General features: G+C 40.1%; 2 protein-coding genes across 2 annotated transcripts; both read right to left on the bottom strand.

Moving 5' to 3' along the window:
• Positions 1–27596: 27596 nt before the first annotated feature.
• On the bottom strand, positions 27597–40282 carry BLOC1S5 (biogenesis of lysosomal organelles complex 1 subunit 5). Its single transcript, XM_071552976.1, has 5 exons — positions 40056–40282; positions 38990–39072; positions 36780–36909; positions 33239–33297; positions 27597–29684 (listed from the first exon to the last, which is right to left on the bottom strand). The coding sequence occupies exons 1-5, from the start codon at positions 40138–40140 to the stop codon at positions 29505–29507; spliced, it is 537 nt and encodes a 178-aa protein (XP_071409077.1). The 5' UTR covers positions 40141–40282; the 3' UTR covers positions 27597–29504.
• Positions 40283–49447: 9165 nt separating this feature from the next.
• On the bottom strand, positions 49448–69395 carry EEF1E1 (eukaryotic translation elongation factor 1 epsilon 1). The gene is made up of 4 exons (XM_071553282.1): positions 69270–69395; positions 66593–66793; positions 58687–58782; positions 49448–50084 (listed from the first exon to the last, which is right to left on the bottom strand). The coding sequence occupies exons 1-4, from the start codon at positions 69360–69362 to the stop codon at positions 49944–49946; spliced, it is 531 nt and encodes a 176-aa protein (XP_071409383.1). The 5' UTR covers positions 69363–69395; the 3' UTR covers positions 49448–49943.
• Positions 69396–72089: the final 2694 nt, after the last annotated feature.

The following is a 72089-nucleotide window of genomic DNA, read 5'->3' as shown; positions in this document are numbered from 1 at the left end:
TTAAGCTCTCATCAATTAGCAAGAAGTACTGCTAGGTGAAAACTGCCAGTAAGAATAAATCTTTCACTGAGAATACCTCTTTCCTCTTCATAAAGTGCTAATAAGATTAATACTGCCTATGTACGTTAGTGTTTCTTGCTTGGTGAATTGAATCTTGATCAAAATTCAATTACTTTGTCCACCACTTCACTCCAGCTCCCTGCTCCCTCTGCATTTAGAGCTGATAATCTCTCTTTTCAGCTCTCATTCTCCTGTTTCTATCAACTGCATTGAGAACACAGTAAGAATGGGGACAAGAACAGCCAAAGAAGCTTTGCACTATGGAGCAGCTGAGAAGACAAGACCTGGGGCAAACAGTCCCAAAGACAGTCACCAACACAAACAACTTACACTTGCTGCAATTGCTCCTTACTGATCAAGAGTTCACAGTAGCTCATTCTGGGTGATAACAGAGATCTAGGGGGAAAAGAATAAAAAAAAAAAAGCTACAGGTGATAGCTGTTGTTTGCAGCAACTGATGAAAACTAACCTCCTAATTGAGAGAAAATTGCCAATACACAGCAAGTGGCCTGACTTGTTATCAGCAACAGGGTCTTACCCTTGGATGTCAACAGTCTCTGCTGATTATGATTCCCAGTGAATCCTACAGCCCCTGTGGATGCACACCACCTGCTAAGGTCCTCCATGCTCTCAACCTCAGTTCTGAAAGCACATTTTATCTCAAAATGTTTGCAGAGAAATAATCCAAATACCCCACACCTAGCCCTTAACTCCCCACACAACCAGCTCTCTCTGGCTAAAAGGCACCAGCTGATTCCTGGTGGATGCTTTGGCCAGGAGAGGTGAAAGAGGAAAAACAAGTTATTTATTCACATGTTCTGCCTGGCTAAAGAAAGTCCTTGGTGGGTAATATGTACTCAGGGAGGCTGTGCATTGCACAGGTCTGATGTAAATGTTTTGTAGGACCAAGGGTATCTAGGACTGGAAAAGACCTTAGAGTGGATGGGGTTTATTCCTCATTCTGTGAGATAATAGCATTGTACAATCCTATTTGTAAGGTGTCTTAGGTCTATTTTAAAACATGTGACAGTTTGGGTTTTTTTTACTTGCACCGTTCTGAAAGTTAGTTCCTCTCCTAGGGTCATGAACATATATAGTCAGCCTATATTCATTTATAGCTCATTCATACCATGGCATTCCTGTGCCAGCATTGTCCTTCAAATGAAATACTCTCTTCCTCTCTGACAGTATTTAGAGGTAGCAGTGGCATCCTTTCTCAGCTTTTGTTCTGCTAGACTAAACAAGCCAGCAGCTCCCATTCATGCCTGAGTGCCATCCCACAAATCTCCTGCACAAATCAGACTGGCAAATAGAAACAATCATTCATCTTCTCATCCATTCCCACACAGCCAAGCAGCAAATGTGTTCTCACACCTTTACATCTCAGTCGTCTTAACCCCCAACATTAAATGCGTCTCTAAACCAGGACTAACATCTAATCTAAGAGTTTGACTATTTTGCAGATGTTTCCTTTTCCATTCATGTCACAGACAACTACTTCCCTTCTGTGACTCTGATCTGAAAAGGTGATATTATGTATGCATTCAGTTTGTCTGGGGTTTTTCAAATGTGATTTTCTTGCTGGCAACCAAAACAATCTACAGCAAGAGACTGTCCTGCTTTACAGAGTTCAGAAACAGATGCATTGACCCACACAGACCTCTGTGCCACACTTTCTTCTCCTCTATACTACTCAAGTAATAAGAGGATTATTTGCAGGTGGGGAAAATGACCCCTCAGAAGCAGCTTTGTTGCTCTGTTTTCCTCGGCTTCCCATTTCTGACTTATATTTCCCCCTGTTTCAAGGACTTTGCTGGAGCCAGGCTCATTTTAAGAGCAAATTGTTTCTGACAAATTTTACAACAGCAACTGAAGTTGTGTCACCAGAGCATGACAATATCTGGGAGCAGCAAGGGAAAACAAGAAGCTGCCCAAGACCCTTGGGTAAGAAATACCAGAGGCATCATCCAGCCCAGCTAATAATCACTTGAGCAGAAAAAAACTGAGTCTCTACATTTAGTATTTTCAGACCTTCATTGTCCATGTTGAGCTTTGCTGCCTTCTGTAATTTAGAAACATTTCACCTAAATATTTTTCATCCTGTGATGACAGTGTGTACACACTTCTTTGCAATGCTCAGTTTTAGACAGAATATAAATAGCATTTCAGAAGTTGTTATGGCTCTCATAAAATTGCCCTGTTCTGTTCCATTCCTTCAAATAGGAACAAGGCTACATAATGGACTTATTGTACTGGTTTTGATGGAATTTTCTACATAGAGGCTCTTTAGAAAGAGCAGAGAGAGAAAACAAGGATTGGGTGTCTCTCTCTGTGTCAATGACCAGGTGTTGTACATGGAGCTCTGCCTGAGGATGGATGAAGTGCCAACAAGGAGCATCAGGATGAAAGGGAAGGCAGGGACCAGTGACATTATAGTGAGGGTCTGCTATAGGCCACCCAACCAGGAGAACAGAGTGAATGAAGCCCTCTATGGACACCTAGGAGCAGCTTCACATTCAGAAGTCCTGGTCCTCATGGGAACTTCAACAACCCCAGCACCTGTTGGAGTGACAACACAGGAGGGCACAGACAATCCAGGAGGTTCCTGGAATGTGCTGATAACAGAGGCACCAATGAGGAAAGGTGCTATTTCTGACCTTGTTCTCAGCAGCAAGGAGTGGTTGGTGTGGAATATGAAGTTCAAGGGCTACTTGGGTTGAACTGGTGGAGTTCCTTAGAGCAGCAAGGAGGGGGCACAGCAAGCTCACTACACTGACCTTCAGGAGAGCAGACTGGCCTCTTCAGGGATCTGCTTGGTGTTGTACCATGGGATAAAACCCTGTGAGGAAGAGGAGCCCAAGAAAGCTGGTTAACGTCCAAGGATCACCTCCTCCAAGCTCAGTGGTGATGCATCCCAACAAAGAAGTCAGGCAAAAACATCCAGCAGCCTGCACGGATGAACAAGGAACTCCTGGACAAACTAAAACACAAAAAGAGCCTACAGAGAGTGGAAGCAGGGACAGGTAGCCTGGGAGTACTATAGGAAATTTTCCAAGCTGCCAGGGATCAGGTTAGGAAAAGTAAATTCATAATAGAAATAAATTTCTCCAGGGACACCAAGGGCAAAAACAAAAAAAAGGAGGCTTCTATAGGTATGTTGGTGATAAAAGGAAGACTAGGGAAAATATGGGACTTTTTCAGAAGAAAACAGGAGGCAGAGCTTGTTACCTGAGATGTAGAGAAGGCTGAGTTAGTTGATGATATTTTTGCCCTGATCCTCACTTGCAAGTGGTCCAGTCACACTGCACAAGTCACAGAAGGCAAAGGCAGGGACTGGGACAATGTAGAACTGCCTGCTCAGGGAGGTCAGGTTCAGTCAGGTAGAACTGCCTGCTCAGGGAGGTCAGGTTCAGTCAGGTGACCCCAGCTGACCAGAGTGTTGTGACCCATCAGTGTTACCCATGAGTGTTGCACTCATCAGTAAAATCTGGGAGAAAGAACAAGAAGAGGGAAGTTAGGAGTTATGGCATTTGTTTTCCCAAGTCACCACTACACAGGATGGAGCACAACATTTTTAGAGATGGCTGAACATTTTTCTGCCAATTGTAAGTAGTGAATGAAATCCTTATTATGCTTTGCTTGTGCACACATATTTTGCTTTACATAGTAAACTCTCTTTATCTCAACTCAAGAGTTTTCTCACCTTGAGCCTTCTGATTTTCTCTTCCATCCCATTCAGGGAGGAGTGGGCAGGAAATTGTGTGGGGACAGCCACCCACTTGGGCTAAACCAGAACACTTACCCAAACCAAGTTACTTTTCCCAGTCTTTTTCCTCCTTTTTCTTTTTTTTTTTTGTTCTTGTTTGGGGAAATTTTGGAGAAATCTTCTAAAACTAACTGTGTTTTCCCTTCCAATCACATTCAAAGACTATACTGAGACTCTTTCATTTGATGTTGCTCATTGTAATTTGTAGACATTCAGTGCACAGCAGTGAATGCTATTAGAGCACAACTAATAGCAAGATATTCTCAAGATATGAGAAAAACCTGGAAAATCAGAGCAGATTTTACTACATATTGCATGAAATAATAGAATACAAAATAAAGGGAAAAGTCAGTTTTACTATGGGCTACCAAAATCCTCTAGGTTGCTATAGTGCTGCCATTTGCATAAGCCCTGACTTTGGTTTCCATGATTTACAGCAAACATCAGTTATTTTAGTGTGTCATTTGTATCTCGTGTGTATCATTTAACTTACCATGTAAACATAGTTTTCTCATTTACATTTCATTGTTAACTCTACCTATAATCCACACACAAAAAAAAGACAACCAAAAAACCCACAAGCACATATGTACAACCCCTTAAGAGACTTTAAAACCTCAGAACAGAGCATGTTGTATTTTGACAGCCTTCCTTTGAATCCCAAGCTATAACCCCTCAGGGGACATGACATTATGTAATTTTAGTGACAGCCCAATTGTCATTCAGCTAGAAAGAAGGATATTGTGATCTCAATGGAAAAGAAAAGCGATACTGCCATCTGTAAGCTTATAGCCCGTTTTCTTTGGTAATTTGTACCTCTCATGAAGGGTTAGGAGTGGAAATTACTACAAGCTGTTGAGTAAAATGACATCATTTTGCCACCCACAAAATGTTACGAGTTTGTCAGCCTAGCAAAGGGCACAGCAGTAAGGAAAGAGCAACCCCATGGCAAGTGAGTGCTCTTTTTTCTGGAGGAAATGTACGCTCATTGTGTTGGCCAACCACTATCTCTGTGGGGCTCTGACCACTGTGGCCACAATTCCCAGTTTCAATAGTTGCTCTCTCCACTGTCTGCAGGAAAGTGATGTTTAATTGCTGGGAATGCTACTCACTCCATGGTCCTCTGATTCTTATGGTTCAGTCAAATGAAACAGAATTTTGTTTTCAGGCAATTTACTCTGAATTGTAAGTCACTGTGTGGCAAAATTAATAAGCGGGCAAATTCACTTGTGCAATTAGATGTTGTTAGGAAGAATAGGATAATATAGATTGAAGACTTCATGGATCATAAAGAAAGAATTTCCTGCTGTTAATTCTGCAGCTGCTTTAATGTATTCCTCTTAATGATGAAATACTGGAGGCTATTTTTTTCCATGGTCAAATTCTCTTCCATTACACTGCACACACCCTGTTAAGTAACCTGCAGCTGCTTTTATCTGCCATAACGAATACAGGCCCATTGTGATATTTGACACATTACAGAGCCCCTGTGATTTCTCCACATACCCTAAATAAAACCAAGCTCAAGAAACAGAGGCTGCAGGCATGAAGAGAGTTTTAAAATATCCTGAGGTATCCAGAAGGTGAATGAAGATTAGGAAAAAAGAAACCAAAAAGCAGTTATGTAGATAGAGTTACTCATTCAGAGTTTTTTGGCCAACTCCACATGCTGTAAAGCAAGAAAACTGGTTTTAATTATTTTTTAATCAGCACTCTCCCTGATCTGCCCTGCACTCTCATGGTGGCTCATGACCAGCATACTCCAATATCCACCCAAAGAAACCTTGGACTCTGATGGTACACTCTCAAAGTCAGCTGCAATTGAGACAACCAAAAAGATCAATTTTTCCCCCCTTCATTTTTCTCTTCTGAACTGTAACACCACAACTATGAAGGACTGTAATTTTAACTGACAGGGTTGCCATTACTTAATGTTTTTTTATACTTCCAGTATGTCACATACTCTAATTTGGATGTTTTAGAGTCTTAATGAACTTCTTTTCCCTGTAAGAGCTGATGTCAAATGCAGTATTTATGGTTTCACAGAAGAAAAGAGGAATGTAGAGAGATTAAAAAATAAAAGAAATAGCCAACCTTTTAAATATGGACTAGCTGATTAAGATTTCAACACAAATGCATTCCTTATGTGTACTTCACTCCCTTCAAACTTACTCTTCTTAAGAGCATGGGAGCCGCTGAAAACTATTCTGGCTGGGAGATCCCACCTGAGTCTGCTGTGTGAAGGAGTGACCACAGAGCACAATGCACTGCAAAATATCACACCCCAGGGAGCGCTCAGTCTGCAGTGAGAGGAGCTCTCAGAAGGGGCTGTCAATACTTACACTTTTTTGTTGATAGTTTTATTCATGGCAAGTAAGGGAAAGGTCATCAAAGCAGCAAATATTTTAGAGCACGCTGATTTCTTGGTAAGATGGGCACTTCATCAAAGGAAAAGGCAAAGTTGTGTGCTTTAAAACAAGTGATCATGCCCTAAACCTAGAGAGTAAAGAATGGTGTTCAGGAGGCAAGAGCTTCCCAAAGTGCTCAGGAAGCCTTTGATGACACAGTGAGAAGGCCAAAGAGAAAGCATGGTGGGGCTTGTCCCTAGAAACCAAGGAAAGGGAAGGGAGAGCACCCATGGACAAAGCAGACAGGAAAAGAGAGTGGGAAAGGGAAACAATAAGTCACAAAGCTTAAGAAAACACAAATCTTCAAATGAGATGAAGTCATCAAGGAAGCCAGACATAGCAGAGAAATTGCCATCATTGCCCTGAACACAGAGAGATGCCTACAAATGGGTATAAGTGTATTTCAGAAGAAAGAGAAAACATGAGAGGACTATAAATAACAGTGATTAAATATAACTAATTTGGTTAGACAATGTTTTAGAAAATTAGGTCTTTCTAGCTCACCCTGAATGATCTGTTCTCCTGCTTGTTGGAAAAAACCATCAAGGCATGATGCATGTTAAGCACTGTCTTCAACAAATTTATTATTACTATCCCTTCATGAGATGTGAAGAGGGTCTGTGGTAGTATCTTTGGAGGTTTTTTTGGAGGCCTGTAACCAGTACAATTTCTTCAGCTTTTCTGTCATTCTCCTTATGTGTCCAAATTGTTCCCAACCAGCAACTTCAGGTTTGGGAATAGTAGCTGTGTCCTGCCTATTTCAGTTTGCTCTAAACTGCTTTAGCTATCAGAGATTTTGGAATCATCATTCTTAATGAGAAAAGTTGCTCTTTTGTGGGGAGAATTTAATCTCATCTCATCTCATGAAACATGATCATGTTTCTAGTGCATTCAAGTTTGCTAGAAATGTATTAGGTCCCCATATTTCTGATCTAATCCTTGGGTAAATACAACTAAATCAGTGACTGTAGCTTTAGGCATTCATCCAGGGAGAAATTAATTTTCTGTCCTGATATTCTCAATGAAAAGCTCAGGCACCTCAAGCAGTTTAACAAAACTAAACATGCTAGTTTTCTTGTGAAAGCTTGGTCTATGTGATAAAAACCAAACCCTTCCTTGACTGCCATCTTGCCAAGACACATAGGCTGTATGTGTGCCTACTACTAGAAAGAGTTAAATCAATGTTTTCCCTTGGTGTGAGCTTGAACACAATTAAAGCTCTGCATGTAGAAAAATTAAAATATTATAATTACACAGTTACAGTTCTATACATTTTGAACAACTTAGATTTTATAGAAACTCATGCAATCACACAAGGGCAGCTGCTCTAGAACTGCATAGATAACTTCTCCTTATCTTCCCACTTAGATCCATGTCAATGAATTCTTCCTCAGGAAAGATGAGAAATATTTTGAAAATGAAGGAAAGCCAATCTGTTATCCATGTAGTTGGATGTTGGCACTGAGGCACAGACTCCAGTCCAGCATCCTGCAGGAAAACAGCAGTAGCTTGCAAAGAGGCTGGAGCAACAGAAGTTACTGATGGCTCAAAATATCATGTCACCAACCTTTGAACAGTTTAATGTATTTTCTTCTTCCTTCTCATGCAGAACAACGTGCTATTTGATCATGAAACAAGGAGGTACAAAGGGTAGCTTGGGAACATTCAGCCAGTGGCATAACCCACCAAAACTCCTGTTTCCATGAAGCCCAATCTTAATAGAAAACCCTCCACCAGGGGCTACTGTCAGTTCCTCATGCTCTGCTGTGGGTCATAAGATCACTCTCAAAGGCAGGCAGTTATCAGCAAGAACCTCTCTGAAGCTTCATTCTCTACAAACCCTCCAGGTCAACAAAGTACCTTTTTTCCTCCTATTCTGCTACTCATCTTTCTGCTTGAAAAGGAGAAAGGTGAGAATTTTGCTCTTTTTTCAAAATCCAAAATTAATTTATCCTCACATACTGAACTTTCATTATTTACACTGATCAATGATTTCACGTACTCAAAACCAGCAATTGCCTCAGGGTCTGGCTTTCTTTTACACTACAGAACTCTCGACCTCTGCAAACAACAGAAACTGTGCCACAACTACTTGCTTTTCATGTGGAGTCCCTGATGGCAAACAGATCATATCACTAAACTAACATAACGTGGGCATTGAACAGCCATTCCTGCTGGCACTGGGCACATGAGGAAGCACAAACCAGGTGTGCCCTGTAGAAAAAATGGAAAGGCACCTTTGCTTTCACACAAACAAGATGCAAAGTGGGTATATTTTTTAATCCAAATTATAAAGTTATCTTTGGGAAATATTAAATTCTTTTGGAAAGACTGAGTTTGAGTCACTATCTCAGTTTTACACTGTGCTCTGCAAACATTAGGACAATAACAGGCAAGGGCTAAGCGTGTTTTGGATGATAGGGACAGGAGAGCAAACCCAGGGTTAAAATGTAGCACTTGTTCACTCCACATTTAGTCAGTGTGACACTGAGTTCAGATATAATGAATCCATTCTACATATGTTTTATATGAATTCTAATGTAAACTTAACTAACTCAAGCCAAGGACAGAACTGTGTCTCCTGCCTACAGAATACCCAACGTATTTCAATGTATTGCAGTGAAAAAGAAGTGATGAACATTTGCCATTAAGGCTTATGTACCAAGGAGCATTTCTACTTAAGAGATTCATGTGATACTTTCTTTTTTTGGAAGTATATAGCTGGTTCTAGAACCTGAAGAAGCTTTCAGCAAAAAATGAATCTCAGACTTTGAATTAGCCACATTAAAAATGACAGGGCATAAAAGAATCCATGAAACAACTTTTTTCCTCCATATGTGAATGAGATGGATCTGGATGAAGGCTGCCTGGAAAAACCATTTTGACCATAACGTCAGAAGAGACAGACATTTCAGCTGTACCTCAGACCATCCACCCCATGTGTTTACAGGCTCTGGATCCTGTTTGATGCAAAGCAGATCCTCCTGGAGGGGCAGCACCAATGACACAGGTGCTTGTTTCATTCACCAACATGTGTTCCTGCCTAAGGTTTCTTTGTTGTCTCAAAGTGAGGGCAATGTGGGGTTCTCTAGATAAGGCTGTGTACATAAAGCTTGTTTGGAAATGGAGGTTATTTTTTAATGGAAGATCCTGCTTTTAAAGGGGATCTTTTATTGGCAGCACATGACTGCCAGGTAGCTGGCTCAAGGCTCTGGTACTCTCAGAGGATAGGCACTGTCTGCACCTACCTCAGTCACCACCACCAAAGCATCCAAACCGCAGACTTCAGTGCTACCAGGTTTGGTGAGACACGATGAACTCACAACCTTTCTGATGAGCCGCTGTACAGTGACAAGTCTGTACTTTTGCTTCTCTGAAAAGAAATTTAGACACAATCCACATGAGTGATGTGAGGATTAGTTTTTGAATACTCACAAAGTATTTTGGAGTAAATATATAAATAACAAATATGTTTTATTGAGCACTCCATTATGATTATCTTTTTCTTTATTCTTCTTTTAAGTTTTTTGTTTCCTGTTCCTTATGTTCAGTCAAACTGCTGTGAGATTACAGCTGTTAAACAACTCAACTTGGACATATGTACTGTGTAAGGAAAAAACACGGATTTTTAAAAAGTAATTATGAGAAATCATGCTAAAAACAAGCTTTGTAATATCTGCTGTTACTGTTAACATCTCTTGTCACAAGACATCTGGCCTGGGACCTGTGTCTGTGGATAAAGTTCAAGCAGCAGGAGAAGGAAGCACAGTTCCTTGATAGAGCTCCGTAAGTCAACACACGTCATCGGCTTCATTGCAGTGAGTCACTCTACCAAGCCTTTGCATGCTCAACATCTGACAGTGAAAGGAGACTCTAACACAGCAACTACTACTCTGGGACTACAATTACAATAACTACTACTGATTGGAAACCGAATCATAAATTTGAGATGCATATTCAAACTTCTACCAGGTTGGAGGGCACACCAAGGTCTTTGTGTCACTCCCATCTTTAGAGGTACTGCACTGTCTCTAGCTGCTTACATCTTCAGCAGTTGTCCAAAATGAGACACTGTGAAGAAGGAAAGGAGGTGGGGATTTACAAGCCACATTACATGTCACATTTCTCATACTGCCATGCTTGGAGTCCCACTGAAGCAAATGGACCTGGGCTGTAAACTGTTCATTTTACATGGTAATATTGTGCAACATTGCATGTTTATCACCATTCTTACAAGGCACCTCTCTGATGTGCTTGGTACCTTAAGGCATTCAATTTCTTGACTTTGTCAAAGAAATACAGAGGAAAAAGAGAAAGAATCAGTTCATAAAATACACTAAAATTCTGAAAAAGACTTTGACAGAATGTGCTCTCAGTGGTGTATGGAAAGCACCAGCCACTGACAGAAGACTAAAAAATGTTGTCTTGAATCAGAAACCAAAAAAGAGCTGAGAAAAATCTCAAAGTCTGTAGAGAGGAATGGTGAACAGAAGAGGCATCCTCCTGCATTTCTGCATGTGTTCAGCATGTGTCACAGCCATGACAAAGCCCATGGCCAGAGCCATACACGCTGTTACAAACTGTAGTGCAAAGAAATAACACAAACCACTGGTAAGACATGGATAGCTGGGATGTGCTGAGATTGCAAAGCTTCCAGATGAGACTTTTAAATCAATGGCCTGGAAAAAAAGAATTCCAAGGTGGTAAAACTTGCAAATGGTAGAAAAGTTCTTAAAATAGTGTAGAGTAGAGAAGATCACAAGGAGCTTCAATCAGCTGGTTATAAGTTAATTAAAATTTTTCAGACAGGTGCATGTACTTAAATTAATTGAATAATTTTAATTACCAGGGACCTGAGGAATATCTCATTTAATGGTCTCCAGCAGAATACTTCTTTGGGTATTTTGATGTATATCCCAATAATTAACTAACTATAAAGATATATAAATATATAGAGATACACCACAATTCTCCATTAATATTCAAGAGCAAAAGCACTGGCTACAAAAGCTAATTTCCATAAAGGATAAAACTAAATATTAAATACAAGTCTTTCTTGCAATTATTTTTAAACTTTAACATGTTTTCAAATGCTAGTTAATGAAAGCAGCTTCAAGAAATGGAGAAATTATTCTGTCCCTTTATGCTCTGGGAAAGTGAGGTAAAGGATCACAGACACTGAACTCTGCAGCAGTCCCGGAAGAACACCTGCAGAAAAATCAAAGTAGAATTTTCTCCCCTACTCCTCAGGGAGCTCCTTCAAGGGAACAGACTTACTCCCTTCCACCCCTTCATGAGGCAGCCTGGGAGGAGCATGCAACCCTCACCTACCCACAATGGGCATTTTCAAGACAGCTCTCCAAACGCAGTCCTAATATAAGGAATCTCATCTCTTCAGAGGTGAGGAAGATGTTTGAATCTCTCCTCCTTGCATGCCCACGTACCACAGCAAGTGCTTACAGCCAGTATCAGAATTGCAACCATGACACACTGGCCTCCCATACCTTGTCAGGGCACAGGTTACACATTGCTCGGAACAATGTAGGTTATTCTTGTGCTGAGCCCTGCACAGTAAATGGCAGTAACTAAACACCTCTTAACTCTCTAAAACAGTATCCATCCTAATACTGGACCACTCATGGTTTCTGAATTGGAGTCTTCCCCAAACTAAAGGCAAAGATCTGTGAAATGAAGCCAAATTCAAGCTGATGTTCCAAAGCTTCCAGCCACCACCTTCTCAACCATCCCTCCTAATCAAACTGCCATCCCACATATGGCATTCTTTTGGTGGGGGCTGTCCTGGTGCTGTGCATGCACCCTGTCACAAATTCGGGGGAAGACTTCTGTGTCCTCTTAATCAAGAACAAAAATTGCTTCTTCATGAGTGTATTTAAGTATTAATAGGAGGGAATTGCCCACAGGCAGCTCAGAATATCAGTATTTCTTGAAAAGTTAAGTGATCTCCGAGATCTCTAGGTTTCCATTCTGTTTGGATCTTTTGGGGGACAGATTCTGCTAAAACCTACAGAGCTGGCTTAAATTAGAGGAGTCCTCAACTTGACCTGTAGCTGGAAAAGGGTTATTTGCCTTGCCACTTTCAAATGCTATTTTGAAGTAACATCAGGTGCTCTCTCTCAGCCAGTACAGTGAACCTGTTCAGTGCTGTTTGCTCCTTAGTCTCAGAAATGCCTACAGGTGCATATGGTGGGTGTCAGCAGATTATCACTCTGGGGAGGGGAGAAAAACCACAAACAGCTGTGTCTGCCCATATATAAAGGAAGTGATAGACAGGTGTGTTACCCAACTTCTAGAGTCCTTTACACTCAAAAAAAAAAAAAGGCTATTATCTGGTGTAGCTACCAGTTACACATTGTAGATACTGTCTTAACTTATTTGTGGTGAGAAATGGTGTGAAGAAAGATGAGCTGACTGCTTTGAGTCCTCTGAGCCATGCTTACATGTGGAAGAAATTCTCAGAGAAGAAGCTGAGGGTCCCAGTGGAGGAATCACTGATGGCATCCACCCAAAAGTGAAAGACTGGGATGCTGCCAGTGTTCGTAGTGGCAGGAAGAGTCCCTTGATCTTTTTGAGATAGCTCTAGTGTGAATATAGTATAGTCATCTGTGAGAAGATAAAAGGTGCTATCATCTTCCAAATGTATCCTGAGGGAGTAGATGGAAGTATTATAAACTACTGTCCAGTATGTCTGGTAATCACAACTGCAGTGGAAAACATGGGTAGTGTTGGCACCACAACACCAAACATCTTCCATTCTGAAACACAATTTCTCCTGTGGTCTCCTTCCTCCTGTCACTTGGGACTGATTAGTGGTTTGTGGCATTTCCAGGTCAGAAAGCTCACAAAAGCACTTTGGAGCTCCAAGCATGCTTCTACACAGTCAGAGTCCTGCTGCACTTAAGGTAGCCATACATTTTGAGGTCTTCCTAAAAGTGGTATTTATGGCAACGCTCCTTGTGGTCTCATGAGAAGGTGTTTAACTTCCTCACTTCCTTACATTTGCCTTGGGAATCCATGTTCTTTATCTATATTTTGCTACTGAAAAGACAAGAAAGCTACAATGCTTTAGCGAATTAGCTAAAATCCAGCTAAGATAGAGAACCATGTTCCAGCTTCCTCTAATCCTTGTGAAAAACCCTAGAATCCAAATGAAAAGCAGAATTGAGTCTTAGGCAAAGTTCATATGACACCACAAAAAAGAAGCTTAAGGAGATATTAATGGGAAGGAAAGTGGCACAATGAAAACTGGAAAGTTGAATCAAGAACCATCATTAAAATAAAAGTAGTTGGTTTACATGAAATGACAAACATGTTGCAGCCCTGCTAAGGCTCACATGACTGAGTTTAGAAACACAGAAGGTAAGATTAGGGTCTGAACACCCCAATATCTTAAGGGGAATGAATATCAATGGGTTTTAAAAGCCATTAATGTTGGTGACATGTTGACTTTGGGTTAACACTGGGAACAAAGAGACACTTACCTGGCTGATGAAAGTAGAGTCATGATGACCTAAGCAGCTCCTCGTCTCACCATTCCTCTCTGTGCCTCCCTTTCCTTTTGTACTGGCACAGCTGTGCATACCTTCATCTGACAGAGCCCACTGGGGCACTAATTCTGCTAGAAAACACCCAGCACAAGGGAAGGGCACCACAGCAACATGTAGTTGAAGGTGGGGGTCACTGCTGATCCCCACTGGGGGTTCTGGCAGCCCATGGAGCATCTCTAGCCTTGGCCCTGCAGGCAGAGCCTGCCAGCAACTTGCAAGGTTGCTCTGAGCCCACAGCACTGGGCTGTCTCGTCATTTAGATACCCCAAATGCCCTTGCATGACATGGCAGTCTCTTTAGTCAGGAACAGGGGTGGCACAGTGAGGAGGTGGATTTCATTCACACGACACTGGATGTGTTGATTTCTTCCAAGAGTGGTTATGTTTTGTTATAAAAATAATTATTTTCAAGTTCGTCCATTTCTTATTTTGCCTTGCGATCTAATGTAGCTTTTTTTCTTTCCTTTCCTGGCACCACACTAGCTATTAGTTATTTACAGAGCAAGTAAAAATGGGCTAAACTCTCAAAAAAAAGAGAAGATATGGGAAAGGTGTGGTCTCTTACTCTAGGGCTAACAGTCTAACTTTAGATGTGATAGGATAAAGTGGGAGTGAGAAGACAGGAGGCTGAGATGGGCTCATGGACAAAGATTACAGCAAAAGCACATTTTGGATGTTCACATTTTATAATAATATTGTTGATTCACAGGAAATCATTATTTTCCCACCCTGAACTCATACCTCAGAAATCAGTAACTTCCTCGTATCTTGGTCTAGCGGTTAGGAAAAAATTTTGTTGCAAGCCATCTTCATGTTGGTTTTTTTGCCATATCCTTTCTGTTATGAAACAAAAATAACATTAGTGGTTTGTAAAGACTAACTTTAGAATTCAAAACACCAGGAAATTCAAATTTTAAAAATCAGCAGTAATTTTGTGTCCTTGAGTTGAAGGAACTAGAGCCCTAAATTGGATGTGATGCTGCATGGAAGCCAGCTCTGAGATCTGAAGTGAGAAGTAGCATGAAATAAATAAAAGTGGAGTTTGAATTGAACACTTGTTTTAGGGGGAAACATGTGACACTCTGTGACACTTGCAAAAAGCATGTTGCAAGAGCCAAAGAGCAACACGTTAGAGCTCAAATGAGGGGTTTGGATGAAGTTGTGGAAGTTTCTCTGCAGAAAGTGGAAGGGTCTCAATACAATCTGGCTCTATAGACAGAGAAGAAGTAAGAATAATAAAAAATAATCTTTACCAAGCCAGACCTGGAAAGATGGTTTCTGACACTGAATCAGATCAAGAGGCAGATTTGACTTAAGACATATACAAGATGCAGAACAAAATAACAGGCTCCAATTTTTCCTTAGCCAGAAATGAGTTTAGCATTGTGAAGTCCAGCTTTAGTGGACAAACCATAACATACCATTTCCCACTGCTGCCCACTCTAAACCCCCAAACTTGATATATTCTTTTGTTAAAGTAAACATATTGAGTCATATTTCATTAGTCATTATGAGTTTTGTGTCACATAGAAGTTTATCCTCATGGGTGTTACAACTAGATTCAAAATGCTATTTAGTAAGAAGTCTGTTTTGTTCAAAGCCCCATGCCAATATCAGCTGTAACTTAGAGTTATCACCTTTGTGAAGTCTGAGTTTCTCTGACTAAATGGCGAAAGGATCTTCTCTCAGAGAGAACTGTGTTGCAGTCACAGGGTCAACTTTGATATACTTTTTGTAAGAGAATTTGACTCAGGTCCTCCTATTTTTTTTTCTCTTGAGCAAGATCCAGATCAAACACAGCAGCATTGATATGAACAAGTGATCACTATTTATAGGCAGAATAAGACTGGAAAGAAACAGATTGAACTGTCAAATGCAAACTGCTGTGAGCTCATTTCACATCACCTATAATACAGAATCTGATACTCACTTTTAAAAACACAGCACTTTGCCTGAGAAGACCTTAACTAGCTCAAGGCTGTGTGCATTTGTGAGCAATACTTACCTCAGCACTGAACTGTCTTCAGGGCTTTGTCAGTGTGGCTTTGGCACTTGGAAAAAGCCTGCTGCATTAGGCTGATACTATTAGTAGACTACTTAAAATAACTGGCTGGCTCTCACTGAGTGTTACATTAACCGATGGGTGATGCCTCCTCCTCCTCCACCAGGTAAAGCCTGCAAAGCACACCTGGCATTGGTTGCATCCTGCTGTTTATCTGTGGCAGGCAAGCAGCAATCCCTGTGCTTCTAGAGCTTCAGCCCCTCCCCACGCTGGTGATAAGTTACTCCTCGAGTCCTTTCTGCCAATTGTTCTTGGCACAGAGACCAGGGAAGACTATTGTTGTTGCTGGCTGTTATCTCTGCCTCTGACTCCACTTGGCAGAGGTGCAAATCCATCTCTCTGGTGTGGAAACAAGCTGCTGGACTCTGGATGAGTCAACTCATTAATAAACAAAGAGTTACAAAGGAAATAGGGATCAGTCTTAACAAAATAAATGCTTTAGAAGTTTGTTGGATGCTTGGGTGTTTGTCTCCCCAGCATGACACTGCTTTATCTTGGGCCCCAGCCTTCCTATCAGAAAACAGGGAAGTTAGTACTTTATCAATTTTTAATCAGCTTAAATGGTGATATATTACTTACACAGCATGGAAAGTATTTTCTCTGTTGTCACTGGTGAAAGTGGGTTATTTTTAATTATTAATTTATAGCTGTTTCTATACCTTCCCTTGCTTTGTGGAGGATGCCAGTGCTAACTGGGAAACCTTTCATCACCTACTGCTTACCCTGTCTCTGTGAAGGAGCCCAAGCCAGCTGCAATGTGGGAAGCTCAAGACTGAAGTATTAAATTCTCATGGAATTATCTTCTGTGCTGAAGCAGAGGTATGTGATCAGATTCAGGAATGAGGGATGGGACTTGGAGGAGGGGTTGCAGCTTTTGGCAGAGGGGTTGGTGGGGTTTGCTTTGTGTCACTTTCTTTTCTTCAAGGAGAATGTGTTTGTGTTTCCTCCTTGCCCATAGCTCACTGTTGGCCAGGAAAGATTTAATTTGGATTGGGCCTTAGTGTTTGTCCAGCAATACTGTGTTATAGTGGTGAAAAGAAAGCCTGGCTCAGCTTTCTTGATGCTCCTTGTACCACCCCTAAGGACAGCAATCCCACTTTTCTTGTGCCAGTAGCGGGAAAGACTCACAATTTCCTCATCTGCAACGTGTCCACAACCACATGCCCTTCTCTCATGATCAGAAGAAAATCTTGCTCTCCAATAGACACTTCAACAGTCAATCCCCACAGAAGCACACAACTATTCCAGTGGTGTTAAATCAAGATAGACACAGAAAACCTGGAAGCAAAACTAGCTGTAGGCAAACATGCTGCTGGACTATTAAGCTCCACATAAAACAAAGCTAGTTAGATAGAAAGCTTATTTACAGTGAACTGTTAATAAGCATGAGCACAAAGTATTACGAGTTTGCCACAGAGTGCAGCCACCCTGCCTTTCAATACCTTTGCAAGGTAAATTTATTTCAAAGCCCAGACAGTCATTCCAGTGGCATGGATGTATTTGCTTTATAGGAAAAATGGGATTATTTGTATTTTCTTAATAAAAGCATGTCCCCCCCCCTCTCCCTCAAGTCAAAGCATCATAGTTTCCTCCCATGACACCTGTCAAAGCCATGCAGGATCCAATATCACCCTGCCTCCCATGGGGTATTTCTAACAAACAGCACTGCAAGTTCATTCTGCCCAATATTCACTGTATAAGACTAAACCTGGAAATAAACCAAAGATGACCAGCCATGTGCATTCTCCTCCTCTAAAATTTTGTGAAATGCACATGAATCTTCATCTACCCAGAAAAACAGCCAGGTGCAATAGCATGGGGGAATCTTCAAGAAAAAAGAATACAACATCATACTTGCAGTAAAACATGGAAGTTTTTTTGTTAGTGCATTCCTAGAGGTCTTTCACTAATAAGAATTACATAGCAGTTGTTACATAACATGCAGTGTGAAAGAGATTGTTTGAAGAACTGTATGTACTGTACTGTATGGCCAAACTTTGTGAATGAAGATTTGGGAAGGGCTCTCCCCCAGGTGGGGGTGTGCCCTTCGAGACTGCACAGTGGATTTTTTTTAGGTGAGGCACAGCCTGCGCAGAACGGGCGGTCCTGTGGTGTAATGGTGAGCACTCCGGACTCTGGATCACAAGGTCATGAGTTCAAGTCTCAGTGGAGACCGTACCAGGCAGTTCAATGCCTCCCTGCCATCCGATCCCGTCAGATCTCAGATGCTCAGCAGGGTCAGCCTCGGTTAGTACCGGGTGCTGTAGACAGTCCTGAGGACTTCACTGTCACTGTCTGAGCTCGCTCGGCCGTAGCAAATGGACCTAAGGACTTAAATGGTTTGAAGAACTTAAGTCCCTGGAAAACACATACCTGAAGATAAGTGTCTGAGGAGATGCCTTCATCTGTTTTAGAAAGCCTTGTGCAAAGGGTAAATATTCAAGAGTTAGGAAAGCTCATAATGAAATTTGCCCAAGAAGGCCAAGAAAAAGTTTCCTAAGTGGAATCCTTCAATGAACTGTGAACAATTTGCCCAGAAAGTTCACCTGCAAAGGAGTTGGTCAATGGCAACCTGTAGTGTGGACTAGAAAATTAATTGTGCTATATACATCCCCCCACCCTCCCCTCCCAATTTCTTTAATCAGTTGTAAAAGTCAAATAGATTTAATATGTTTTCTCTCTACTCTTGTATAATAAAGAGATGTGAATAGATGTATGATTTACTCTCTCTGTGCTGTTAACTCTATTGAAGACTGCACACTCCACACCTGTAAAAGTTTCTCCCTACACACACATTTCTCCAAACTTCATTTGGTTTTCACTGGTCTTTTCTTTTCCCTGCTGAGACAAAGTAGACTGTATTTAGTAGTACATGTGAGTATATACTATATATCAAGGTATTCCATTTTTTTTATTTTTAGTACTGCTCTTTTAGCTTAATACTATGTAATTTCCCATATATCTATTTGGTTTTCAGCCAACACTGCATGATGGAAAGATCTTTTCAGCCAGTTTCTCACAGCCACATCTGTGTCTTTTTCCCTACTGGTTTCAGTGAATTAATATCTACTATATATAAATAGTCAACATTGTTTTCTAAATCATATTACACTCCAATTGCAGCTCCATCATTATGTCAGATTGCCTGATCTTTGTTAGGTCCTTCCACATTTCCTTCACCACCTTTCTAAATGTGACTGACTCATATTTTTGGGGCATGTGTTAATTTTACTATCCCACTGCTTGTGCCTTCCTCCAAATCAAACATTAGAGAGCACCAGCACAAACCTTGGGGGAGCTCCACTTAACCTTACTTAAACTCTATGAAAACAACTTGCATCCACCTTTTCCGTTATAAAGTGTTAGACCTTCTACCATAAAGTAAACCAAACTGACCTTGTCAAGTTAAAGAAAGAAATAAAGAAGGAAAAAAAATTGTAACTGTGCAACCGCTAATATAGGCTTGTTAAGGAAAAGCACACTCAGGGACAAGACTGCTAAAAGATGAATGTTTGAGTTGACAGGGCATCATTGCTCACTAGGAAACCAAGCACAAAACAGAAATGAGAGGAGGGAAATCATAGAAGTGAACACAACCCTTGGGAAACAACTCTCGAGGGTGAGTCCCACACCAGGCAAGGAGACCATGCACATCATGTCCACTCTTGGCCACATCACCAACACATAACATGGTGAAAGAAGGGACTGATTATTGCTGGAAACCTACGTGTCCTAGAAACCCTCCTCTCCTGCAAATCCAAAGGCAGCTGTTGTACCCATTGCCAAGGGTTTATGAAATGCAAAAACCAAGTCATAAAAAAGAAAAAAAAAAAGCGAGGGGAAAAAGCATGCTAAAACTCTCCAGTCCTCCCAGGTATAATTACAGAAAATAACAACAAAAATAAGGTGGCTTTTGGCACTTTTGGTGTTTTGAGGTGTTTACTGTTTTGAGTCTCGACTGCGGTAACGTGTAGGACGCATAAACAGTGGCGTTGGCCAAGCAGAACGGGCACGCAACCTGCTAATTGGGGAAAGGCTGCCCGAGCTTCCAGCCACTGGCTGACAACACAACAGCCTCCAGAAAGTCAATTTTTAATTTTTCTTTTGTTTAATAATTATTTTAAATGCAGGCTCAACCACTGATCTAAAAATTGAGTATCCATTGCATAGGCAAAAGAGATGTTTTTTCTGAATGTGTATTCGGCTTCAACCCTCCTCTGTTTATAGCATTTAATAGCAAGAAATACAGGAAAATGATATGGCTGCAAATACCTTATCTATCTATGTAGTACTTCTATCTCTACAGTTTTGGTTTTCTCCTTTTCCTTAGTTACAGAGAAGTTACAAAGATTCCAGGAGCAAGATATTGTACTTATCACAAAACACAGTTATTCCACTAACAGAGAGAGGAAAAGAGACCCATGGAAAACAAACGACCAAAAAAACCCTTGTACCTTTGGATGCACAGCACAGTTACCTGTTGGCAAGAAGCACAATTTGAGACCTTTTCATTCCCTTTCAATTGTATAGAAAATAAATTTGGAGCCTTCATGACTCAATTTCTTGCAGAGTAAGAAAAGGTGAAAATCCTGTTTTCTACAGATGTTAACAAACAATGAATTACACTCTAATAAATTCAATGTTTTAAAAGAAAACATAAATAATAGATTGCCTAAGGTTCCCAGATGATATATCTTAAAATACACTTTGTTTCCAAGCAAGCTGACACTTCTTGTGTCTTCTTATCTAATCTTTAGGTGTTTACCACTCAGTTCAATTTCTTCTGATCAAAGTGCTTAGCAAAATATCAATACAGATATTATAGAATGCCAATATATACTGACTTTTAGTCTGCTTTACTCAACTCTCTGGGACTGGCTTTTCCCCCCTTTCTTCTTTATGATCCTATAATGGAGTGAGGGTCTGATTTTCAGCCCATGTTTTAGCTAATTGCATGGGGCCACAAACACTTTGAATATTAGGTAGGTAAGCTACACACTTCTAATTGTGAAAGGTGGCAACAGAAATAATGTTTCCCATTGTAAATTATCTGACCTTTCAGTTAAACATCTGTTACTGGCTTAATGGCCACTAATGGTGTAGTACCAGAAATAATTTACTGCCTTTTACTCCTTTAGGATTACATTGCCAGCTCAGCAATGAGCTGAAAGGAAGCCAAAGGGACAGCACTGGTGAAAAGCAGAGGGGCTTGAATCCTACTACCACTGGCAACTATGAGGCCCTATGAAAAGGATGGGAGGTAAAGCCTGCTGGGCTCTACAAAAACAATCATAGAAACTGTTAGCTTATCACTTCCTTATCATGAGCCAAGAGTAGAGAAAGAAAAATGAAAATAAAAAGTTCACCTTCACATAGGTCTGTTTTATACATCCAGGGCTGTCAGGTAAGAAAAGAAAGATCTATTTAACAATAAATTCAATTTAAACTTTATTATTTTTTGGTTCATGTACAAAGCTACTTGTAAAAGACAAGATAGTCTTACTACCCACCCTTAACAGGTGGTACAAACCAGTCTGCTGTTCACAAAACATGTCATGAGCCATGAAACATGATAAAGCTCTTTGACCTCATAACTGATGAGATGCCTTCCAATTTTAGATGTTGGAAAAAAAGCTATTTTGAGTTTTGATGAACTAATCAAAACTTGATACAGCAAACAGGATGACAATTCTTACTATTTAATAAAAGAGAAATAAATAGATAAAAACCCTGAAACAATAGATTTAATTTGACAAAGATCTAAATAGCATGGGCATGAAAGTTCAGTGGTACAAGAATGGTAATCACATTAATCACATTTCTTCACCTCAGTTCAGTGTCATTAAAAATGAGGAACTACTCACTTTTATCCTCAAGAACTCATGCCTGATCACAAAAGCCCAAACTAAATTCTAGCTGCAGTGAAGTTAATGAGAATTTTTCCAAAGGCTTCAACAGGAGTAGGATTCTGTCCTTCTGTTTTCCCTGGCACAAACACAATGTGGAGACATGCAAACCTCTGTGCTGAGTCCAGGTCTTTCTGGCCAAGTGATTCCTTGTAAATTCTGAATGTGCTTCCAGACGTAAAGTACAGAGCAGACTCTGCAACCTCTGCTGGTGTGTGGCAAATGGTCACACCGCTGGAGCTGGCAGAAGTCTGCCAAGTTCTCTCAAAGTAGCAAAAGAAAACCATCTCTTAGTGATATATCTACATACTCTTATCAAGTAAGAACTATCTCTTAATCAATTAAATGGACTCTATACCTTTCCTTTCTAAGAGTATTTTCTCTGAACTCCACCCAGATGCAAGAATGAAGGCAAGTTCAACTAAGAGCTTTTGGATTAATTCTATTTGATTTTGGATCTGCATTGACTTGCTGTTTCCTTGCTATGACCTCACGAATTTCATAGTGCAAGTTTCCCTGTGCTGCCTCGATAAAATGCTTCCCTTCGGATCCAAACACACACTTACTTGCTTGATTGCTAAATACCTAAAGTGAGATCTTCAAAGATCCAGAGCATCAAATCTTTTCCCAGGAGCAGCATTTCACTTTTTTATGTGCCAATATAATGTCTATCATACAACCTAAATTGCAATCCCTTCTAAGAACTATAGAAATACAAGTTCAGAAAGCTGAAGATTACTTGGACAGAGAACTCGCAAAGGCGATACCTGAATCCTCTTCCTTGTCTTTCCTTCTCCTTCCTTTGCACTAATAAAACAAAGCAATAAATTAATATGGACAGCAGATGTAGTCATTTCAGAGTGACAGATATGGGACCAGGATAATGCAGATAAAAATTGCATTCATTGGAACTCATGAGAAAGGCTTAAAAATGCTTTTTCACCACTCATTTTTCCCATATATTTTCCTGTTACAGCACATTTTTCAGGCCATTTTACTGGGTTTACTTCAGAGGTACAATGGGAAACCCCCCCACCTTTACTATACTTTCCTATCTCTAAATAAATATGATTCAAGGTACTTTGCTGTGAGGTTCCTGTTTCTTCTATGTGTAATCCATGTGACTGCTCAGGAAAGCCCATTAAGAAAGGAGCCTTGCCTGTCAGTGGACAAAGGAGAATGTAAAAGCACTTCATTGTTCCTGCTCTGAAGAAAAAACAATTTGCCACAGCCAGACCCCACAGTGCCAAGTGCATGGTAATTTATTACCTCTGGATGTCTGATTCCAAGTGAAGGAAACTGGAATGTCATACCTTCATTCATAACACCGTCTCATGGAATTATTTTTTCCGGATTCCTGGGAAGTTGAAATATTTGAGAAGAATATCAGGAACTGTTGTTTTAGCCTGTTTGGTGAGTAGATAATTGCCTTCCAAGTCTATTCTTTCAGGAAATGATGTGAGTGTTGCATTGTTCCTAGACGGGGGCAGCAATGTTTTTTAACAAGACACATACATACATATTTTTAAAAGAAACAAAACACAATAAAAACATGCAGTCTAAGCCACTGTACAGAACCAGACTTTTTAAATCTGGTACAGATAAGAGGTTGGCCCAGACAACATGTCCACATTTCACATAACTCAGAGCATTCTTTAGAAGGGATGTAAGCAACACTTTTTGTTGAAGGGAAGAAAAAAAAAGAAATTTCAAACAAAACCTTTTATGATGTGAGAGTAAAAAGCTCATTATGTTAAGTGATATCAAACATGACCAGAAAAGACCCTAGGGAGAAATTACACTCTCTTTATTGGATTCTGTGGGACAAACCAGCCTGGGAACTTGAAAGCCGAGGGAAGGTGCACGTGGAAATCACATCATATATGAAGAGTAATTTCTTGCCGTGTGAAAATTATTTGGAAATAGTTTTCAGCTTAAGTTTCTCTTTATGGCAGCCTTTTCAAAGAGAGCAAACTGAGGCAATGACCTACAGTAGCACTAATACAATTGCTGCTGGATAACCTCCTTGGAGAGGTATGTGGTCTTAGTCCAGTTATGTGTCAACAGGCAAAATATGAGGACTGAAACTTGTAACATAAAGGTCTCCTTCTTGAGCCTCTTTCTTTATTTTGACTGAAGATAATGGCAAAAATTCAACTCAGATTTTGAATTTCAATTTAACTTTTGTAAAAGAAAAAATGGACCTGGAAAGCGTATAAAGAGGTGACCACTATTTCATCTACAGGAGAGGCTGCAAAGGACAAAGGGGCAGCATGCAGAAACTCTGCTATGACTTCCCATGCTCCAGTTTGACCACCACACACTTCTCTAGGATTTGCATCCTCTAAAAAGTCCCTGAAGAAACCTGTTGCATTTTGTGATCCTGTGCTGAAGGTGACCACCTCAGTGGCAAACACCCACTTGATGCAGTGGGTGGCGTTGTCCATTTCCTCCCTACTTCAACATATGGCTAAGAAACAAAAGTCCATAGTTAGAAAGCTGTATTACATAAAATTCTACCTGTTCATGGATGTTTTAAAGGAAACTGCACTTGCTGTACCATCTGCAAGTCACACCTGCTAGAAAGTTTCAGAATACAATGTATCCTGGTCACCCCACTTTTTTTTTTTTTAAATATATATATGTTTGATTTTTTTGTTTGTTTGGTGGTTGGGTTTTTTTGGTTTTGTTTCTTTTACCACAACCAGAGATGGCAGGCAGTGTTTAGATCTACTTCTCCTGGATACATGGATACACAAAAACTGTTAAAAAAATGGGAGAAAGATACTGTCCTACATTTGGTACCTGTGCAGGATTTTTATTCTCCACTCAAGGTGCCCTACACAATGAATTCATAACATTGGCTGATACAATGAGTGTCTCTAACCTTGCCCAGGACATAAATATCAAAGTCCTGTGAGCTCCAAGTGCTTTTTGATTCCAGAAAATGTTTCCACTGGTGTGATGTATTGCAGGCTGCTTATTCGAAAAAAATTCTTGAACAATTAAGACTCTGATAGTTTAAAGGATAGTTTCTCCTTAGGATTCCAAAAGCTAACTAGTTGTTTCCAACCAAGCTGCTATCTAGGTGTACTACTGATTCTACTTTACACAATTTTAAACATTGCTTGGTAAATAATTTCTAAATTATGTTCACTTTTCTTTCAAATCAATCCATTGGAAGGATGCACAGTATTTCCTATTTACATAATTCAGCTTAGAAGCTTTCTAGTTGACATAGTAAATATTGGAACATATTTAGAGCCATCTGGAGAGAGGATTTTCAGGAACCGGAATTTATTTAATGAGGGTTAAAAACATCTGGAAAGGACAAACTTGGGTCCACTAATAAAGGACTTCCTATGACCTCGAGCAATCCAGAACTAAATTTCCCAGAGCAAAAGCTACTGAAAAGCCACTGAAAGCTAGGTGGATAGCTCTACATGATTCCTAATTAGGAAGCACAAATTTGAGTCTGGATTTTCAAAGTTACAGCTTTAAGCTCCAGCAGGACCTCTGCAAGCTTTTCTTCTTTCTATTGTTCATTGTCTTGAGTCATTTTGTTCCTACCTTGCTCATTATGTATACATGAAACTGCAAAGGTATTGCACACAGCACTGTACACTCTGCAGAACTGCAAGGTACATCTATGTGGAGCAAGGTATTTCTACAAGATTTCTTTCAACCCTTATAAAACTCCCTTTGTTAATTGTTTCAAAATAAATTTTGATGCTTTTGACTTCTCCCTTCTCTTTTAAATATATGTGTTATTTGGAATTCTTGAATAATCTTTGACTAACTATTTATGAAACTTGTTTTTTTCATTAGAATCCTATGACAGCAGCTGCAATTCCATCTTCCTGTCCATTCTTCTGCATCTTGACACACAAGCCAGAAGTTTGACCAACAGCACTGCGTGTACTGCATCTTTACTACTTGGAGAAGTTCATTTAATGAGCAATTAATGAGCTCATTTAATAAGCAATTAAAGCAACGGGCCTATTTTAAAAATGTGTGGTAGGAAGACTTTTGTTCACCAATTCCACTTACAGAAGATCCCATTTCATTATTAAGGCACGAATTCTATCAATAAGCACTAACTTTTGCTCAAACCTTCAGTAAACCTAATCCACTAAAACAAACAGCAGCTCTTGAAGGTTTTTATCTCCCACACTGAGTCTAACCTTAGATTATAAATCTTACCTAGACCACGTGAGAACTGCAGACAACATTGTTCAGGTCAGCACATATTGCATAAGTAACTTTAAGAGTGACTGGTTCTAAGTTTTTTTGAGGACTAATGGGGCAAAACGCTGTTGATAAGCAGTGTCACTTTATACTTAAAAGCATCCACAAAATGCCTTTTACTTCCACAAAATACCGTGTTACAACTGAACAGCAGCATTTAAATGTCTCATCTCGTGTAAAACCAGGCTCCCTCCTGTTCCTTCTCCGGCCTGCACTGACACCTGCTGGGGAACATCTGTCAGTCTCAAAATCCACACCCTTGAGACATACAAGCTTTTCAACTCAGCAGTGAACTATGTATGATTCATTTCACTGTGTGATTATGCCACGTATTTGCTATTTAATTTGACTACTGAAAAAAAGACACATTTTTTGAGGAAAGATTTAACAAGCCATAAATTACTAGAGAAGTTGTGATGCTCCAGTTGTAATTCTGTACCTTTTCTATTAAAAGTATTACCTGGTGTCACCACAGAAAGTAGCAGAACAGGAGCATATAAATCAGCATTCTCCCTCATTCCTAAGGCTAAAATAATGTGATAGGCCTTAGATATAAAACATTCCAGGAAGAACAGCACAAGGGTTCATTGTTGACCTAAGGCAGTTTAAAATACCCACACTCTTAAGTAACTTTTCAGTTCCTCAATTTGTTGCTACTCCTTAATAGAGCAGAAGCAGCAGATTTCATACAGCAGTTCCAAGGAAGATACCAGCTTCTTGCTATGTGTTTTTAAGAAAGACTAAGAAAATATTCCTGTGGTTACATGGCACCCAGTCCCACTTCCAGCTACAAAGAACAGTTAAACCTACAGTTCAGCATAATAAACAGTGCTAAGTTAAGCAAAAAGTTACACACATAGTCTGGTACAAAGACAGATTGCAAAACTCACTTATCATATGGAAGGTAACAATGTTGAGGATCCTTTCCAACTCCTATTAGAGCCCAATGCAACCCTTAAGATTTTTAAAACTATGAAATTCAGTCACATAAAATTGCAATGAAGTTAAAGCACTTCCTTCATGCACCAATGACATATAGCCAATTTTTCAATTATTTCTATTTCTCCCAAATGGCAGAGACTATGAATAACAAGCATTTGAATCTGGCAAAGAAAGTCATGCTGTGGAAAACTGTGTCCAGATATATAATAGTCCCACCTTGATAAAAAACTGCAGAAGATACAAAACTTTTCTTATCAGATGTGTTCTGTTTCAACATAGTATTAGACACCTCAGGTATTGGTTGGGATTCTTTTAAGCATTTGGACATAAAAAATAGGTTTTCCTGTTATTGTTGGCAAATTGCTTCAAAGATCATGAAGCATTTCCAAGTACCTCAAAACCTACAGTATATCACACAAAAACAGTAAAAGTTCCTAAATGAAATATTTCAGTAACAGTTTTCACTGTAGTCCTCACAATGAGTAGCAGTGGGCCAAGAGGGAGATATAGACTTAAGAAATGTGCTTGTAAATGATCTTCAGCATAAAAGATTCCTCAGCATAAAACATTCTGAAAGAAGAACACATTTTCAGTGTTAGTGCTTAGAGGCTTTCCAAAGAATCAGGAGTACACACCCCAGGAGGTTTTGGAAATACCACTTTATTTTCCAGTGAATATCCAACTTATGACACTTGCATCTTTGCTTAAGAGCCCTCAGATTGGTGAAATACTAGAATCTACACCTCCAGTGCACAGTTAATTAGGTATCTAAATCTTAATAAAAATTATCAGTGCAAAAATAAAAACTAATTCAGTATGCAGTTAAATACATTTTGTTACAAAGATATTTGGGCTTTGAGCACATATATGTCAAAGAGTCTGGTAAGAGAGAAGCCACTTTCAATCTGTGCTCCAAACGAAATTATTCCACGGCCCATTCTAAAGACAGGGAAGAACCAACTTCTTTCTAAATGAAAAGTCTGAACTTAGTTACAAGATTCATCATGGGTACATAAGCTGAGAAATACTACAGAAGTCACCTTCTATTCAGATAGGATTTGTTTTAAAAGAGGTTTTCCTATTTTTCATGTGTGGGATACCTTTGAGACATCTATGTTTTTTCCATCCACAACAGAGAATTAACAACATTCCAGTGTGCCCCAGTGTTGGCAAGTCCTCTTTTCAGTCCGATACAGGATGATGATTGATGTAGCTGTTGGGCCTACAGTAGCAGGCAGAGCAGCTTGGCAGGAATTCGGTGTTATTGAAAGAAATCTCAAATACTTATTCCATCCCCTCTCCTAACTTTAATCACAATATCAACATGCTGCCAGGAACGGAGCCTTGACACCAAGCCATAAGCTTATACAAGCAGCCATTGTTGGTATATTACTGCTGCAATGCAGGTAAAGCATAAATTCTGTTTATTTTTACCTGTTTCCATTCTACACTGGACACCAGCTAAATTATGGAAAGATATTTCCTGTACTAACGGTTAGCTTGCAGCAAATTTCATTAAGGTACTACGTCTCATTTTCCTTGGTTAATGAACTGATTAAGTTAACTTCTGTGGTTACACTGCTGTAAACTGCAAGGTTTGAAGAAGAGAAAGCAATACAGGAGTTTCACATACCCTGTAAGGGTAACAGTTAGTAAGAAAGCAGATCAGGACTACAGGCGTTTAACCACTAATCTGCTCAATTTGTTGTGCTGATAAAGAAACAAAAATCTTACCTCAATTGTTTCATGAAGTTCTGACAAGCTTATCCTACGTAAACCAACAGCATGTCAAATATTTAAGGTAAATACTGTACCAGCTACAAAGCTAATACAAGGACTGATATGTTTCTCATGGTTATTTTGGCTTTGCTTAGAACAGTAAAACTCAAAAAGAGAGGCCTGAGATCTTTACAGGAAGAAAAAAAAAAGGAAATTGTTGTCCAAGCTTACTTAGACATTTTTATGCTAGCAAAAACCATTCAAATTGCAACTCTGCTTCCTAACATTGAACATCCAACCCAAAAGTTTGAATTACAATTGGATTTAAAACTCTGTTGAGATTTTCCACTGCTAAAACTTCGAAGTAAAATATTCCATAAGACTAGTTTATTTTCTTGAAATCTACAAGCAGGATATATAGTTTTCCCAGTGAATTCTCAGCTTAACTATGGCTGGAACTTATTAACCTACTTTTTGGGAAAGGGCTGTGCTGGCACACTGGGATAGTCAATGTTACATTAGTCTCTGTTTTCCTAAATGATATGATACTCTGCTGAAGGGAGAGAATTCCAGTTTGCAACTCCCTGAGCTGATGTAGCCACATAATTTTCAGTTCCACCTTCCAACAAAGAAATACTGGCATTCCACCTGCCCTGAGCCAGACAAGCAGAGATAGGCACTTAAGTTGAAGGCATGCAAACCTTTTCTTCCCATACCAAGCCTGTAGAGCAAATTCTCCTTTTTTCTTATCTGTTTCAGCTTTCCAAAAGAACCTCCAAAAGTCAGGATAAACTGAGTAATGGCACAAATCCAGCATTATTAAAAGGTCCTAAAAAGAAACATGTTTGGCCAGTTCCTTCTCCATCTCAGAGTACTGCTCTTTGAGGCGCTCCATGGCTTTTCTGTGCTCCTCATCCACCTCTGCACGTTTGTTCTGCTGTTCTTTCATGAATTCCTCCCAGTGGGCAATGCACTTCTCCTCACGAGCCATCACCTTGTCTGCCTGAACCTGAGAGGGGGAAAATATGAGGTTTTAACAATCATTTCCATATTGAGACCGAGGGTTTAATGAGAGCTACATAATGTTAAAGAGAAACTGGAAACTAGCAAGAAAACACATGGAAAGGTGAAACTAAAAACTAAACATTCATTTCTGTGTAATCAATCCAAAACAAGTGGTGAAATGTCTGTAATACTATCAATGTGATAGCATTAGCAATGATAGCTTTTCTATGCTATTTCTATAGAACCCAATAACACAGATATTAAATGTTTTGAAACTGGCAGCTGGTGTTTCTGCTTTAGCCAGCTAGCTCTCACTGTGATTAATGTCTTCCTTTATAAATAAGTTATTTTTTCCCCTCCTACATTCCTACTCCTTGGCTTTTGCTAATCTGATTCCTTTCACTCTCTTATCTCAAAAAAAATTAAAAAATGTCTAGATATCTAGAAAGGGAAATCACACACACATCCAAAGAGCATGTCAAAATGCAATATATTTCTGTGGATTGCTTGCATGAAATATTAACAGTCTGGCCTCCTTATATTAGAGGTGCAGAAGCCAAAATAAATCTAGGCAGGTGTTCTACCATTTGCTTCACCTTCCAGCAAAAGAGAGGATTAATTCTTTGTTCTTTTACCCCCCCCCCTCCTTTTCAGTCTATCAGCAATGAGAGTACTTCTGTGTAGGAATAAACACTGCCATAGCTTTAATACACATCTGGCATTTTTGTCCACTGAAGGCAGTGGGAATCCATTAATGTATTCTTAAACCCTCTGTCGTTCTCCAAGATCACTCATCATGGGCTAAAACCACAATTTTTGCAGGGCAGCATTTTATACACTTTAACAACATTATACAACATCCATTTTTTTTTGCAATGGTTGCAGTGAGAGCTACTAACAAAACATACTAATAGTTTGACTAGTACACCACTTTGTATTCAACAGGTTTTGAAACCTCAGCGTGTCACAAACCTTCTGACACAATTACATCACTTCATCTAGACTAACTCACACTCCTCACAATATGAATAGTTTGCAAGGAATATGGAATTCATGTTGCTACTTTCTACCTTTGTTTTCCACTGCACCATTTCTGCCCAAGGGTATAAAATGATTTGCCTGGTAAAAGAACCTGAGACATTTCTAGAATGTGAAAAATAAAATTAAGATGTGCTCACACAAGGAAGTAAGAATGAGAAGAAATACAAGTAAAAGACATTGAGGACTTGAATACTGTTCTCATTCTCCCACTCCAGTAACAGTGTGGAAAACCCCAGGGCATAAGCTCAGGGCACACCCTGGGCATTGCAGCCCTCCTTCATAGAAAACAAATTCAAACCCAGCTGTGGTCAGCAGCACCTCCAGATCATTGACACTCGTGGCTGCCAAGAGGGTATGTTTGTGTGTGTGAGACAGTCACAATCTTGAAACCAGCACTCCTGGTTGTACCAGACAACTCGCTGTGCAAACAGCAAAACATAATAAAGTGTGATCTTTAATCGATGTGTGCTTAGGATACAGGTCTTTCAGTCAAAGAATATGTTTCAGTGTAAACCTGCTGCTTATTAGAAATTAAAGAATCCACAGAGGAGAGACCTATGGATTCTACAGCTGTGGAATAATCTTCAATGGCCAGTTAAGACTCGTTAGGAATGACAGAACAATTAATTTCACACTTCATTCAGTTGACCACAGCACACAGGAGGAAAACTAAACAAAATGAAGACACCATGCAAAAAAATACAATGTTCTAATTGCAGCATAGCTGGAAAGCATAGGGGTCCATCTCTCTTGTTATATATGCCCTTGGCAGTCATGAAAAATCTCTAAAATACAAAGGTTTTCAAAATGTAGACATCTTGGCATGGATTTGTATTGGTTAAGTCAAAAGCCACTTTCAAAGAGCAAAACCAGTTTCCAAAAGTAGCCTAATTAGTAATCTGCAGAGGCAATACTGAGTGCATTTTATACTATCAATTAATAATTTCCAAATGTATAGATTTGGAAAAGCATTGTTTTCTGGGAAATAAACCAGGCAGAATTTGACAGTGATCCTTCTTTAGATGTCACTCACAGAATCACATATTACTTCACACACTAAGTGCAAGCATGGTAGGGACAACATAATTTCCCTGCTGTTACTTGGCCAGTAGCTGAAAAGAACTGCAAGAAAAAGATAATTAGTAAATAATCTTAAAATTCATTCTATTCAGCGGAAATGGAATTAATTTCACTAAGGGCTGCTAATAATAATAACACTACATTCTACCAAAATTCCATTATTTTTTCTGAACACATGATTTCAGAAAAGTAAGGAAAAAGTATTTCTCCTCAAGTGGTTGCACTATAATGACAACTTTTATCTATAACTTTAAAAGAATGTTATGACTCACATTTGAAAGTTTCAAGCCAAAAGTGTTACTATACAAGCTTAAGGGAATGCTACAAATCCTGAATAGCTACTCCTATTCCTCCACTACATATTAAAAAACCAGTGGAAACAAAAAAAAAAGTGGAAACATACAGTTAATACTTTTAAAAAAGAACAGTCACTATTCTTACTGAGTGTTCATTTTAAAAGTTATAAATTTTTTATTAAAGTTTTTCTTCAAACAAACAGTAACAAAACTGTAAGGATTTCCTATCTCACCTCTCTACCAGTATCTACACTAGTGTTAGACACAAGCAAACTCTGGCAGGGTTCAGCAGTGGGCTGTTTGCACAGTACCAGCACTCAATTGCAACTGGGCTGCCCATCTTCACTGATTGCAAAAAGGAAAGAAAAACAAGATTATCAGCTTACACACATCAATGCATGGCCTGTTTTGCTTGATGGCCACAGAAATGTCTTCAGTTTTTCTGAACGAAATTATTGTAAATAGAATTTAGCAAGTAAAGAGATAACCCAGGAACACAATAAAGAAGCAGTAATGGGAAAACATGAAACTAATTTCTTGTATAATTTTCCAGGTTTTTAGATTCAGAGCACATGTATTTCAAATAAGCAAAGTGTAGCCAGCTGAAAAGGTTCCAATGATTCGCATGTTCCTATAATATAGCCCTTCATTAAATAACCCATCCACAAGTGAAAAACACACTTCCTTTTCAACAAGCAATATACATAATATGGTCAATGTTCTCAGCTAACTAGGAAAGATTTACATTTCCATTCTGGTAGGTTAGTAGGTGTTTTTTGTTCCACAGAAAATAAGGGATTTTTTATATTTAAGCTTTGCCTGTATGTGACAAATGTTATAGTCTGAGCTAGGAGGGAAAATAAAGCAAAGGAAATAAAAAAAAATTAGTTTCCATACATCAGTAGATTGTAGGAAGACTTAGCTAAATCCATTAACTTTGCAGTGTGCATTTTGTAAGATGTGATTTTATAAGCAGAAATCACCACCAAAAGTTTTACTGCAAGCATGTAAGGTACAGAAAAATATGTTTTTAAGTTTTGCTATACTGAAGGCTGATGAACTTGTTGTGAAAAGCAAGACTCCTACTTAGATGACATTGTAAAAATCTATCCATCCATACACCCACCCATTCATCTTTTACCTTTCTTGCTTCATGCTCTTTCTCTTGGAGTCTGTGGATCATATGATTGGCAGCTTGCACTGAAATAACAAATTGCAGTAGATCAATCTCCTGTTCCAAATCAAAGAAACTTGCCTGAAAAGGACTTAAAAGACATGAGGCTGTTGCAAATCAAAGATTATATTCCACTGTGTCACTTAACTCTGCACAAGAGTTGTCAGTACCTGCAGAAAGTGCTTCACACTAAAACTGTATGTAGGCTTATCACTGAGTTCAAGTTTTGTGCATTCTAAAAGCCAAAGGAGAAAGGCAGCTGGGACCTCTTGTGCCCACACTCCCTGGTGTTGCTGATGAGCTGGAGTGCACTACTCAGCACCTCAGAACACATCAAAAACCACTCTCAAGTCAGCAAGTAGAAACAGGTGACCGAGCTCTATGTTTAAGTTGGTTGGGGTTTTTTTCTTATTTTTCCCCCATCAACTCTAAAATGTCATACAGGATAGACTTTACAGGGAGAATATCTCTATGCTGGAGCCAGTCTCTTCTCTCATGAGACTAGCCTGGGAAAACTCCTCCAGAGAAATAGGAACTGTATTCCTACGGACTTTTTTCTCCCTAACTTATTTAACACAATTAATGTAGAATTAAATAAACCAATTTCCCCAAAGCAGTCACTTCTCCCACTAACACAACCTGGCTTTAAGAAACACCTTACTTATTTATCATCATCTTGAAGCTGTGACTTCTCACACCCTGAGGGCTTCCAGCTACAGAACAGGTTCACTGCCCATGTAGCTGAGAGCACCGTGAACTGGAGCATCTGGTTTTGAGCCTGAGCTGCTCAGGACCATTAGAAGAGGGAGGCAAGTGGTAGTTGGAGCAGACTCCCTGTGTCAGGGGACAGAGGCTCCCTCCCTCTAAATATATTTTGCCATCTAGGGAGGTTTGCTTGGTAAGCTTGTACTATTACCCCTGCTGCTCTTCCATGCAGACACCAGTGGTATAAGGGTGAGCTGAGAAATATCAGGAATGACTACAAGGATCTGAGGACTGTGGTCAAAGGCATAGGAGTCCCAATAATGTTCTCTTCAACCTTTGTGCTGAGAGGGACTAGGCGATTTGTGGGGTTTAACAGCTGGTTGCACAGTTGGTGCTGGCAGCAGAGTTCTGTTTTCTCTATCAATGAGACCCATTCAGAGCATCAAGAGATGCTTGGACAAGACGAGATCCACCTGACTAAATAGGGCAAAAATACCTCTGCCAACAGGGTGGCCAATCTGGTAGGGGGACAGCTTTAAACTAGAAATGACAGACAAAGGAGTGATTCACCCCCCAAAAAAAAAAGGCTAAAGAAGTTGATGACAGGGTAGGCAAACCAAGGGTCTGGAATCATAGTAACAAGGATCACCTTCTCCAAGCTCAAGAAAGGTCCATCCCAACATGCATGGATGTTCCCTGCAGTAGGAGGCCTGCATGGATGACCGAGATGTTCCTGACTGAATTTAAACTTAAAAAGGAAATGTATAGGAGGTGGAAACAGAGGCAAGTGATGCAGAAGGAGTAGAGTTGCTATCTGATCGTGCAGAGACAGCATGAGGAAAGTAAAAGTTGATGGGGAGTTTAATTTGGCAAGGGGTATGAAGGACAACAAGAAAGGATTCTGCAAGTACATAATAGAAAAAGGAAAACTGGGGAACATACAGACCCTCTGCTGAATGGGGTAGGGGAGTTGGTGACAAAGAATATAAAGAATATGGAAAAGGCCAAGGTACTCAATGCCTTCTTTGCTGTAGTCTTTACCATAAAGACCAGCCATAAGGAATCCAGGCTCCTGAAATCAGAGGGAAAGTCAGGAGCAAAGCAGACTTCCTGTCTGTGTCTGTGGAGGAACAACAGGTTAAGGGTTGTGCTGCCACTCGAGGGACCTTGAGCAACTGGAGAACTGGGCTGAGAGGAATCTTAATGAAGTTCAACAAAGGGAAATGTCAAGTACTGCATCTGGGGAGGAATAATCTCAGGTAGCAAAACACACTGAGGAGCAACAACACAGGGGGCACCTGAGCTAGTCTGTCCACTTCTTGGCTCTCCAGTAAACAAAGGAGATTATTTTACTGGAGTAAATTCAGCACATGGCTACAAAGATGCCTAAAGGACTGAAGCATCTTTTGTGTGAGATGAGGCTGAGAGAGCTGGGACTGCTCTGTCTGGAAAAAAGAAAGCTTGGGGGGAATGTGAATAAATATCTGATTGAATGGAATGCAGGTGAGGGAGCCAGACTCTTCTCTACAGTGCTCACTTCCAGGACAAGAGGCAGTGGGCACAAGAACAAAGACATGGGATTTCAAATGAACACAAGGAAACACTTTTTCCTGTTAGGAACAGGTTGCCCATAGAAGCTGTGGAGCCTCCACTTGTACAGATATTCAAAATCCAACTGGACACAGTCCTGGACAACTGGCTCTAGTTGCTGCTGCTTGAGCAGGAAGGAGGTTGGACAACAGGACCTCCAGAGGTCCCTTCCCACCTCAACCATTCTGTGATTCCATTACTAAAGATGTACTGCACAGCTGACCACCAGAAAGTCAGGAAGCAGCATCAGAAGTTCACTCCAGTTACATGGTATCAGAATATATGTCTTATTTGCATGACTAAATTTTAAGTTTCAAATATTTTCCTGCAACCATTTTGTGTGTATAGTAACATGTAGTATTTGCTATTCTGTGTATGCCAGATGCTGTATAAATAAGTTAAAATAAATTAAATGCTTATACAACATGCCACACATAAAAAAATAAAATAAAATAAAATAAAATAAAATAAAATAAAATAAAATAAAATAAAATAAAATAAAATAAAATAAAATAAAATAAAATAAAATAAAATAAACCCCATACTGGCATGTTTCAACTGCAAAAACTTGGCAATTAAAGCTATGCACCCACACTCTCTTGAAATCTCTTTTTAAGAATCCACCCTGCTGAATGAATAAGATAAAAAAAAGATACTGAAACATTATGACAACAAATTTTAAATTTACTTTTAAAATCTGAGCAATAAAAATAGATTATCATAATGATAAAACTAAGATGAGCATGCAATTACTACTACTTCCCTATTTGTGACTAAGATAATAACACTACATTTCACACCTATACAGCAGAAGTTTTGTTTTAAATCATGGGGGACAGTATTATGCACTCCTGTGCATAATAATTAAGAAAATTAAGAAATCTGAAAGCCACATCACAGCATGCTTGGCTTTAGTCAACATGGAGCATTATTTCCAAGTGAGTAGCAAAAAAATGAGCTGAAACAGCTACTGCTTAAACCAACAAAAAGCTTTAATGTAACCTCAGCAAGAGCTGTGTGGCTGGACCAATACACACCAAAAATGTCCCCGTTGTTTCCCTTTTAAAATTTCACAGAAATGAGAACAAAGCATGTAAATAGCAGAAAATGACCCAAGTATGATAATTTTTCCACAAATCACATTTTGAATCCAAACCATTTAAATTGCTCCTCAAAATGATGCAACAGGAGAAATAAGAGGCAATGTGCTTACATCTCTTGAGCGTTTCATTCAAATTGTCACGCATTGCCTGCTCACACTTGGGCAGAACACGTTCATTCGTTTCAAAGATTGTGTTCTTTAGATTCTCAAGGACTCGCAGTTCTCGGAGGCCTCGTTTTTCCTGCCAGAAAAAGGAAAGAAGATGACTGGCTAACAGGGAATTCCATTTTACAAAATAAAGATGGTTTCCCAGTTGATAAACTAATCGCTTCATCTCAAAGTCTATACCACTGTCTGTTAAAGAGTTACTCTACTTATTTAGCACAGTTGATAAAATTGTTTTGTGAAAAAAGTAAGTGATGCTCTATTCTTCACACTAAAATACAGGAATCCTTTGAATGACCCTTCTGGCCTTTGTGAGAAAAGTCCATATTAACTACCTAAAACACTGTGTGGAAATATGTGCTGTTTTGCATAAATTATTTACAGCATATCAAAAACAACAGAGAGCAACAAAACTTGAAAATGTTACATTTTTGTAACTCAGTTGTTCCTAAGAAATAACATAGCAGTGATTCTGCTCACTTGATGTCTGACCTTCCACACTTAGCATGGTAAGAGGTTAAAACAATGCAAGTAAAATTGTTTTAACTGAAGTAAAGCAATGAAGTCAAGACTAAAAAAGTATAATAGAACTGACTAAAGAGGTAGCCCTTCTGGCTCACTGCTGATCATGATTAATTATAAGAGCAACAAGATCTTGCTTTATTGTTTGCATTTTAAAAAATAATCTCTTTTTCTGAAGCTACAGTAATACTTCCAGTCTGAATTTCACCAGCACTGTCCTTTAGATAACAACTCTAGATTAAAAAAAAATGGATCCCATGAAATGGGCAATTGGAACACCATGATGGTTTTAAAACTTCAGAAACAGAGGCACAGACAAGTAAAACCACTTAATTAAACAGACTCCAAATTACCTGAATGCAAATCTACATTCTTTCAATGATTAGGTGCTAATCATTGAAAGAATAAGCATATGTCCTACTACAACCCAAAATTATCTGGTATTGCAAAGTTAGAAACAAGTGTAAGTTTTGGAAGAAATTTTAAGTTGCAAAAATTTAAGAAAACCTCTGCATTGCTATTTATACCTATAAAGGTATAAGCCAGTAATTGAAATTTAAATAAAAGATCTAAGAATATGTTAAATTTGTCTAAGAAACATAACAAGACTTCAAGTGCAATGACAGAAATATATGAATTATTAAGATATGAGTTCTAATTTTTTTGATTGAGTTTAAAATTTTCCTTCCCATGGAATTCCATGTAAAACTACTTACTGTATCCTATAGCTTATTGAAAGACAGAGAAAATAAATAATTTTTTTGTGACTCTCAAGTCCATGAGATAGAGATCTGATGAGAGTTTATTTCACATATGTATTTTGCTAACCCAGTAGAGACAAAATAGATCTACTTCAAATATAAGCTACAATCTGGGATAGGGAGGGGAAAGAGATTTTAATGGCATTCAAATCAAGTCTGCACACTGGAAATTTGAGGTGTAACTGCACTTTCAAGACTGATTTTAATATTTTGAATTCCACATTCAGTAAGAATGAAAATCTAGTCTTATTCTAGTTGAATAAGATTCGACTTTTCTAAACTTTTGCTGCCATCTTGTGGAAACCAAACTATACTTTCCAAGCCAAATTGTATATAAACACTTTTACACCTTCAGCACTTATTTGCTGCCAATCAGGTAATGATCATTCAATTTTTAACGATTTTCTTACTTTGCATAAAGTGTTGCTCTTCTTTTCCAGTAATATTACTTCCTTTTGTGTAATAAAAAATTAAAGCAAAATAAAACTACAACTGTGCTAGCTGAATCCAGGTGAGGCATAAACCAGTTTCTCAGTCAGATGTAAAACTATATTGGTCAACAATAGTTTCTTAGAAACAAAGTGGACTTCTCTAAGATTTTAGGATTTCATCATTCTCTGACATCAGTATTCCTGCCAGTCTTTTGCTGGGAAAAAATTATGTCCCTTTCAAAACTTTTTAAGGAAAAAGGCCTAAATTACCACCTCATTTACAAAAGATGCAGACATATATTACAAGTGTGTTATTTCAGGAAAAAAACCACATGTTAAATTCTTGTGAAGAAACTTATGTACATGCTATGATATCTAAAAAGATACTAAAACTGTGCAAGTCTCAGACTCTCACAGCATCCAATATGATCCAAATACTTACTTCAAATTCTTTAACAAAGTAACGTATTTCTCCCTGGATGACTGGTCTGTGATCCAGGAGTCTTGAATAGATTTCCCCAACATCTAGAGATTAATGAAAGGCAGAATTTTAGTTTTTCTCTCATTCCCACACCAGGCCACACAACACAGGATGGCACACCATTCCTCAATGTCAAGGACTACAAAACACACATAGACCCACACAGGACCAGAACAACATTTGCTGGGTCACCCTTGTCTATTCAGCAAACCACCAGCTTAGACAAAATGCAACTAATCAGTATTCCAGGCGCCAAAGACACCTTTCTGTGGAGTTGAACGTTCTCCTCTGTGTCTCAGCATCCTTTGCGTGAATCCTCTCTCTCCTCAGGACTGCTCTTGCACCCCATTGTTGGCACAGGTAAAAGAGCAGAACTAAAACACTGCAGCTTAATAGAGATTCACATGTTAAGACGTGAAGGTTTTCTGCAGCAAGAGGCAAGTGAAATGCTCACTACACAGGAAAATGTCATAATTTTCTTGTATTTCAGGGACAAAGACTTGAAATTTAATGTTGAAAAAGAGTATTTACAATGTAAAAAACAGGCTCGTCTGTCACAGAGAAACAAAAATCCAGTTAAATTGAAAAGACTATTTCAAGACATACACAGTGCAGTGCACATGGACTGGCACTGCCATCTGAGGGATGTCCTCCTGCCCCAGCTCATGGACATCCCTTGTGGTTCCCCCTCGCCGTTGTATCCACCTGTTTTTCCAACACCCCGTTCCAAACCGGAGGAGAACAGCCATTCCAAACCCCGGGAACGCAGGGACTGCGGTAAATAAAGCACTTCCAAGCCCAAACGCGGGCGGGCCAGGACAACACTCGGGCGAACCAACCCGAAGGAATTGCTGCCCAGGAACTCCACTCGCGCCAGGGCCTCGCTGGCACAGCCCGAAACAAAACCTCTCCAGCCTCAAACCCCGAGAGGGGACACCCAGCCAAACCCTCCCGGTGTCCGGCCTGAAACCCCCGAGCACAGCATGGAGCTGCCCCGCGGGACGGGGTGTCAGGACATCACCCTTACCCTTGATGATGGGCTGGATGGGGGACCCGCCCGCCGGCGCCTCCCGCCTCCTGTCGCCGGGGGATGCGGGGCTGGCCCCGCTCATGGCGCTCGGCGAGTCCCGGACAGCGCACCGGGACCGGGAGAAGGACCGGGAGAGGGATCGGGAGCTGGGACGGGATCGGGGTCCAGACCAGGAGCGTCCCGGCCCTTCCCGCTTCCGCCGGGCCCCGGCGTGAGGTCATCGCGGCGCGCCGGCCGCGGGACCGCCCCGAACACACCCCGGACACATCCCGAGCGCGTCCCGGGACCCATCTTCAACGCACCCGCGAACTCATCCCAAACACAGCCCGGACACATCACAAACACATCCGGGACACATCCCCAACGCACCCCCCGGACACACCCCGGACGTACCCGGGATGCATCCCAAACACACCCCTCGGACACATCCCAAACGCACCCCGGGACACATCCCAAACGCGCCCCCGGGACACATCCCAAACGCACCTCGAACACATCCCAAGCGCACGCGGGACGCATCCCGAACGCACCCCTGGACAACATCCCAAACACGTACCCGGGACACACCCGGGACTGTGGGTGTTTGGTGGGGTTTGTTTTGGGAGAAGCACACGGGTCCGGAAGCTGGGAAAGGCTCTGGAACAGAAGTCCTGTGAGCGAGCTGGGGGTGTTCATCCTGTAGAAAAGGGTACTCAGGGGTGACCTTACCGCTATCTGCACCCACCTGACAGGAGGTATAGCCAGGTGAGGGTCGGGCTTTTCTCACAGTAACCAGCGACAGGCGGAGAGGACACAGCCTTAAGCTGTTCCGGTTGGACGACAGGAGGAATTTCTTCACAGAAATAGGGATTAAACACTGGAATGCTCTGCCCAGAGAGGTGGTGGGGTTGCTGTCCCTGGAGATGCTCATGGGGAAACTGGAAAGGAGACGACGTGGCACTCAGTGCCAGGGTCTGGCTGATGGAGGTGTTCGGTCACAGGCTGGGCTCGATCTCAGAGGTCTTTCCCAACCTAAGTGATTCTGTGATTCAAATAATATGGTAATGGACATGCATTCAGCAAACTTTGCTTCTGAGTATAGCCAACACAATAACAGCTGCTGAACATGTGGGCTACAAAAACCCCAAACAGCAGCAGTCTTTTACAACTATACATATATATATATTTATAAAAGTAAAAAAATTATGATGTAAAATCCATATACGTTTCTTTTAAAAACATTTGAGAGTACGAGAGAGGCTCTTCAGTACAAGAAGGATGTGGAGCTCCTGGGGCAAGTCCAGCAGAGAGCTACAAAGTGGATTGGTGGACTGGAGCATCTCTCTTAGGAGGAAAGGCTGAGGGAACAGGGCTTGTTCAGCCTTGAGAAGAAATGACTGAGAGGGACCTCATCAGTGGCTGTAAGTATCTGAAGAGATGATGCCAAGAGGACGGAGCAAGGTTCTCCTCAGTGGTGCCAAGCAATGGGACAAGAGGCAACAGGTAGAAACTGATGCACAGAAATTCCACCTGAATATGAGGAACAACTTTTTTACTGTGTGGGTGACCAAGCACTGGAGCAGATTTCCCAGGGAGGTTGTGGAGTCTCCATCACTGGGGGCGTTTCAAGAGTCATCTGGATGCAATCCTGTAGTGTGGGCTCTGGGATGACCCTGCTTGAGCAGGGAGGTTGGACCAGATGCCCCACTGTGGTGCCTTCCAACCTGACCCATTCTGTGATTCTGACAGCACTAGGATATTTTCAACATACCCAACCCCTGTCCCCCACCCCCCTCATAAATTACAGCATATTACCTTCTGTTTGTAACTTTTTCTTCATGGCACATAAACTTAGTAACTTTTAGAGCAGGTTGATCCTATTTAGGCCGTTGCATCTTTGTTTCTTGTTTTATGTACTTTTTTAAAATTTGCAATATACACCACACAGTGTCATTGTATGGTCAGCGATGAAAGAACTGGACCACAAATTCTGCTACAGCTGCTGCAGTTCCAGTGTCCTGATCTGGAATACCACAAATGACTAGGTTCTTAGTAGAAAACAGGAGTAGAAAATCATTAGTAGAAAATCAGTTTCTTAAAAATTAGCTCTGCACTTGTTCTACTCTGCATAGCTTTTAGAAGTGGGAGCAATTGCATGACTGAGAAAAAAAAGGGGACTTTTAAAAGCTATTACAGCATACACAAAAAATACACACAAATTTATGTTACAAATTCTATGTTCCATCATTAAAGCATGGAAACTGCTTATTGAAATTACTATGTATTTCTTCTGAGAATACTAATAATCTTCTAAACTTAGGGTTAAAAAAGAATGAATTGTTTTTGTTGAAACAATCTACTCCAAAATAAGTGAAAATATAGTTAAAATCTGTTTAAATAATAAAATGAATCTTACATTGGGAAGTGTTCAATACTTCAACTAACATTATTATTCAATTCAGTATAAATATATAACCTAAAATAGTCTTTCACTCCTTCACTGTTACATAGTCTGTAAATATTACATTAATTAGGCAATTAGTAGATATAGGAATTATTTTAAAAAAGTTCCCTTCCACATTATCTCCCCCCCGCCCCCAAGTAACCACCTCTTGCAACCTACAGATTAGTATTTATATTTTCTCACTTGAATCCAAAACACACAAGCAATTGACCATCACCATTAAATTACATTAGTGCTCATATATTAATACTATCTGTAGGATATTCCAGCTGGCTCCCTCATCACTAATAATTTGAAGTAGAATTGTTCAAATCTAATTTTATCCTTTTTCTACCTAGATGCCATCCTTTCATAGTCTCTCTCTCAGACAACTTATTTCCCCCTCTAAGTCCTATGCTCCAGCTTTTTATTTGTCAAGGAGGAAATCCTGTAGTTAAGGGGCTTTGCAACTACTGCATTTCTAGGAAACAGTTTTTACATCATGAATAATGTCAGGTTCAGAATTATGGAACAGCAACAAGGGCAAATCCTATGACAGAGAGCTGCATTGGTTTCTAGGACTCCTGTCCTGAAACCATTCTTCCTTTGTTTGAATATTGTTGTTTGTGTTTGTTTGTTTCAAAGAATATGCTTTATTTGTGGCATTTATGCCTGTTTCGTTGGGGGTTTGTTTGTTTTTTTTATCTCCCTGCTTACCTTCTCTGCCCCATCAAGCTTTATTTTCAAAACATATTTAAAAAATTAAGGAGGACTTAAAGAGGTGATGGCTATAAAAAGACAATACTTGTGGAGCCCCTGACCTGTCAGTTTGTACAAAGCAGTCATCAAGTCACAAAAATATGGAAATAGCTATGGCTTGGAGCATGAAAATCAACATATGTAGTCATCATGTATTCTTTTGGAAGATAGGCTAAACAACCTCTGTCACTTTTGCCGTGCAACGGAACCCGCTTTCTCTTGCAGGGATCACCCTGCCACTCCCCATTAGCGTTAGCAGCACTCTGCATTGCAGAATCTCCAGATGAACGTGCCCAGTGCTGTCATTTCCCCCACAGGCTGTCTGGCGATGATAATCCACTAAAGTATTATTTCATCCAAGTGGCTGTGTCCGAGTCAAATGCCGGCAACAGGCAGGGAAACCCAAACCTGTTGAGGCAGACATCTGCCTGCATGGGCACAATCGGAGCGACGGCCCTTAAGAGGGCGAGGCAGGGACGTACTTGGCGCCAGCAGAATAAGTCCATGGGCTGCACCCGTGATGGGAGAGCAAGACCACGATGGTGATGGCTGGAAGTTTGCGGGCTGTGATGCCGATGCTGGCCAAAGCAGGCCCGGGGCTGCGCTGTTTGGAGGAGTGCCTTGTCAGATTAGCCACACGGCTACTGGGTTTGATGCTCAACCTGGATGGACAGGCCTGGCAGGCAGAAACTGCTCAGGCAGATGATGCTAGGGAGGACAAAAATTATCCACCGCAAGACTAAGAAGACAGATGACACCCAGCAGGAACAGCAAGCCAAATCTGCAGAATCCACAATGCAGCTGGCTAGCCCGAGGCCACCTGCCTCTTTGAAGAGGAACAGACATCACCTACGAGCTGTCAAATTAGATCACCAGCCTGAAAATGCTGAAAGAGATGTAGTTCTTCCAACAGAGAAGGGAAAATTTAATAGATGAAAATCTTCCTAAAGGGGCCAAGGTAGTGTGGGAGGGGAAAAGGGAATCCTTTAGGTGCAGCAACAATGAAAAATTACTCACCTCCACCCTGCATGCAGAGTGAGAGATGGGATGTCTGGTATTCTGTGGCAGCCACAGTGGCTGTAGTCACTACCACCATGGAAAATAAAGGCCACGCCTGCAGGAACGTACAAAGAATAGCAACAAGTAATGTTTGCTACAAAATCAATCCTCCCCTCCCAAATCTGTGATATTGTTATGTATTGCCCTGGAGCTGGGCTCCTCTGAAGGACTATAAATCCAACATTCAAACATGCATCTGTGGGACAGACCCAGACTGAATCTGAAAGCTGGGTGCAGCAAGAGGTGTATGATGGTATTTCCTTCCAATTTCTTTTGCAATAAAATTCAAGGACAAAAAAACACCCCATACATAATACAATTCAATTTTGATAAGTCAAAAAAAAAATTGGATTACCAAGTGAGTAAGCATGTGCTCAGGTGTATGGTGAATATGAAGCCTGGTGTTTCCATCAGGGACAGCAGCAGCATGATCCAATTATAGATGCAAAGAAGAAATACTGCTCTTAGGGGGAAAATATTAAATGTAGCAATCCATTTAGCAGCCGCATCATTGCAATTACTCTTTGAAGTTAAAGACTGTGAAACACACTAAAGATTAAAAGGGATAAGATTAAAAACCAAAAGGGGAAAAAAAAATCAAATAGGTTTAATTATGCCTCTTGCTAGCAAAACAGGTAGAAAAAATTACATACATTCTGTGTACACATACAATTATAAAATCAATTTATGGCTATACGAAGCAAATTTCCTTGGAGAAAAATTTACTCCCAACTTCAGCATTCATGTAGCAGACAAGCCATAAATTACCTGCAGAGATGGAAACAGGAGATGCTAATAGATCAGAAAGAGTATGAACCAGATTTCTGAATTTCTTGATAATGATTTTACAGTTCTATTCCTTTTTTCATCTTTCTCAGCTAATCTCCTTTTATGTACTTTGTCATCACCTGTTCCAAATCAACAGCACTGACAAGCAGATTTTTGATCATCTATTGCCTTTTAACCAAGAGAATAAAGATATCCAAGTTCTACTGCTCCTTTATCTGTAATGTTTCTTCAGTAGATTTCATGGACAAAAGTACTTCTGAGTCACATTTTCATATAAAGTAATATAAGGGAGTGTCTCATTTGAATTGCAAAGTACATCTATATTAAACCTTACTTAAAGAGTTTCAGCTCCCAGAATAACTCAGGATCCACACCCACACTAAACAGTCTAGATTAGTCTGCCATCAGCTATAATTGAAATTAATGTGTGTATGTGTGTGTAAGAGAGAAAGAAACTGATGTTAAATACTCTGATGAACTATAACACTTATTGGTAAGTTTAAGATGTACCTCACAAAACTAAGCTCCCCATTTCTAGGCCTATGCACTTCCAAAGATTCAGACAGTGGTATAAAATTCCTGGGGGAAGGGCAACTTCAATTTAAAAATATTTTGAGGAGATGTCCTGGGTTGAGCTGGTGAAATGCACTTACACAAGTTATATATAACAAGGAATAACTTCCCACTTCCCAGTAAACACAAATTCTACCATTTTAACTACAAATCATTCTAGAGAAGTCAATTCTTCAAAGACAGACTTAAGCAGAGAGAAAAGCTAAGAACAAACATCTTACTTCCCTAAGATAACATGATGGTAAGCCGGTGCTCTGGGCTTGGGCCTCCCCATCCCTCCTGGGACAGCAGAGTGTCTTGCTGGGACCACAGCTATGAAGCAACTGCCAAAGCCACACCCACACACCAGCTCTTACCCCTTTTGAGATGATGCAATATAGTATGGAATACAGTACTATTGGCTAGAAGAAGTCAGCTGACAATTTCAGGCCTCGTTTGAACTTTAAAGCCTAACTTCTTGGCCTACTTGGTTAAACCCATAACAGGAGAGTGGGGTAGGCTATAGATAACGATTACAAGATGAAATAAATTAGAATTATGTTAAAATATCACCCCTTACAGGCAAACAGCTAACGTGTTAGGTAGGAGACTTCATTGTCCAAAGTTACATATTCTATACAAATGCTCTGGCAATTCAATAGGTAGAAACCTCTTGGAAGGAAGTACTTACCATGCGTGGGCAAGTGAAGAAAGGTAACAAAACTTGCTTGATTGGACTGTTTTAGTTGTTAACCAGAAGTGGCATCTCCTGTTTTTTGTGTGAAAAACCGTGATGCCAACCTGGTAGGTTAATCACTGATGATGAAACAGGAACTTAACAGAAAGTATCTTGCACATTTAATCTATCATAAATAATTTTTGAAGTTTTGGTGATGAAAAGTCAACACTTTGGTTCCATCCAAATGATCAGATTTTCTTAGTACCCAGGTCTAAACTGGAATTTTTTGTTGTTGCTGTTGAGTAATCTTTTCAAATTTCTCATTCCTACTCGCTCTTTTCTAATCCCATATTAAACCTGGATTTTTCTATAAGTTACTGTTGCTCAGTTATAAATCTCAGAGCAAGAAGCACCCCTAGAGACTTCAGAAGTCAAAGAAAATTCTTACTTAAAAATGAATTTACACATACAAAGACAACCAAAAACCATCAGCACATTTCTGGCATATCTGATGCAATACTTGAACACCTGTTTCAACCTGACTTGTCTACAATCAGTAGTTAACGTGGCATCAAGGGGATAAGTCAAAGTGGTAAGATTTCACTGAACACTTACAATTATCATATTTATTTCACTGCTGAATTCTTCAGTTGCTGAAAGGTTGTCATGCAGCACTATCTCACCATATGGCAACAACCTCAAGTCCCAGAGGCACATACTTAAAAGACCATAACATGTCAGGCCCCTTGAATAAATTAGAACAATTATGCAAAATAATAATACTGCAGTGATGAAACACATTAACAAATGAAAGTGTTGCTGCTCAAGAAATGCTGTGAAAATAAATTCCACACATCACTGTGGTCATCATCATCATCATCAAACTGAGAAGCAACAAAAGTAAAACATCACAGTGCCCTTCAGCAACTGAAGTTTTAAAAAAGAAAAAGGGTTGCAAGGCAAGTCAGTCTTTTACTAATGTTCAGTGAAAGCAGAGTAAAATATTACAGAAATACAGGTGAAAGTAGCTTTTAAAACATCCAAAGATTTACCCATATAAACCCTTTATACAGACCATCGAGGTTAATTTGAGAGCTCACGCTACACTACATGTCATCTGTAAAAATTATGGAGCATGATAAAAAAAATGTACCTCATACAGTCTCAGACTAAGCTACATTTGTGTGACTTTTCAGAAGTTCTTTTACAGATTTAGTTGTCCTTGATCAAAAGGCATTAGACAGAAAGGGAGATAGGGGAGAAAAATCAATACCATCTGGTTCTCACAGTCATTTCTCTAAAGGCAAAGTCTCAATTCATTCTTTGCTTTTAACCCTCTATACCCTTAAGTTTCTCCATGCAGGAGACAGAAAATTGAAATATGCTCAAGTCACCATATGATAATGACCAAATGCTGTTTAGATAGTAAAGAGTTAAAATATTACTAATCCAATTCTAAACATTTCATCTTTCTGCTGGGTGAACTTTTTTTTAACATTTCAGCAGCAGTAACACTTCTGTTCTACACCAGAGAAAACAAAACTGGCACAAGAGGCTGGGGGATACTGCAGCAGTAGCATGTAGGCAACTTGAGAAATCCCAGTATTTGGAAACAGCAGCTGTTTGGGATTAAAAAAAAATGACACTTTGTAGCAACATCTCTACAAAACTTGCCTGAAAAAATGACAGTATTGTTTTCAGCAATACTTTGCTCTGGTTCCTTTTCAGTGCTCTCAGCTGCAACATGAGCTGCTGCTTTCATGGATAAAGACGTGCACATAGACTTTACAAAATTTAAATCATTCTCACTTGCAATAGCTGCAATAGAAACAATAAATCTGTAAGATGAATGTGAAACTTCCCTAAACCCTGACCAAATGCACAGATGATTCCCACCCATGTTCCCCTTCAGAAACAGAAAACAGCTCATTGTAGTAGAATTGAGTAGAAATGTAGGTGTTTTTCTAAGTCTTACCATCACTTGCTCCCACACGTAACTGAGGGGAAAAGCAAACTCACTTGTATACATAGCACTAGGTAACAAATGTTTGAATAAATTGGGAATTAAGACAACAAACACCTGAAGCTTTCAGAGTCAAATGGGAAAAATTTGGATCATCAAGTCTGTAATGTACATTTGTACTAAAGCCCAGTCCACAGTTCTTGGACAAATCTCAAAGTTTCCTTGAGATCTTTGTAAGTACAAGGAATAACAGCAATAGCAAGGAATAAGAGTAGCTAACATGAGACGTGGCAGAAGCAGAGAATTAAGTCCCGTGGGAAATCATCAGAAATTTCTGAATTATTTTCACTCTAAAAGTAACTCGGTGTGCCTCTAAACCTTCTATAAAAAAATTATGTATATCAAGAAAACAGAACATGGAATTGTCCAGGTTATGCTTACCTTGACAATTTTCTTCTGTCCATTTGTGTGTCAGGATGTATTTTAATTACATCATCTCACTATCTATCTACTGGTTTGTTTGTTTTGGTTTTTTTTAAGGGAATTGTAACATTGAAAATGCTCAAACATCTATCCAAGTTTTATATTTATATTTACTGGGTGGGAGGCTCCTAAAGTAGCACACAACACGAAAGAACATAAAAGTGAAGCTGTCTGCTAAATATTGCTGTAGAAGTCAATTTATCAGTCAAAACACCAAAATATTTTTGTATTTCTCTCATGTGAAATGTAAACTGAATTTTGCATAAGGTAATTAACCAACTAAAGTTAGCACTTTAAAATTTGTTATAAATAAAAATGGAGGGACCACATTCTACAATTAAATGACCTATCCAAATGCATGACTTGTCAACAAGAGTGTAGTTGTTTTTAAAACCAACTTTAAAACATTGCTAGTGAACTTGACAGACCAGCTCATTACCTTGAGGTTTTTGGTTGGTTTTTGTTGTTGTGTTCTTGAAACTTGCATTTACAGTTCTGCAAAAAAACTAAGTGAAGGACACACAAGATCTTTAGGAACACTAACTCTGCTATCCACTTTGAAAGAAAATCCTTCTAGAATCAAAACAGTGTACCACAAAATGAAGTAGGAATTGAACTGACCTTTAAAATCTTAAATGTTTTTACTGATGAAAAACTAGAAAGTTTCACAGCCAAATTAAAACTAGAGTTTTAAAATAATTTATTCAGTCACATAAATACTTTGTAACATTTGCATGTTCCCTTTTTCACATCCTTGGCACACAATATAGCTCTTAACTTTTACAAAACTAGTGTAAACATCCACGGAAAACAAAATGAGAAGAAAGTGGGATGACATACATAAAAATTCAATAAATAGCAAATGGAGTGAATAATTGAAGGAAAACCCCGAATTATTTCCTATAAAGGAGCATTTACTTCAAGAAACTTTAAATTTTTAAAAAATAGTGAATTAAAACTCAATTTCCATTTTTCTACCATTGTTGTATTTAATCAGATACATGATACAATTCTTCAGTTCGAATTCTTGAATGAGCAACAGCAATTCAATGCAACTGTATTATCTGAAGTTTTGGTTCACATACAGAAGGTTACAAAACAACACTTGCCAGTAGAGGCTTTGGACAGTATAACTTCTAAACTCCCAAACCTCCTTCTAACACAGCATTAAGGTTTTCCTTAATGAGCATTAGTGTATAATCTGTTCTTGATGAAGACGACGTTGGACAGATGCTGTCGGACTCCTGGGTAATGCTGAATGTGGTTGAACCAGCGTGACACGTTAAGGTACTGCTCCTTTTCTTGCACTGTGAGGTCCACCTGCATGGGAATAAATACAAGGCACCAGTAACATCAGGCACTGCATCATCAGTGTCGTAACATGTGGTAGGGCAAAATAAGAATGGACAGTTTTAGAAATTATTTCAATGTGAAAGTACGCTGTAGATCGTGGTGGCTGACGAGATTAATGAGGCACAGCTCGCTGATATCACACACAAAGATTGTTTATTGAATTACTTCATGTAGAAAGAAAAGACAGGGAAAGATCAAAAACTAAAGCCAAGCTCTAACTTTAAATTACACAATATATATCCTTAATTCCCACCCATAGCTCTATCTTATAGGTTGAATAACAGTGTCTATAAAACTCATCACAGCTTTTAATTGGATGACACTTTTAGACAAATGTTCATGATTGCCATGAGAACTTTATCTCTCCAAACATTCCATTCCCATGGGCAGGATGACCCAAAGCCTCTCTATCTTCTTTTGTTTTTGCTAGCTGTTGGTCTTTCTCACAGAACTAATTTAGCACCTGCCAGTAGGCCTTAGAAACTGCCTGCAGTTTTAAAAACCCCTTTCTCAGCTCAAAAATATTTCTGTTTTACATTTAAACTCAAGGAAGTTGTTACAGTCTGGCAGTATTTTATCTTACTTTCACATACTAATATGTAAGCCTAAGATATGTATGAACTTTTGTTTACTCAAATGAACAGACCTGGAAGTGGAATGATATGTATGATAAAGAGGGGGAAAAGCTTGCTTGGATTTAATGCATCTGTCTATTCATGGGGTCAGCAATACAGTATTGAGAGGTGCAGGGAAAGAGTTTCACAACATGTACAACCCTTTCATGTTATAATTTAGCAGTCAGTCTTGCCTCACATGCAGACTGACTACTTTGTGTTTCCAGGTGTATTCTAAGTACAGGAATAAGTTTTTTAAAGGCAATTTGAGACTGGATAGATAATTGGAAGTTGATTATTGCCTAACATGGAATAAGTTACTAAGAATCAGCATAGCCTAAAACACTTAATTGTTTGGATGTACTAGCTCACATCATTAAGACAGCAGTGGCATGATTCAAATTACTACAGTAAAACAAACTGGAAACCTGTCCATGCTTCATAAAAATATGTAAGTATTATCACCTAGTCCTACAGTTTGAGGTCCTATTGTTCACTGGAGTTCTCAAGTTGAGAGCACAGTCACTTGCTTATTTCAGCCCAGATCTAAACAGCTGCAAGATCAGTCAGGAAGAAGTTTCCAACTATCCCACAGCTACTGCAACAGCTCCTTGCACAGGAATTGTGGCTAAGATACATGCAGAGCTTCAGGCCTGTCCTTAATCAGAGGACTGGCTCAGATAAAGCCATCTACAGTTACAGATCCAAACTCAACCTCTGATAGTCTTCTAAGTTCAGGTCTGCAGCATCCTCAAAGCTTCACTACAACAAGGTCTGTTATTACTTCAGAGTGTTTCAAGCCACCTGCAAAACTATTCCCATCCTTTATTTCTTGTATTACTCCTTGATTAGCAATTTCATGTCTCCTAATGCCTCTGTAATCAAGTTAGCTTATCAGTTTAGGTAACAATCTCTTTCTTCACATTAACCTACTACAACTGAATTACAAATGGGGTAGTCCTCAAAAGAGCCTACAAAACCTGCATCAAGAACAAAATGTGATCTTCACATCAACTACTCTATCTCACCAATACTGAAACCAATCAGTGCAGGATTCCCCTCAGTTCATTTTCATCAAGCTTAACTTAAGTCCTGACAATGCCTGCAGCCAATGAAAAAGGGCCCATCTGTAGAGGACAGTTTTAACAGACAAATCACTACCTAGACATGGCTAATATTTTTCATGTTTAGATTTCTCAAGCTAATCTAGGTTAATGCCCTCCTCAAAAGCTAAACAGATGGCATATTCCTGATGCTTTGTTCTACAAATGCTGGATTTTATGGATGCTGCAGGTTCATTGCAAATTTGGTCTTGGGCACAGGACAGCTGGAAACAAATCTGTTGGAACGAGTTTTAGATCACAGAAAGAGCTCTATACATGTTCACTTACACTGTACGAGTGAAAAGCTGCTGTTTCAAACCAAGTCTCATGTTTAATTTCACCTTGTGACACACCATCCTTTGGATTCCACGAGTTACCTTTAACACTTGCCCCTTCCCCTTGCTGTTCTCTCTCACAGCCCAGCAGCTGGTTGAGAACTGGGAATTTTTAAATGTGTAAGGGCAAAAAGAAAATAAGGAAGATGAAAATACTGGAAGATGAACCAGCAGAAAACTACCAGGGAAGAAGAATTCACGGAGTTGCAGGAAGGGATTCTAAACCAATGGCACATAGCACTAAACCCCTATTAACAGAATTTAACTACCTGAAGGGAAGTTCTAACCCAGTAGGGTCTCTTCTCCCAGGCACTCAGCAATAGGACAAGGGGGCACAGACTCAAGCTCTGACAGGGGAAATTTAACTTGGAGATCAGAAAAGAATTCTTTCCAGAGAGAGTAATCAGGCATTGGAATGGCCTGCCCAGAGAGGGGGTGGATTCCCCATCCCTGGAGGTTTTTAAAGTGAGATTGGCCGTGGCACTGAGTGCCATGATCTGGTAAAGGGACTGGAGTTGGACCAAGGGTTGGACTTGATGACCTTGGAGGTCTTTTCCAGCCCAATCAATTCTGTGATTCTATGATAAAAGCAAGAATCCTGTGGCTCCTAAAGCCAAGTAGCTGCTCTTCCTATGGAACTCACATACCTACAAGCAGAGCGCTACACGTGTATTTCCACAAAAAAGTTCTGCAGCTTTGAACTGCTGTGAGCCCCAGTTTAGGCAGTATGAGAAGATCTGCTTTTCTTGCTGCTAGCATGGAAATGTTAACACTATTCCTGCAGCTGTACAGTCTGATAGAAATGCACAGAGAAATCAATTAAAATCAGCCACATTTTTGCTGATCTAGAAATAAAAGTTATTGGCATTAGCTGAGTGGAAGAGAATAACACTAATAAGGGAAAAAAAAGCCTCCAGAATTTTACAAACAAGAAGTGGAAGATATTTAATTCTAACACCCAGTAATTCACAAATTGCCCAAGTTTCTGAAAGGGCAGTATATTCAGGACCAAAAAAAAATGCAGTACAATTTAAGGGAAGATGCTTTTGATCCCCTGCAGTGCTTTATAATTAATGGTAGTAGGAAGCTGATGCTTAATATGAAGCTGTAGAACCATTCACAAAGTAACACAGAGCTGGAAAAGAACAATGTGTGTACTGCTAGGCCACCTATAAAATACTCAATGTGAAGAAAAGTATGTAAGTATGAGCAGATACTAAATGATGACTAAGGTCCTTGAGTTTACAGTAATTTTTTTTCAAAGTCTTTAATGGGTAAGCACTTGGTCATGAAAATGCTGAACTAAACTTTACATTTTGCAGCAGGCACAGTATTTTCTCCCCATAATTTTATACTGCTAATTTTCAATCTTTTTATTTCCTCAATGTAAATAAAAAATAAAAATCTAGAAAACTAGTCCTCTTTCATTCTGTGAGCATAGTGAAAAACCATCTGAAGGGCAAAACAGGCTGCTACTCTCATAATAAAGCCCCTTTCTGCACTCTAGGCACAAGAAGAAAGATCTCTCTACTTATTTACATAATGTGCTCTATCAGTGAAATATATTAAAAAGCACTTTGTGGCATGCTCTACTTTTTACTTGGAACATAACTCTTAGGTTAATTGTTTAGAGATCACTTCCATGGCATTTCTTACAACATTTTGTTAGATGGGTATTTTCTGTTCTTCCTCATTAAATTAGATAATTCCCCCAAGTTAAGAAAGGCTGCTGTTCTGCTGTTAAAATAATTATTTGCTATTAAAGCAATTATTTTAATAGCAAAGAAGCAGACACTCAATTTGACAGGCTTTTTTTTCATGTCATGAAAAAAAAGGAAGTCTTGTTCTTCCACCACAAAGCTCATAAAGGGGAATGAAGGTGGTCATCAAACAATGCAACTCTCAGAATTGCTGCAAGGGCTATAAATACACAAGCTTTAATTATATTTGCTTTCCACAGCATTGGGGATGCAGGCACAAACTCCCATTCCCACATCCAGCATGTGCACAGAAACCCCAAAAATACGTGGCTACTTCTGAAGCTCTTCAGCATCAAGAAAAGGCTAAAATACTGTTACATTTCTTACATTTAGCTTTTAGATATGGAAGAAAGAGAAAAAACCCAACAGCTGGATGGTGTATTTCAGGACATCCATGTGCTTTCACATAGTTTTGACTCATTTACTGCTGTTAAAGGAACAGCTTAAAAGTAAATCTTTAAGTAAAAACCGTTTTTTTTTTTTGCAATTCAGTTTAAGAAACATTTTTAGCATCATTCTTTAGAAGGAAAGTCTGTTTTCTCAGTACTAAAATAAGCAGCCTATCAGTGAATAGTAACAAAAATTCATGGCAATCTGTTTACTACAGGAAATGTTCATCATGGAAAAAAATAACTACAAAATAGACTACTATTGCAGTCTCACTATAGTTCAGTATTAGGGGCTGTGGCTCAAGGGGAACAGCCCAGTTTGTTTTGCACTTGATTGTATTCAATTTGACTGCAAAATTTTGACTGAGGCTTCTTCCATTTGCAGATATAAAACTTCACCCATAAGTTATTTTCCAGACCTTATTAAACAAATTTTGAAGTCAGACATAGAGATCTGAGTCCACTTTTGGTTCTGACAAATTTTTTAAGTATAGAAACAGATTGATCTTCACATTGATTATTCCTCTTAATATAGAACTAGACTTGTGTCATAGGTTCAGCAAGACAACTTGTGCTGTTCTTATATACTTAAGAATAAAGGCATCATGAAACTTTTTCTTTGTAAATTTAAATTAAAAAACAAATATAAAAACAAGTTCATTACCAAGAGGGAATTTAATGCTTACTGATTGCCTGAGCTATCCTCAAGCAATGCTTCCAAATTCATGTTTTCTCTGCAATCTGTGCTTTAACCTACAAGAACTTCATTGTTCATCGTATTTATTCACACATGGATTTAAGTAATTGAAGTGTCTCTAAGACAACAATATTTACATTACATACACAGAGACATCAATTACATATGACAATGTAGATCACACTGACTGAAGGGAAGTTCTGGCCAAGTGGGGGTTGGTCTCTTCTCCCAGGCACTCAGCAATAGGACAAGGGGGCACGATGGGCTCAAGCTCTGCCAGGGGAAATTTAACTTGGAGATCAGAAAAAAATTCTTTCCAGAGAGAGTGCTCAGGCATTGGAATGGGCTGCCCAGAGAGGGGGATGGATTCCCCATCCCTGGAGGTTTTTAAACTGAGATTGGCCGTGGCACTGAGTGCCATGATCTGGTAAAGGGCCTGGAGTTGGACCAAGGGTTGGACTTGATCTTGGAGGTCTTTTCCAATCCAATCCAATCCAATCCAATCCAATCCAATCCAATCCAATCCAATCCAATCCATGATTCTATGAAAAGGCAGGTGGTATCAAGCATTACACTTTTGGGTGTTTGTGATCTGTACTATGATGCAGAACAACAATGCATACAATTTATTTCCTGCCTTATTACTATGAGCATGTATTTCTAATTAATAGACTCAAAAGAGATCCTGTCTGCAAAAAGTCTTAAACACTACCTGTGAATCTGACTCTCACTGATTAAAATACTGATTCTTTTGCCACAATATGGATTTTTAAACACATCATACTATTGTCCTTATTAAGGTAACTAGAAAGGAACAGGGAGAATGAAGGAAAAGCACAAAACTGCAGAATTCAGAGTTGCTGCTGTTTGGTTGACAAACTCAGCCAGTCAGCTCAAATGGTTCAGTCTGGATAGAAGAGACTCAGACTCCAGAACCCTTTCTGGAGAATGGAAAGGGCAAAATGAAGATGGGAGGAGTGAATGAATACAAAGATGCATGATCGGTACTCAGAAATGCTAAGAAAAAAAGATGGTAGCACAGCTGAAGAATTGAGCAACAGGACTGGGTGGTCTTAAAAACCTTTCCAAGGAAATGTACGTCAGAAGCATTTTAAAGTTTTACTACTTGGCTTATTCAGAGCCAGTAATATTTCCAGTGTTCTATTTCTAATGTCTTTTAGCATGTGGGTTTTAGTCTATCAAAAGCACAAAGATTGGCCTTAAAGGTCATTATCAGCAATATTTTCAGATCAGTTTCCTACACAACTTGATGGGCAGCAAGATCTGTGGCTCTCCCTGTGATTCCCATTTCTACCTCTTTCCTTAAAGGATTATAGGAAACATTTATTGGTATGTTGCTGAAGCAATGACAAACTGCTACCCTGGACTACATCCCATGATGGGATACAGCAGCTTTCCCTGTCTCCATCAAAATGCTCAGGGCAGAGAAGCAGCTCTGGACAGACTCTCTTCTTATTACAGGGAAAATAAAATTCATTTAACAAATACCACAGGATTCTGCAGTTCAGGATCTTACCTTTATGGCTAAGTACTAATATTAATCAATCCCGAAATCTTCAAAATATATGTAAGTCCTAGTTAGTGGCTTCCAGATTTTCCTGTTTAAGATAGTCACTCCATAACTTAACCTTTACACCTTGATTCAGAAAATCATATTTCATGAAATCAAACACTTCAGAAACAGATGCTGTACTATAAACTTGTCCCAAGTAGTGTCTGGATGGTTGCAGGCACCCAGGAGCACCAAGTCATTTGTTTTTACCATCTGTTCTATTTCCCAAAGCAATAACTTGTATCTTTTCCTCTTGATTAGGTATTCTACTCTAGAGCAAACTCTAAATTTAAAAATGCTTGGATTTTCCCCTAAGTTTTTTTTTTTAAATCTCATATGAACTCACACTCTCTTCCAGTATATAGAGTCATATTTTTAGAAAGTACTTAAGCATTTTTTCTACATCTGCATTATGAGAAAGGTAACCCATTCTGACACTTTAGTCAACACATCGATCTACTACTTAGGATATTTTACAAGGCAAATATGATTTAACAGAACTAATTCTAAGTGACTTACTCTAGCCTGTTTTCAAAAACCTTCTGAAATGAAGCTTCCTGCTCCTCTGCTTGACTCTACCATTTGAACTTTTACTCTGGACAGTCATGATACAGATACATAAAATTCTCTCTCTTTTTGGTAGTATTTCACAACTTGATTCCCCCTCCCCTCTGCCTCCATTTTGAAATGTTCTTCCACTCTTCTCCCAGAGCTCTGCTTTTAATTGTATAACAGTACCCATTCACCCAGTTCATTGAATTCACTGATTCCCAGTCACACGTGCATCTGTCAGAGGCATCTTCTTTAATTATCCTGCCCTCCCCACATTTTCTAATGGAAAACTGACGGATTTCATCTTCTCCCAAGAATTTCGTAGACCTTCTCCTGTAAGTCCTTTGCTTTCTTTAGTTGCACCCTGTGATGGGTTTGATCCATGGCTTCCTTAGTAACCAGGTGTAACTAGGGGAGAGGACATTACATAAGTATTCCACACGTGTTTTCCACGTAACAGAGAGAGAAGGGAGATAGGAAGTTGTTTAGTCTTCCTTCTTCCAGTAAAGCTTGGAGGACCAGGAGGAACCTAGATGGCCCCTTGTTTCAGTTGGTTTCCTCATGGACTGTATCTTGGCCAGTTTCCCTCCTTTCTAAAGTTTTTGACTGTATTTGTCTGTTTTGTGGGGGCGTTTTTCTTGTTTTTGTCCCTCCTTATTCCTTGTTACCCATTCCCTCTTGCCTTTTTCCCTGGGCCCCCCCCCAAATGGTGTGTACTAATTGCACATGTGGTTGTGGATGTTAGAAAATATAATTTCTGTTTTAATTCAGTTCGGTTTTCTTTGAGTTTCTTGCTTTCTTTTCAGTTTTTTTTTCCTTTGCTGTGAAGACTTTGGGAGGGAGGGAGGGAGGGAGGTGGGCAGTTCTGGCTTGGCAGGGGAGGTTGGGCTAAACCCAGACACACCCACTCCAGAGAATGACAATGGCTCATTTCCAAATGCATTCCAGCACCAAATGCAAGTAACTTTTACTGCTTTATCTTTAATTAACATACGAGGTTCAGAACTGAAGGTGCAATACCTTTTGAGCTGACTACAAAGAATCTCAACATCTTCCCCATTCAGGACAAACTTATTTTTGGGTTTTCTTGTGATTTTTTTTCCCCCATCTCCTAAGCACCAGCTTCCCATGTTATTTTATTATGTACCTTTATCAAGACTTATCATTCAAGTCTTGAAACACAAGTGACAATTTGTTATGGCTCTAACCTTTTTATATGCATTTCATCCCTCAGGAGCTTCATTTACAGGCATCTGACACATCTTTTTAGTTTAATTTATTTATTTCTCCACGTAATTCTGTAAGCAGCCACGTTTCAAACTTGAACAATTAAAAGTCCTCAAGCCTAGAAAAAATAGGTATCATCCTTGCTACATTATACAGAGGAAACTAAAGCATTCTGGACACTACAGGTAAAACACTTCTTTTGACAGATCCACAGCAAAATATTAAAGTAAACAATTTAAAACCAAGGTTTTTTTTCTCTGTTCTGATAAATAACAATTGTGAGAGTTGTACATATAAAAATAATGCAACTAATGCTTACCATGATATGGTGCAATCCATAGTACATCAGAATGTCTGCTAAGGTAAAAATGTTTCCTGCAAGGTAGACTTTATCTTCAAGGTGCATGTTAAGTTCCTAAAAAGGAAAAAGTTATTATGCTGTTGTAATATTGACTTTGTGAAACAATGTATTAAAGGCATTGTTAAAAATAATAAAAACTTCCTTTGGAGACCATGCATATAAAATAAATCCCAGCTTTAAATTAGCCCAAATCAGCAAATGAGGAAAACAATAAAAGAAGAAAGATTCTAAAGACTGAGTGAGAAGATAAACTAAAATATCACCATTCTTTGACAGCAAGAATTAGGAAGCATTTAAATGCTGGTGTCTAAAAAAAGTGATTTACATCTAGTCAATTTTTTGTAAATACACCAGTGCAATTTATTTTAATCTGACTCCACAGAAATACTTTCAAATCTGTCTCTTCTTGGCTTTGAATTACTGGAATTCAAAACTGAAAGAGTTGTGGGTATTTTTATGAGAACAAGTGACTCAAAAGTACTGCTGTTATATGTTTAACATTTGATTAGTAGAAAATGCAGTCCTGGGATCAAAGGGGAGCTGCTCCTCCAGCAGCAACTCCTGCTCTCCAGGACTCACTCAGTGCACCTGGTCAGCAAGGTGCTGAACTCCAAATCATAGAATGGATTGGGTTGGAAAAGACCTCTGAGATCATCAAGTCCAACCCTTGGTCCAACTCCAGTCTCTTTACCAGATCATGGCACTCAGTGCCACGGCCAATCTCAGTTTAAAAACCTCCAGGGATGGGGAATCCAACCCCTCTCTGGGCAGCCCATTCCAATGCCTGAGCACTCTCTCTGGAAATAATTTTTTTCTGATATCCAACTTAAATTTCCCCTGGCAGAGCTTGAGCCCGTGCCCCCTTGTCCTATTGCTGAGTGCCTGGGAGAATCAGGGAGAGTGGAGTGGGAGACAAAAGTGTTTCAAGCTTAATGCTGGGAACTTGGTATCCATCAGCTGGTACCACTTGGCACCTGCTGTCATTAATCTTGAAATCACTGCCAGCAATTCTTAGTGAGTGACACTGTCAATTCAGCTCCTTTCCAAGTCTCTAAAAACAGGGCACTGCTTCAGCATTTTAATATCATGTCTCAACTATTCCCCATCAGGAAATAGGGGGAGGCTTCCATTCAGGTTCAGTAAATAAATATTTCAAACCTGTATTACAGAAAAGACCCCTTTTCATGGCTTTTTGTATGCAATAATTCCCTGCCAGAAAACAAGAGCTGACAGACTCATTGTTGCTCAAGCTTGTCAGTTTGAGAACAGGGGCATCATCACACATCAACTCTCCCTCTTTACCTGTCCTTCCTTTTCTCCACATCTGACCTGCTTCTCATCCAATCTGTGATCACCTCTCTGTTCCTACTTCCCCTTAAAGGAAGAAATATAACCACAAACAAAACTGCCCACTTTTTGCTGATCCCAGCATAAGCAAGCTTTAGTTTTACATTATTCTTTTCAGAAATGTACAGAAACAGTTTCCCAGCCTGTCCTTGGATTTGGAAACTCTCCTTGTGAGCTGTGCACTGACTTTTTTCTCCCTCAGACATCTCCTTAAGCCACTCCCTGCCCCAAAACCAGAGGTAAGCAGCTTAAACATAACTAACATTTAAAAAAATTTTAACTTTTCAGTCTCAATTACAGCACATTCCATTTTAAGACAGCTGTTTATTAAAAAGAATTAAAAACATCTAAGGCAAGGAGAAGGGGTTAATAATTAGTGAACAGTGTAGAAATTATATTTAGCCTCATGCATGTTGCACTTTTTGTGGTTACATAATTTTACTGATACAGAGATATCCCACAGTGCATATACTAAAAATAAAACAAAACTAACACAAAACTGAAATGCTGAGACTTTAAGACAACTGACCTTGCATTTGCATTTGATGAGTTTGACTCCATTATGCCACCTTACTATTCCTGTGATAACCTCTTCATGACAGGACTCTTGTACTTCTGTAATATTTAACCATCCTCATGTCTGCTTTGATTTCTTTTATTAGAGCAAATCAGGGAAAAATATTAACCCCTGCATAGTTAAAATTCTGTAAGGTCAACTGCCCCTGGCAATCTTTTCTTTGGACTGGTTTACTGCTTTGTTCATGTTAGTCAGTGCTCAAATTACCTTAAACATGTAACTACAGTTCTGTGGAATTTCCTACACAAAAAACAAAGGCAAAGGCAATGTTAAGAAGACAAAACTTGCAGGAAGAAAACAAAACAACCAACCTAGAGACAGGTTTACTAGAAAAAAACAAACCATAGACTTGTCTGTTCTGACAGAGACCTCTGAGTAGCAATTTTCAATTCAATTAATCAGACTTTCCACATGCATTATAATAAAAATTAACACCACTTAAATTGTATTTCCCCCCTCACATCCCTGTTTTTCTTAGCCTAGGCTATGGAATGAGGATTTTGTAAAATAAAAAGCTCATAATCTCTGAAGGTACAATTCACCACAGTTACTTCCCTGCTCAGATTTTGGATTTCTGCATCAAAGAAACTACATCATGCTAATTCTGAGTTTTATAATGAGTGTGTACACTCAAAATAGTCATCAATAAAAAACCACAACAACCCAAAACTTTAAAGACAAGGTAAGCCATTACAGCGTGAACAATTATTTATTCTGGTTCATCAAACTTTATGAAGTCAGTTAACTGAGCAAATTCAATTTGACAAAAATGGTTTAATCTTGTATAAATTTGCATTAGTTTACAATTCTGGTGTTGAACATGTACTTTCCTCCTGTGAAATCCAGACAGATATTCCTATTTCATTCTTCAAGTCAAGATAATTCAGAAGCACCACAGTAATTTCTTTTCCATGTGCATTGGGCACACTGAGTTAATCTTCCCTCACGGGTTATGCTTCCCAGGGATGATTATATTACTGGCTTGTAGCCAACTGAGTTAAAACTCCTGAAAGTCAAGTTTTCTTAAGTGACCATGGTATTAAAGTGAAATAGTGTCCCTGTCCTAGGGAGATTAATGAAAATATGAACACAAAACTCCACTGAATTTCTATTACATGCAGGAAATTCAGGTCTGTTTGCTTTTATCTCTAACTATGTCTTTCATGTACTGAACTCCACAGTCTTGGAATTTGCTTGTAACTGTAAACTTACTGTTGCAATACCTCAGGAAACTCAAACTTCCAATAGGTATTTATGGCACAGCTCAGTACAATGAACTAATATACACTGAACAAATGCAGCAATTAAAATTTCATTTTTAGATATGAGGGTAAAAAAGTAATGGAAGATGAGATAGAGATACTGCATTATTTATGGACTAACCAATGGATTTCCATTTGCCTGTTCTGTGGAAAAAAAAATCCAATTGTTTTCATGCCAAGTAACAGGTTTAGGCAACACAAACCTATTTTCCTAAGCCAACTGTGACAGCTCCACAACATCCCATCCCTGGCTCACTTCTGACCAGCCCACAGAAATGCTTACTATCTTTTAAATATGTAATCTAATTATCTGTAATTCATTTAATCCACTAATGCACCTGAATCCCTTTCAGCCCCTGCAGGTTGGAACAGCAGCTTGGATAAGCAACAGTTCCTTCTTACCAAGACTCAGTGGGTTACAATGGACCTCATCATAGTGTGAGTTTGTTTTGGATATTTTGTCCACAACATCCTGCTGGTGTTTGTACTTCCCTTACACACAGAGGCACGTCCTTTCAGTCAGCAAGATTCTTAAGGTCATTTATGCCCTGAATGCCTTTATGTCTATCACACCATGCAAAGACAAAAAGCTGAGCACTCTCAAATGCCTCATGAAAGCCCCTGACAGTGCAGAACCCAAGAAGGGGTTTCTGCAGCCACATCCAGGAAAAGCAGAACTGCACTGTTGGTGCTTAGCCATGTTTTTAATTCTCGTGCAAAAATCTTTTGTCTTAGCAGCAAATTATGAGCTAGACTTGGTCTAGAGGAACATTATATTCAACATACTCAGTTGAATAATCAGACAAAAAAATATTGTTCCAATAATCAAAATTCAATTGTTTAACCTGTAAATGCACAAAAATACCCTGGTGCTAAAAGAAGAGGTAGAGAAGTGAACCCAGAAAGTTGAAGTTTCAAAAACACCTGGGCAAGCCTGCCAAAGTAAGCATCCCATTTAGAACTCTAACAAAAAACAGTGTACATGAACTGTGGATTAACAGCATGGACAGAGCATGGACTAACCTGTTTCTGTATCTGTGCAAACAGTAATTTTTCAAGCAAACACATTAGACAGGATGATCAGATTAGATAAGAAGGTTTCTTATTCAAATTTCTAACTGTATTTCATGCTGACAGCTGGACAGCACAGGAGATTGGGATTAAGTTGGCTGAAATCATGGAACACTCCTCTGCATGAGGAACAAAGTAGTACACAAAATTTCTTGCTTTTAATTATCCTTCAGGGAGCAGAGCGTGCTACATTTCTGTGGATGCTCCCAGTTACTCAGCAGATGCTGAATATGCCCAGAGATGAAGTGGGGAATGAAAAATACACAAGTTTTAAATACCTAAAATTGACAAAACAGAGACACTAAAATCTTCTGAACAGAGTTCATCGAAGTCTAAGTAGACATTTGATGGCACAAGTGGTTCACAAAGGTCCTCAATTCCTTCCCTGAGGAGCAGAAAAACTACTAGTTATCAAGCACGATGACTCAGTAATTTTCAGATTTTTTTTCCTTATGTAGCTTAAGTTACCACCAACAAAACATCAAAGAACAAAGGAAAATACTCTTTTATTCTGTGGAAAAGAAAGTTGACATAATGCATGGGGTATTATGTTATCACTGCTACTGACATTCATCATCCCCACATATCTGCTACAGAACAGTCAGAAGTACTGCTCTCATTTATTTTGACCAGTAGAGAAGCACAAATCTAAATTTACACAAAACCACAAGCCCTTCTATTGACCTGTTCTGATCAGTGTGGCATTTGCTCTGAAGGAACACAAAAACCCAGTTGAGATTGTCTGTTTCTGTTTTCATGCCAAGTAACAGGTTTAGGCAACACACAGACTTAAGAACCCATTTTCCTAAGGCAAACAGATCCTTCCTGTTCAAATTAACAAACATTACACCAGTAACTTATTGACATTTTGCAGAACCACATCTCCTCAGTTAAGGGTTAAATAGAGCCTCAAGTTTGCAGCAGAAGCAACTGAACTGTTTTTGGCACAGCTTATTATAAATTGTGGCTCTGGGCTGCAACTGTCCCGAGACTGCCATTGTGGATTCCACACACGTTGTAAAACTACAGCCTCAGACTTCCCTCCCTATTTCAGTTTTTCTTCTTTTTTTTCCCACCCATACTCCCTTTTGGCAGAGTATATTTTAATGGTAGGCTGCCTCTTTTCCTGATTAATCGTGGTGGCAAGAGAACAAATTAAAAAAAAAGTTCCTTAATTGCTATACTATGAAATTACTAGAGCTGGAACAATTCCACAGCAGCCCTGTGTTAAAATAAATTGTAATTATTCAACACTTGCTAAGTAAAAAAAAAAGCACAGGAACACTTTAAAATGATAATAATCTATTAGTCTATACTTAAAGGCAGAGATTCTCCATCGAGTGACACTGATTGTTTCTCAGTAAGGAAATTTCCTTGGACACACTTGATTTATCTACTTACCTGTATTTCAGTATATTGTCCTTTCTACACAGCCAGTGTTGCTAAGGCAAAAACTGAAGAGAGACACCAGTTCCAGCACAAAACTGCCCTATCTCTGCATCTGGCTTTCATACTGAAATGCAGTTCTGCAAATTGCCTGCATGTCTGTGCTGACAATGTAGATACCAACACCAAAGCCACTCAGAGCAGATGTATTTTGTTGTAAGAAAACAAAGAACTGCTTTTGGTTTTTATATCACAGAAGGGCAAAAGAGGAAAATAAAAGTCAGTTATCTGTTCCCATATGGTCTTCTCATAGTTCAGGAGAAGAGGAAGCATCACAAGTTTGTTCAAAAAATGACTGAAACTGTATGAAACTTGTTATAAAACTTTTTTTAAAAACAGGTAGGTAACAGGAACCTCCAAGGGCCACAGGTAAACCCAAAATTAAATCCTGATTAGTCAATGCCCCCTTCAATCAAGTTCTGAAAATCCCAACGGGGAAGAGTTTCCATGTGATATCTGTAGACTAACCAGGACTGTGAGGTTTTGGTAACATTTTCATACAGGAAATTAGAGCAGGGATGTTACAAAAACAGAAGCAATGTAAACAAACTCATAATATTGAGGGGCTGGAGTGGGGCCAGAGAAGAGCAACGAGGCTGGAGAAGGGACTGGAGCACAAGTGCTGTGGGGAGAGGCTGAGGGAGCTGGGGGTGTTTAGCCTGGAGAAGAGGAGGCTCAGAGGTGACCTCAGCACTGTCTAGAACTCCCTGAAGGGAAGTTCTGGCCAGGTGGGGGTTGGTCTCTTCTCCCAGGCACTCAGCAATAGGACAAGGGGGCACGATGGGCTCAAGCTCTGCCAGGGGAAATTGAAGTTGGAGAGCAGAAAAAATTCTTTGCAGAGAGAGTGCTCAGGCATTGGAATGGGCTGCCCAGAGAGGGGGTGGATTCCCCATCCCTGGAGGTTTTTCAACTGAGATTGGCCGTGGCACTGAGTGCCATGATCTGGTAAAGGGACTGGAGTTGGACCAAGGGTTGGACTTGATGCTCTTGGAGGTCTTTTCCAACCCAATCCATTCTGTGATTCTGTGATAATTAACCAATGGAAGATATTCCCTAAACACAAGGAAATCAAGATAGCTCAGATAATTTGGGGTGTAAGTGAGAGAAATGGTTTTCAGGACTTTCACCAGGTTGGTAAAGCAGGCATGACATTCCAAGTCCTCAAGATCAGGCTGGCTGTCAGCTTGAAGAGGGCAACAGATTAATAACAAAGTTTTGCTTTGCATCATTTTAAGATGCAAACCAAAGTCAAACTAAAGTCAACGAAAGCTACTTCTAAACCCAGACTCACTAGTAGGACTGAGCAGTATAACCTTCCATCTAAAACATACTTTCAAAGTTAAATAACCACTGTGAAAACTGATTGAATTTCACTACATGCTTAGTAAACAGCGCCCTCAGCACTTAACAGTGTTAAAGCAAATTTTCTTTTCAAGTTGTTCCCACAAGACTGCAAAAACACTAATCAACAGTCACAAGGAGTAAGAAGATAAACAGAGTAAGTTTTGCTATCTACTCCTTGCCATCTGGCTGCTCAAATAACAGGGTGACCCTTGAGATTTTCTTTTCTGCTTCCACCTGTTCAAGAGGAAGGAAGCTTCAGACTGCAGGAAAAGTTTAGTAACAGCACACCAAGCAAGGTCTCCATACAAAGTAACTCGATGTAAAGGGCAGTTTGGCACAGGTTCCTTTATGATTTCACTTTCACACAGAATTCTGTCCAATAACTCATTCTGGCATCAATGCCAATCACCACAACATCAAGCATGGCCTGTATTCCATAAGTACAAAAAAAATAAGAATAGTTGTTCAAACAATCAGAGAAAGGGAACCTTGAAATGCAACACCAACTTGTTTACAACCAAGGCCTTATGAAGACAGTGAGAAACTGGCATCTTCCACAGGCAGCTGAACATTCTCTAAACTACATGGAATGCCTTGCTCTGCTTCATACATTTTACAGGTTTAGCTGTTTTCCCTCCTGTTTCAGGTCACTAAAAGTGAAAAGCAACTGGCAGAATAAAAGCCAGTACTTAATGGTACTGTGAAGCTTTTAGTGTTTGCTCAGTTAATTATTAACTGGACATTCACACACACTGTAACCTTCTTCCAGGTCTAATCACTCCAAAATTGAGTGCCCAGGTAATTAGGTATTCCTTACCTTCAGAATGATTCTAGTATCTTCCTTACTAGAGCCTCCATTTACTCGAGTCACTCTGTATTCCAGCCACTGCTGGACCACAGCCTTCTCCTCGGCGGTGCTGCCGAGCAGCTGCTCCTTCCTGGCCCGCCTGACCAGGTGGGCAGCGATGGTCACCAGCCCTGTCAGCCCAGGGCCACTGTTGGTTTGGAGAACAGGAACCTGAAGTGGGGAAAAACTTAAGATTAATCAGCTAATTGAAAAAAGCAGTCTCTAAATGAATAGCTATTGGTTTTTACAGCTCCTCAAAAGGATATTTAAAGCACTCAGCAAGGACTGAGGGAGCTGGGGGTGTTTAGCCTGGAGAAGAGGAGGCTCAGAGGTGACCTCAGCACTGTCTGGAACGCCCTGAAGGGAAGTTCTGGCCAGGTGGAGGTTGGTCTCTTCTCCCAGGCACTCAGCAATAGGACAAGGGGGCACGATGGGCTCAAGCTCTGCCAGGGGAAATTGAAGTTGGAGAGCAGAAAAAAATCCTTTGCAGAGAGAGTGCTCAGGCATTGGAATGGGCTGCCCAGAGAGGGGGTGGATTCCCCATCCCTCGAGGTTTTTAAGGTGAGATTGGCCATGGCACTGAGTGCCATGATCTGGTAAAGGGACTGGAGTTGGACCAAGGGTTGGACTTGATGATCTCGGAGGGCTTTTCCAACCCAATCCATTCTATGATTCAATGTATCAGAATTTAGAAGCACTCCTAGTAAAGGCAGTACCATCAAAACCAAGGCTGCTTTTCACTCCTTGGGGTGGTTTACTTTCAGTTCTTAACAGAAGAAGAACATGAACAAACCACGACACCTTTAGCTCCAATTACTCAAATTCTGACTAGATTAGCCATAAATAGTATTGCTTGTTCCAAACCTGGCACAAAGTTTATTAACTAACTTTAACTCCCTCTCAAATTCAGGACTAAGTGAAGACTGTAAAGTCAGTGGCATCCAACTTCTCTCTGATCGAGGACACTGCAGCGACCACACCTACTGAAATTCTTATTCACTCTCACTGTGCCATTCCCAAACACCCTGACAGGAGGCAGCAGCTCCCTGGCAGTGGGAGGACAACCCAACACAGCTCCATGTCTCTATCCATGTCTGTTAGTGACAGCAGCACGTGCCAAACTGTGAGAAAGGAAACTGAACCACTGAGTCAAGAAATGAAGTGAATGAATCAAAACTCACTGCAAGTCCATTCAGTCATTTATGATACCAAATGACAGAAATTGATTAAAATACAATACTGGTTTTTTTAAAGTATCTGACCACACAGAGCAGTCTGTTTATGTTCAGATTTATTAAATCTAAGTTTGAAGCATAATATTTTTGTAGTTGCATAAAATTCTTTGACTACTAATAAGTTTTTTTCCACTGAACACGCAGACAGAAAAATTACAGACAAATCCAGTTATTTTTTCCCCCCAGCCTTGGGCTTTACAGCAAATAGCACTAAGTATTGGTCAGGTTGTTAAATAATTTAAGGCAGCTTTAGCAACTAAAAATTACACACAGATATACGGGACTCTGATCATAAATAGTCAATTAAACCCCCCAAACCATAAGGAAAATACACAGTTCCTTTTCTCCACTGACCTTCTCCAGAAGGGAGTATCATGTAAAGGGCCTCACAAATTTGTGACACTTTCTGCCCTATTATTACATTGTTTTATGCCTCAGGTGCCTCTTAAACCACAGAACTTGATGTTTCCATACAAACTTCAAAACACGAAGAGATCTCGAAGAATGATCAAGGTTGGAGGAGACCTTCAAGATCATCAGGTCCAGCCCAGCACTGCCCCTGTAACCTCAGAACCACAAAACCACATTTACCCAGTGCCAGATCCAGATGTCTCTTAAACACCTCCAGGGATGGTGACTCCACCACCTCCCTGGGCAACTTATCCCAATGCCTGACCACAGGGAACAAATTTTTTCTAACATCTGATCTGAATCTCCCCTGTCTCTGTTTAAGGCCCTTTCCCCCGGTCCTCTCACTGCAGGCAGGACAGGCCCCACCTCTCTAGATCTCCTTTCTCATAGGAATAATTTATAAGAATAAAACATTTACGAGCAAATTATCCAAAAGCAGCAGGTCCTCACTACAAACACATTCCATCTGGGCCTGCCCACAGAGGTGGTGGATTCTCAGTGGCACTCAGTGCCATGGTCTGGTTGGATCAAAGGTTGGGCTTGATCTCCCAGATCTCTCTTCCAACACAGTCCATTCTATGATTCTATGGTATTTTTTTCCATGTAATTTCACCAGCACAGATGTAACTCGCACGGGCATCGGGAAAAGACAGACAAAAGGGCAGCGCTGCAGGAACAAACACATCTCAAGCCGACACCCCTTCCCCGACACACGACACCCTTTTCACGGGCAGAGGGTTCGAGCTCAGAGGGCCGCGGGCAGCGAGGCCCTGCACCACCCACAGCACACGGGAGCGAGGAAGGAAAGGCTGGAGGAGGCACAGGCGGCCACCGCCGCCCCGCTGTGGGGCGGGAATCGCCGGAGGAGGCGTGAGGGGAAGAGCCGGGGGGACAACCCTCAGGGAAGACAGGCCAGGGAACAGAGAGCAGGGAAGGGAGGGCAGGGGACGCTGTCCCGCGCGCGCCGCCGCCCGCTCCCGGCCCCTCCTCGCTCCCTTCACCTTCCGCTGCCCCTGCACGCCGTACTTGTTCCCGCCCGGCAGCCCCAGCAGCCGCTCCAGCAGCTCCAGCTCCGCCGCCCCCGGCGCCGCCATCTTGGACGGAGTGCGCGGCACGCGGGACGAGCGGCAACAACCGCGCGCCCCATTGGCGGGCGGAGGCGCCGCGACGCAGCAAGAAGCGCCGCGGCCATTGGTCCGAGGGACACGGCCAGCCAATCAGATGACGGGGAAGGTGTGGCCTTGCTGCTCTTCGGAGGCGGGGAGGAGCGGTGGGGTCGGGCACAGCGCATGCGCAGCCGCGCTCAACCCGAGGGGCGTGGCCTCAGTGAGAGGGCGTGGCCTGAGCGGGGAAGGGGCGTGGCCGCAGTGTGGGGTAGGAGCCTGTCCGAGGGAGGGAGCGTGGCCTCAGCAAAGGGGCGTGTCCTTATCGGGGCGTGGTCTCAGTAGGGGGCGTGGCCTGCCAGTCCCGCCCCGCCCGGGGCCGTGACAGTGTCGGGGCTGTGCAGCTGTGAGGGCATTACGGAATTGACTGGCTTGGAAAGGCCTTACTGAGGCCATCGAGGCCAAACTACGGCCCGACGCCACCACCGTGGCAGCCAGACCGTGGCGCTCAGCGCCATGCCCAGTGTTTCCTTGAACCCCCCGCCCCAGGCACGGTGACTCCACCACCTCCCTGGGCAGCGCATTCCAATGTCCGATCCCTGTTTCTGTGAAGAAAATCTCATGCCCAACCTGAACCTCCTCTGGCGCAGTTTAAGGCTATGTCCTCTTATCTCCTGGGAGAAGAGCCCGACCCCCACCTGGCCACACCTGTCGGGGGATTGTAGAGAGCGATAAGGTCACCCCTGAGCATCCTTTTCTCCAGGCCAAAACTCTCAGCTCCTCCTCATAGGACTTGTGCTCCAAACTCTTCCCCAGCCCTGTTGCCCTTCTCTGGACACACTCCACCTTCGTGCTCAACATCCCTCCCTCTCCATGTCCTGGTATTCCTATCCCTTGGCTCCATTGATGTCTCTGCCACATCAAGAGCTGCCCCCTGAGGTGACTCACACTGACCCTTCACTCCCTTTTCCAGGGTTTCTCAGGGAGTGAAGGGTTTCTCAGGAATCAGGGCTAATGCTGAATCTTGTCCAAGTGTAGCTACATTTAGCAGAGAAGCCAAAGTTTTGGGGAGAGCTCCAGGGATCTGGAGAAACTAAGGAAGATTGGACAGAACCAAACTGCTACCCAAGGGCATCAAAGTAAGGGAGGGATAGAAGCAGAGTTAATAACATCATGTTAATCACCACTGTTAATAGTAGCAGTGAAATTAAGAGATAACCCCCCCAAAATCTCAGCTGGCCATGAAACAGCCTGATTTTTCTGCACATTTGTGTATTTGAGGCTTGATGAAGACACGATTTAATCACCTTACCAGTGGAAGATGTTCTGCTGGAGGTGTCATACTTTGTGTCTGATCATAAATGTTAGGAATTAAAACACTTTTAGATTGGCAGGTCTATTTGTGCAGAGTATCAAAGTGCTATTCTTGATAGAAGACTATTAAATACCAAACTAACATTTTTTACTGTAAAGAACGAGCTGGTCATGTCCTACTACTGACCATTTTGCACTACAGACTCAGGGCTATCACTGCATTAGTCATCTCAGATAAGATGATCCTGACAAATGTCCTGTTTCTCCAGTGAACCACTTTATCTTGATACAAGGTGACTTTTAGATTTGTACCTTCTGTTGCACAAAAAGTCTGAAAGTGGACGCTGAGCCTTCCTCTGGCTGCAAAGCCCATGTGAGATTGTGAGTGGATTTTTAAGCTTTTCAAGGAATTTTTATGGTCTTTTATATTAACATCTGCAAGCACTTAAAAAAAAAATTGCTCTGCCTTAAAAATGGCATTGTTCTTTGCAAAGATTTTTCATTCTTCAGCTCCTTTCCCTCAGCAATATTTTGAAAGTCTTAGTGTTCCAGCAGTGTTCTAGTGGTACTCCAGCCGTGTGATATCAGTGAATGATCTGAAATTGTACAGGAAGCCTTCACTTTCAGTGGGGAAATTGAAAGAAATGTTTTGCCAATTTTTTTAAAATTAGGAGATTGTTTCATTATTGAGGGATTTTACTTTTGATAAGGAACCATCTAGAAGTAGATATATACCTACATTTACAGGTTATTTTATACATTTATAATTTTTAAATGTTTTTGGGACCTAGAAGGTGCAACTTACTAGTTTGAAATATCAGTATCAATGGATTGAAGTATCTGTCAGTTAATAAGGTTACAAGTTCAGTCAGATGAAAAGCTAAAAGATAGGGTTGTTTGAGAGGTTTGATTTTTTTTTCCCCCTTAGGATTTTCCTCCCACTTCAAAGTTTGAAAGACCTCGGAAAGGGAGACTTTATAAATTAGGTGAAGGAGATTAACTGCTTATGGTTGTGTAGCAGTTTTCCCTTGTGTTCAGCAGTATCTCTCTCTGCCTTTCTTTTTCTGTGCACAGTTCTCCCCTCGTTCCATTAGGTGGAGCTTTGTGATTAAGGCTGCAGAAGAAACTCGCTTCCAAGTGCAAAATAATTCGCCACGGAATGGCTGGGGGAGGAGGTGAAGGAAGCCTTCTTTGCTTAGAGGTATCACTGTCCTATGCACAAGCTCGATACACAAAAATCTGAATCAAGGCCCTCACATACAAGGAAAATAAATTGAAAAATCGATTCTGTCAAATGGGTCTTGCTCTAATCTGCTGTTATCATAGTCAAGTTCCAAATCTAAAATACCTTAGGTTATAAATTAAATGTCAAATATAATTAATTTGGCACTTGAAACATGAAGT

This window comes from Pithys albifrons, chromosome 4 (assembly GCF_047495875.1).
Source record: "Pithys albifrons albifrons isolate INPA30051 chromosome 4, PitAlb_v1, whole genome shotgun sequence".
NCBI lineage: Eukaryota > Metazoa > Chordata > Aves > Passeriformes > Thamnophilidae > Pithys > Pithys albifrons.
The sequence above is the reverse complement of the archived record's forward strand: the minus strand, read 5'-3'. Positions and strand labels throughout refer to the sequence as shown.

What these genes read in the sequence shown, in the direction of transcription:
- EEF1E1 (XM_071553282.1), bottom strand. Translation starts at nt 69,362, where the DNA reads ATGGCGGCGCCGGGGGCGGCGGAGCTGGAGCTGCTGGAGCGGCTGCTG. An exon ending in GCGTGCAGGGGCAGCGGAAG is followed by an intron (nt 66,794 to 69,269) that starts GTGAAGGGAGCG and finishes TCCCCACTTCAG; the next exon opens with GTTCCTGTTCTCCAAACCAA. An exon ending in ATACTAGAATCATTCTGAAG is followed by an intron (nt 58,783 to 66,592) that starts GTAAGGAATACC and finishes TTTCCTTTTTAG; the next exon opens with GAACTTAACATGCACCTTGA.
- BLOC1S5 (XM_071552976.1), bottom strand. Translation starts at nt 40,140, where the DNA reads ATGAGCGGGGCCAGCCCCGCATCCCCCGGCGACAGGAGGCGGGAGGCG. An exon ending in ACTTTGTTAAAGAATTTGAA is followed by an intron (nt 36,910 to 38,989) that starts GTAAGTATTTGG and finishes TTTTTCTGGCAG; the next exon opens with GAAAAACGAGGCCTCCGAGA. An exon ending in AAGAGCATGAAGCAAGAAAG is followed by an intron (nt 29,685 to 33,238) that starts GTAAAAGATGAA and finishes TCCCCCTCTCAG; the next exon opens with GTTCAGGCAGACAAGGTGAT.